We start from the raw sequence: 51,199 nt of genomic DNA, 5'->3' as shown, positions 1-51,199 counted from the left end.
AAGCTGAAAGGGTTTAGAGTAGAGGGTGTACCTCACTTTTTGTTTGGGTCTGCAGGGGACTTACTTGTGCAACTAAATAACAGGAAATAAAGAGATATAGAAATAAATAGGCGTATTTACAGGAATGTTTTCAAAATGCTGCAAAGACAGAAAACAGCTTTCAGAAAAAACAGTTAATAAAAACGACAGTAACGAATTACTGGCGATGAAGGTGAAGCTTATCTTCCCTACTGAATATGGGCCTAGTGCAACAAGTCGGCGGGTTAAGCCACTCATCCGCTCAACGGCTGTGTAGCCATTGTGGAGCGTGCGTTATCATAGTGCTTTATCTTGAATAAAAAGCATAAGGTTACACGATTGAATTATTATTATTTTTTTATTAAACTCCTTTTCTTGATCGGTGAATAAAATACGGTGTGGCTTGTTCTCAGAATTAAAATAACAATATGCGGTATTTTTCCCCTTCCAACTGCATGTTTTCTGATCAACCTGATCCAAATCAAAGGAAGAAATATATAACAGAGCATATTTCAGTGCACTTGCAACCTTCCAGTATCTTAACGCAAAGAAGTGTTACTATTTTTTGAGAGCGCACCACACTCATGCAATACACCCTTCCACTAAGAATATGTGTATCAGTCTGACGCACACGCTTAAAAATAATAATGCATGCAAATAAGAGCACAAAGTCCGCAAAGACGTAGTGTGGTGCACGTGATCAGTGCGCGTAACCGCTCCACGCCGATTGGGCTGGATGGTGTTTGTAGACCAAGACTTTTGGTAAACCCGCTACAACGCACGTGAGAAGGGCCTGCTACACGACTCTCCCATCAGACTATGCCTTTCCCAGTTGGGGAGGAAAGCAAAAGGGAGAGAGTAACACGGGGCAGCGGAGGGCGACCACGGGGAGAGAGGAACAGGCTGACGTCTCGCGTGCGCTCTGGAGATGGAGATGACAAACCGCAGCCTGCACGGGGACTCCAAAGTGGACTATGTAAACTGCGATGGCCTGATCAGTCGGAACTGTGGGGATTCCGCAGATGTGTCGGTGCCGCTGACAATTCCCGGGAAACGGACAACTCACATGGAGGGAGACGACCTTTACCGACTACGAGACAGAAAGTTATTATTAGAGGATAAAAAGCGCCTGTGCGCGTGGGCTCTGGGCACTGCTCTGTTCGGGATACTGCTCATGATAATCCACGCTGAAATACGTCCCTATGTTTATAAACCGGTAGGTTTAAGAAACAAAACACACTAATGTCTTTCAGATATGACCTGCATGACGAAATCAACAACTTACATTTGAGATTAAATGTAATACCTAAAAAACCTTATTCGATAGTCCCCTATCGTGTCACCTGCTTTTCGTATTATATGGATTCACGTGAATAGTCTTAAAATCCACACTTGAATAGGTGCGACATATTGATGTTTTGCGCAAGTTGTAACGCGTTTAAATGTTAGCATCTACTCTGGAAAGTTAGTCCCCCTTTGCTCAGACAAATCTTTAACAGTAACATTAAGCTCACTTTGTGTTCTCAGCTGGCCACACTATTATTACTATTTGCCCTTGGACTCCTAATCAAATGATAAATTAACAAAATAGCAGCCTTGTTTCCAGCATAATTCAGTGGAACTAAAGCCTGTTAAGACTTGCGCTGCAGTTGGCAAGCAGCATCTCAACTCTGTTAACTAATTGTGTTATTACAAGAGCTGAACACGGTTTGGACTTATACACACCTAGATTGGCTTCTATTCAAGGGATATTTCAGTGCATAACTGAATTTAAATGTTTTCTTGATTATCAGGCAACACAAACCTCTTGTAGCACAATAGCATAATCTGCACCTGGGCTTTGAACCTCCCTGACCCATTGATTAGTTAGTTCATTTCCAGACAGACTATTTGGTAGCACAGACTCATGACATTAACATGCAGATCTCAGTGGATAACAATGCCAGTCTACACAATCAACAAATTACTGACTTCCCCTGACTTAGAGCTCACGCCAGTTCCACATGTGGAAAAAAGTTATTATGCATGCTGCAGAACATCAAACCACATCCATGCTGTGAAGTCAGTGATTGATTACACTGTCAGAGAGCCTCACTCACACCAAGCACACCACTATGCCTGATGCATTCAGTGAGGTGGACCTGGAGAATTATGGTGCTTAAATTAAATGTACTGACATGTACATGACTTTGAAATTTCAGTTTACAAATATGAACCAAGAACAGGTGCTGTTTGACTGCTCCGAACAGCAGGCATCAGCTTTGGTATGATGGAAATGCTGATGCACTGGAAAAGTGTTCTTCGCCGCAGTAAAAGCATATTATTTTGGAGAGGCTTCAGTTCTGATTTAACCATAGCTTATATAACCCATGCCAGGATTCATGCTTTTTTACTCCATGCAATGTCAAAGCCATGAATAGGAGCTGCACCATGGATTCATGGAGGATTTTTGATCATATAACAGTTGGCTTAATGAAATACAGCATTTTTGCAGCTGCTGGAAGTGCGCCAAATATTATTACTTATTTGTAAAGTCATTTTTATGTATGCTGCTGCAAATATTTGGAGCCACCCAATGAAAGTTAACAGTTGTCTATAAAGTTATATTCAAGTAAACCTTTTCACGGTTATGCACGAAAACAAGGCTATTCATGGAACATTTTTCCACATTTCACCTCTTCCCCTGCAGCATGATTGTTAACGGTACTTCAGGCGATCTTTCCACATCATTTAGTGTATAATTAGAGTGTTCACAAGGCCAGTCTAATGGTCTCTCTGTCTTGACTTTGGTTGCGCTAGTGCCAGGAGGGTGCACTTTGACTTGGATGTGACCTTGTGTCATCTTTTCTGCTGCTTTTTAATGAAATGACTTTACAGTTTGAAAATATTTCAATGCACTGAGATGGACAGATTGAGCATTTAGTCACTATTGTGTGTGTATGAGTGATTCTGAGATGGCAGGCTTAAGGGTCACAAAGAAAAGTCACAGTTGGTGATAGTCTGGTCAGATTGAACATAAATGGATTGTTGGATGTTGTCCCATACAGGAAACACCATTTGGTCAGACCGTCAGTACAGCAGCTCTCACCAGCTCTCACCAGCCATTACTTTACAGAATATATTTAAATTTAGTTAAAAAGCATTAGATGTACCAAGCAGGTTAAAGTCCTGGTATTGAATGTTGGTTTCATCATCGGGACTGATAACCCACTGAAATGTAGTCACATTATTCTTTTAAAAAGTTCTAAGCGTTAATGCAATGTGCCATTAAGGATATGAAAATTGGCTTTTTTCTTTTCTTACAGCAGGATGTGTATTACTTGCGGCACACCCACACATGTGGCTTGCATGGCCCGCGTGCACATAAGTAAAACTCAAACAGAGAAATCTTTTGGCGCATATGAAGCAAAACAAAGCTCATACAAAGGCTTGCCTGGGATAAAAATGTTGCGACTTTCCCATTTCATTTGAATTTTGATCAGATGATCAATTTTTACTGATTATTTTGCAGTGATGAGTTCAGTGTTTTGGCAGTTGTTTTGCCTGTTTTGCTGTTATAAATTTGCATTACCTGGGAATTAGCTGCTGATAGAGAACACAGGTTTGCATAACTAAGGAATTTCGACACAGGAGCAGTAGAGGATGATAAGAGATGGAGATCGCATTTTTTTTTTTTTAAATATGGATGCACAGTATATGTATATTAGCAAGATGAGCTGCAGGTAAGCCTGAGGCTGGGAAAGTATAAGGTAGGGCTCAAGCACAGGTGGCAGCTTCATGACAGAAGCATTTTATTGAGGGCTTTGCTGTTTTCCTTTGGAAGTGTGGTGGTTAGCACTGTTGCCTCATACATAGCAAGAAGGTCCTGGCTTCAAATCCAGGCTGGGGTCTTTCTGTGTGGAGTTTGCATGGTCTCTCTGGGTACTTTGGTTTCCTCCCACAGTGCAAAGACATCCACTGGGTGACTGTATTATTGTATGGTCTTTATCTTGAGCACCTTGAGGTGACTGTTTGTTGTGATTTGGCGCTATATAAATAAAACTGAATTGAATTGTTTATAAATTTACTGTAGGTGTAAATGAGGGCATGAATGGTTGCCTGCAACCTTAAATTGGACAGTTGGAATAAGATTTGGTTGAATTCCCTTGGATATTTTTTTCTTTTGTTTGCAAATGTCCTATTTTTTCACCTACAGTAGTTTGGACACACTCAGTTTGGACCCCCCTTTAAAGCTTTCTGTTGTTAAATAATATATTCCGGCCTCATATGGGCATATGGCATAAAAGAGGGATTTTGGTATATGTCACCAACCAGGAATTTTATAAATGGGATGGAGTGGTAATAAAAACATAGCAAGAAATCTCTAACATCATCTAACAAACATAACAAATGGGGTGATAACAAATTCTCTGTCTTTTCCACTACACCACTTCTTTGTAAACCTATGCTTACATTTATTGCAAAGAATGTACATGAACATTAATTTTCATTACTGTTGTGTGGCTGACAAACCAAACTCAAAAACTAAAGTCAGATGCATGCAATCTGTCAAATATGTAACTTTGGAAAGCATTTATTTATTACACAACACAAACCAGACCACTGACTATTGCACTGGATATAGTGTTTTGTTTTGTTTTTCGTAATATTGTTTGTTGTACCTTGGGTGGCCTGTTCTAGTGACACTGGATCCTCATCTGTCCAAGATGGTTAACCCAAAGTAGGTTAAACAGGAAAATGTTACCGAAATAATTTTAGAAACATGCTGTTGAGCTCTGTGTTATGGTGTGTGGTGAAATGTTAAGCTTTTGTGGGGTCTTCTAATTAGTGCTGGATGAATCACAGACGTGATGTGGATGCTACAGGAGAGACTGTGGAAAACAATGTAACTTGCCAATGGACGTCACACCATACCGCCTACACACTCAAGCCTCTGCAAGTTCGAAAGTTTGTAATTATCTTTTTGTCTATAAAACCACATTAAACTCCAGTTCCTGTAAAAAAAAAAAAACAAAAGACAAGAAACTGCCACTGATACATCACATGCACTGATGTGTAACTTAACATTATAGACAAGTATAGGTGATTTAGTTTTTGATTCATCATGTGATACATCTCAGTTTTACGATGGAGCAAAGCACCATGGTGTGAGTATCTGAGTCTCTGTTGGTTCTGTGGAATGGAAAGTATTTAATTACAAGAGCACATATTACTTTAATTAAGTGGTTTTGTATGTATTTTTTGGAGTTCACTGTAGAATCAGTAATTCCTTTTTCATTAGGAGTAATTGCTGTAAATTATGTGAAGCTCATTTTGGAAATAATCAACTAGCAGCTTACAGTTGTGCTCTAATATGACAGAAAGCTAAAAATTGCTTAAGATAATATCTTATGGAAAGGGAATAGCTTTATCATAAACAAAAAAGAGGTTAATGTACTTCTGAGAACACTTCAGATTTGAGAGGTCGACTGATTATCATGCAGAGTAATAAGGGTGCTACCATTGTTAGGTAGTAGTGAACTATATGTAATTAAGCTAGTATTTTGTAGTTTGTAGTTGTGGATAGTGTTTTGTGCTTTTAATCTGAATTTAGAAAAGTAAGTTGAACATGTTAGGTCTCAATTAGTATTGATTTTTACTCCCATCTGGGCTGTTTATGGAAGGCAGGTGTTTGACTGATGGCTATAATATACAAATCCAAACAAAGTGGCTATTCCTACAAAGTGTAGGTTTTTGTGGGGGGTTTTTTGTTTGTTTGTTTTTTATCTTTGAACAAGGGGGCACTTAAAAATGCACTTACTAAAATACTTTTTGAATATTTTGTGATTACAACTCCAATTCATAGTTCATTTCAAATTTGAGGGTGTGCTCCAACTTTCGGGGGATCACACTCCTCAGCCTCCCCGGTAAGGTCTATGCCAGGGTGCTGGAAAGGAGGGTCCGTCCGTTAGTCGAACCTCGGATTCAGGAGAAACAATGCAGTTTTCGACCTGGTCGCGGAACGCTGGACCAGCTCTTTATCCTCTCAAGGATATTCGAGTGTGCGTGGGAGTTTGCCCAACCAGTCTACATGTGCTTTGTGGACTTGGAGAAGGCATTCGACCGTGTTCCTCGGGGTGTCCTTTGGGAGGTCCTGCGGGAGTATGGGGTGTCTGGCCCGTTGTTGCGGGCCATTCAGTCTTTGTACAACCACAGTGAGAGCTTGGTCCATGTAGTCGGTAATAAGTCGGATTCGTTTCCTGTGGGTGTTGGACTCCGTCAGGGCTGCCCTTTGTCACTGATTCTGTTCATAATTTTTATGGACAGAATTTCTAGGCGTAGCCAGGTGGCGGAAGGCTTCTTCCTCTGTGGCCTCAGAGTCTCATCTCTGCTTTTTGCGGATGATGCGGTTCTGTTGGCTTCATCAGGGGGTGGCCTCCAGCTCGCAGTGGAACGGTTCGCAGCCGAGTGTGAAGCGGCCGGTATGAGAATCAGCACCTCTAAGTCTGAGGCCATGGTCCTCAGCCAGAAAAGGGTGGAGTGCTCTCTCTGGCTCAGGAACGAGTTCTTGCCTTAAGTGGAGGAGTTCAAGTATCTCGGGGTCTTTTTCACGAGTGACGGGAGAAGGGAGCGGGAGATCGACAGACGGATCGGGGCTGCCTCTGCAGTGATGTGGACGCTGCACCGGTCTGTCGTGGTGAAGAGAGAGCTTAGTGTAAAAGCGAAGCTCTCGATTTACTGGTCGATATACGTTCCTACCCTCACCTATGGCCACGAGCTTTGGGTAGTGACCGAAAGAATAAGATCGCGAATACAAGCGGCAGAAATGAGTTTCCTTCGAAGGGTGGCTGGCCTCTCCCTTAGAGATAAGGTGAGGAGTGCAGCCATCCGGGAGGGGCTCAGAGTAGAGCCGCTGCTCCTCCACATCGAAAGGAGCCAGTTGAGGTGGCTCGGGCATCTGATTAGGATGCCTCCTCCTCTTAGGTGAGGTGTTCCGGGCATGTCCCACCGGGAAGAGGCCCCGTGGTAGACCCAGGACACGCTGGAGGGATTATATCTCTCAGCTGGCCTGGGAACGCCTTGGGGTCCCTCTGGATGAGCTAGTGGAGGTGGCTGGGGAGAGGGAAGCCTGGGCTTCTCTGCTTAGGCTCCTGCCCCCGCGACCCGGCCCCGGATAAGCGGAAGAAAATGGATGGATTTCAAATTTGATGGTAGCAACACATCCCATAAAATTTGGGATGGGGGTGAAAAAAAAACAAAAAGTTAATTAGTTGCAAAAACATTTTGCAACTAATTGGATTAATTGGCAAGAGGTCAGTAACATGATTGTGTTCTCAGAAGATGGGCAGAGTTAAAAGTGTCTACAACCAATTTCTGAATAATATTCAACATTAACATAAAATTTTGAAGATTTTGACTATCTCATCATCTATCTCTAAAGTACCCAATATCAAAAAGATTCTGAGAATCTGGAGAAATCTCTGTGCATGAGGAAAAAAGTCGAAAATCTGCATCTGATAAAAAGACATGATTCTGTCAAAGAGATCGATGCATGGGTTCAGGAACACTTCCAGAAATCACTGTGTGTGATCCCAGATCACCGTCCCAGCCACGAATCCAGGTTAAAGCTGTTGATGTGAAGAAGAAGCCATACGTGAACATTATCCAGAAATGCCTGCATCTTCTCTGGGCTCATGCTCATTTAAAATGGACTGAGTCAAAGTGGAAAACTGTTCTGTAGTCAGAAAAATTGAAATTTCAAATTATTTTTCAAAGACATGAATGCTTCATCCTCTGGACTAAAGAGGATGGCTCTTTATCAGTGCTCCTTTCAAAAGCCTGCATCTCTGATTAGTACCTACGGATGTGGCAGCTTGCACATCTGGAAAGGAACCATCAATGCTGAAAGGTATATACAGGTTTTAGAGTAAAATCCAGGTTGTCTTTTTATCAGGGAAGGCCTTGCATAGCTCAGCAAGGCAATGCTAAACTGCATACTGCAGCTAATACAACAGCATGGCTTGCAGTCCAGACCCTTCATCAAGTGAAAACATCTGGAGAATTGTGAAATGAAAAATATGACAAAGAAGACCCAGAACTGCTGAGCAGCTAGAATCCTCCATCAGACAAGAATGGGCCAACATTCTTCTCTCAAAAGTTCAGCAGCTGTCCTCCTCAGTTCCCAGACATTTACACAGTTGTTAAAAGAAGAGCGGATGCTACACAGTGGTAAACATGGCTCTGTCCCAACTTTTTGAGACATCTTGTTGCTGTCAAATTCAGAATCACGTTAGTTTTTGTTAAAATTGTACATTATCTCAGTGTAAATATTTGATATGTTTCCTATGTTCTACTGTGAATAAGATATGGGTTTATTAGATTTGCAAATCATTGCATTCTGTTTTTATTTACATTTTACGCAGCATCCCAGGGTTTTTGGAATTGGGGTTGTATTTTTTTCCACTGTGCTAGACTGGTGACATGTCCTTCTCCTCTCATCTTGTACTAGACTTCAGACCTCGCAACTCTGAGCTCAGTGGATGGATGGATGGATGGATGGATGGATGGATGGATGGATGGATGGATGGATGGATGGATGGATTATCCTTTTTTTTCAATGAACTCTTTAGTCTAGAAAATGTCACAAGATCAAGGGATTAAATTAACCATTTCTGAAAAGTAGACCAATACCAAAGATGTGTATTCTCTCAATATGATCAAATTTTCCTTAGATGAAAAAGGCCGATCCTAGGTTTTGAAATCAAGTGAAAAATGTAATATACAGACTGCACCAAGGACAAACTTTTTTACTGCAAATGGAAGAATTTGACTCTACCTGAGGAGTGTGTTAACAGTCTGGAACTCATACTGGCTAACAGTAACCATATGTTAGAAAGTTTCTGTCTGTTCAGAGCTTTTATTGTGCCATTTTTCTTCAATATTGAGACCCAGAAGAAAATGTTTTGATATTTAGATTTCTTTTTAGATAATTTAAGTATTGTGGTTGAAAGAAACATGTTACAGCAATTAACCCCCCCCCCCCCCCCCCCCCCAAAAAAAATGATGTGATGTAATTTAATGATGTTGCTTCATTTTTGTGTGAATTTATTTTTATTTTATGAATATTAAAACAGGTTAGACACTAAAAGTAATCATGGATGGTATGACAGAGGGCTGATTGGTGGAAAAAAGGATTTTACTTAGAACAGTGGAAGGGGAGTCACAGTTAGTGCTCTCAGTAGATGAGGTGGAGGAGGACCAGACAGTAGGGCAGGAAGGTGACAGCCCAGAGAAGGACATACCAGCTTTTGAGGAGCATGATTGGGGATAAAATGATGACACCCAAAGTTGATTACAGGAAAGAAGTATTTCGTAAGCTAGGGCTCTGAAGTTGTGGGACTTGGTTTTTCATCTGCTGTATAGGACACTGGCCTGCAGCAGACTGAAGCAGCCTTGTTGCATTCTGTTTAAAAGAGTTGTCGCCTTCCAGAGGGCTTTATTCTTTTTCCCCTTATCAGAGACATCAAGCTCATTTGTTACTTTGATGGACTGCCTAATCTTGAAGAATCTGTCTCGACTTATTGAATTGTCAATAACAAGGAATCAGTACATTCAGTGAAATTAACAAGGTAAAAAGAAGAAACTTAGCTGGTGTGTGTGTGCGTGCGTGCATGCATGTGCATGTGTGTGTGAATTCAACTAAAAAGTCTTCCTTTTGAGCTTTCACCTTTCTGCTCTAATGTTTGGCAGCAGTAAGACTGATGCCCCTTCTATAATTTTGAGTAAATTCCTTTCTGCCTTAAGCTGCCCTCTGTTTCCTGAAGTATGGACATTGGTTGAAAATGTGAGGTAGTGCTGTCCATTACAAAGGACACTGAAAAAAAGTTTTGTTTTGGAAGCGGTAAAATTACTGTACATTTATGAAATCCTACTAAATCAATGTTAAGACTCTCAAATTGAAGAAACAGTTTGTTTTTTTAGCAATAGAATCATAATAAGTGCAATAAAAAATCACTTAACCTCAGTTGTGGCCGTAAAATGTGAAATCTGCAAAACACATTATTTTGAAAAGTAAGTCCATGTGCTTTGTTAGCCCAATCCCCACAAATGAAGATCTGTAATCACTCATCTTTCTCCTTTCCTGGGTGTTTGGCTGCTGGTCTGTTCTTCATATCATTTTCACTTTCCCACGCTGTGATACCTAAAGCTGACATCAATACTCTAGTCCAATCATTTTTCTGCCCGCCCACCTTCTTCAAGCCAATCAGCCTCCACGCTGCATACGTCACACCTCACTGCTTACCTGTCATTCTCCCTTGCTGACTCATTCATGCAACTCACCTCCTCTCCATCTCAATCTCACACAAGTCACTCAGTGCTCCATCCAAGCCTCCATCTTTATCTTCACCACCCCTAGCATCTAGACTTCAGGGGTGCTGCTCTATCACCACTCTGGTTCCATTCTGCTATGATGGGCCATGGGAGCCTAATTGCCAAATAGCTTAATTTAATTCTGTATATCAATAAATCATGTTCAATTCCTTGCATCAGTAGAAAATCAGTAGCCCAGGAAATCTCCTTGACAGTACAATAGGACTCATATAGGTTGCATAAATGGTGCGTGAGGTAGAGGTTCTCAGGCTCATGCCCTCCACAGAGGACAAAAATGAATTGCTAGAGCTTGGGAAGATACAATAAGCATTTGATCAAGCACTTGATTTTTATTTTATACAAGTCTTTTTACTCATGTCAGTGCCACTGTAGGCATGAGAAGCTATTCAGTTCTTGAGCAATATAAAGCCTTGATATTTGAAAACATAAAAAGACATCACATTACAGCAGACCTGTTATATTTAATCACTCTTGGTTCTGTTTCCTTCTCAGGATTCAAGCATTCCATTGATCATCAACTGCTCCATCAGCCTGTCCACTGGGTGTCTTCTGATCCTCATAATAGCATTCCATTATAAGGACATCCAGGTGAGTATACCTTTTGCATTTTTTTTTCTTTTTCATAACTTATTATGCTAGTAACATTTGCTCCACGTTAGCTTGATTTGAATTGCACTTTCTTAGAGATACCTGCACCTCACAATCCACTGCTGGTAGCCTCAACACTGATTATCTGTGTAATGTTTGCTATATGTACAAAAAACTCAGATGAAAGCCTCAGCCCAAAAACGCATGCACAATATTGCAGCTGTAATGTTTTTCCAGTCCACATGGCTTGCTGCCGTTGTGTGGGAATTTAATATACATGAAGAAATTTGATTGAAATGAAACACAGTAAATATTTTTTCATTTCCCCTCTCATACAGTCACAGCATGCATTTTCAAGAAAGGAAATAACTACAAATGCAGAAAGAACTGTGTGAATTTGCAGTCTTTTTCATCTGTTTTGTCTGCTGGGTTTGGATTCTTACCTACAGAGTGTTTAGTTTCGTCACAAGTTTTGTGTATCTGATATTAAAGGGTCCAAGTGTGTAGAGGAGATAAGGAAGGGCAGGCTTAGGGTGGGGACTGAAATAGAGGCAGTGTGCAATGATGCATGGTGTAACTGGTGTCAGAAGTGACAGACTAAATCATTCAAACTGTCTCAAAAGTGTCTCTATGAGGGGAGTAAGAAAAAGTAATGATAAATGGCATGGTAAAGGAAGAAGCTCTAGGAATGTTACTGCTAAAATTGTTTTACTTTCTTGAACTAAATCAAACCGTAGATTGAAGAAGGGAAAGCAGGTGACTTCCCTAAATATTAATACACAGTTATAGTTTATCTCAAAAGTTTCTGCCACATGTCTCTGATTCAAATCTTCAGATGTTCAAAAATAATTTTCTTATCATTTCTCTTTAGCGCACCCCGGCTATCGTATACTTGCAACCTTTCCTGCTTGTAATGCAGAGTATGCATATCTTAGTAATCCATGTAATGAGATTATACTTTGTGTAACCTTTAAAATAAGGATTTTATTCTTTATAACAACTTACTTCATTTTTTTCTATTGTGACTTTAGTGATGAGATGAATATAAATGGAAGTCATATAGCTGAAAATGCATCAAAGAAATGAAAGCATTTTGTTAATGTCATTAACAAATATTATAGGCAAATGGGAGGTGAAGCCAGTGAAAGCTGATCTCATTTATTATATCATATTTGCATATTATATACCACAGAATGATAGAAAGATGCAACTGTAATGTTACTGTTTTACATCCCCAGCTACACTTTGATAATTTTTCTTTCTATTTTCACTCTTCACTGTCCTTCCTCGTCTCTCAGCTGTTCATCACTGACCACAACCAGGTGGACTGGCGTATTGCCATGACCAGCCACAGGGTTATTGTCATCACCCTGGAGCTGCTGGTTTGTGCAATCCATCCTGTTGGATCATACTGGGGGGTAGGCCTCCACATGAACTCCTCTTCCACTGTTCCCACTCCATCTCCACTCTGTGCTTCCAGCCACCACAGCGAAGCCCTGATGAACATGGAGCTGCTATTATCAGTGCTGATGTTCCTCCGTTTGTACTTGGTGCACAGAGCCATCTTGCTGCACAGCAAAGTGCTGCTGAGTGCTTCCTACAGGAGCATAGGCTCACTCAACAATATCAACTTCACCTTTCGCTTTGTTCTCAAGGTACTGATGAACAAACACCCAGCACGCACGCTGCTAGCCTTCATCCTCTTCTTCTGGCTCACTGTGTCCTGGATGCTTACTCTGTGTGAGAGGTATGAAGGACAACTGCAACTGTGTGTAATCATATTGATTCAGATTTGCATTAGATTGATTTGGCATTTGCACTGATACAGGGTAGTACAGGCATTATAATTCTTGTGCATAGCAAAAAAAGGGCCAATAAAGACAAAAAATACTCTGTATATATTTATGTATATAGATTTTCTATATATTTTGAATATAATGGTAATAGTACAATAATTTCCCAAAACAAAAACTATACAGTAATAAAGGGGATGTGGGTGAGGAACACCTGATTCAATAATGCATTGACATAGACAAGCAGTGTCATATTATATTTATATTTATGTTGTAACAGGGCTAGCCCTGTTCAACAAGTCTTACCTGAAGACAACACAATAAAAAAGTCACTTGAGGAATGCAAGTCGGTTTTAATTATCATCAGGTGTTTCATTTTCACACATTCACATTTAGAAATTGAGAGAATATGTGTTTGCCTGCAGCCATGAAGCAAAACAATGTAGGTGAGAAAATGAAAGTGTTCTAATTAAAAAAATGAAAAAGGTTTTAAATTTTAGAGTAGACTACTCATACACCTTATTGCTCTGTCTATCATCTTTGCCCAAATGTCAATCGGCCATTATACACCAGAAAGCAGAAATGCATGGCAGTTTAACATTCCTCTTCAAACGCTGGTGGGCAGTTTGACTTTCTTGTTTAAAATGGATTTCCAGTAAATGATTTAATAATCCTCCTCTTTTATTTTGTTGCTCTAACTAAAGTCTCTTTAACGTCTTCCAGCTAAATGTCAGCCTGATCCTCTGCAGTCTGCCCTGCTGTTTGAACAGTGTGAGGTCATTTGTTCACTTGAACCTTGATGGGAGGTTTCATCTTCAGTTTTTCTTTCTCTCTTTCTCGTATGTTTTGATTTATCAGAAGTAATTAGAGAGCTTATGACTGATAGCTGATAATTTCAAAAAACCTTTCAACACTCAACTGTTCAAGCAGTCATTTTCTGTGTTAGTTGATTACTACCTCCGAAAGCCAGACGGGCACTTAATGTTTCTTTTAATGTTTCACAAGTTTATACTAGTACCTGGTTCCTGAATCCCTGAGTGCTATAAAACATCAGCGCTGATAGGGCAGTTTGATTAGCAGACCACACCTTTATCAAACACACTGTGTTTCAGACATGAACGAACAAAACGAAGCATTCCAGAATGTCATGAGGAGTCACAGATTATGCATCAAGTTATCACTTAATTGTATAGGCTGACTTACAGAAATAGTTAAATATAAGAAGTGATATCTGCTGTAACTGTGTCCAGGAACAGGGTTTTGGATTAGACTCATATTAAACAGAATGAGCAGCTGCTACTTGGGCTTTTCTTGATAAGGATTAGATGACTAATGCATACAAGTAAAATAAAATAAAATAAAATAGATTAAAAAAAAAAAGTCTTCCATGTGAGATTTTGTGATGCTGCTTATACACTGCTTACATTAGGTCATTAATGACAATGTCACAAATTCATTAACAAGACTGTTTCAAGACAAATTTTTTCTTGAGTTTGGCATCAATTAATTTGTTAGGTGTTTAATTTACTTTGTAATATTGAGCAAACAATAAATGTTCCTGAACATTTCATTAAAACATATTCAGTAATCATGTTTCATGTGGCACATACACTTTAGAGGATATTTATATCTCCTACTGTATGGAGAAAAAAGTTCTCCATGAAATAAAGTAATTTACTATAAATTAATGATTAATTTGGTGTGAATAGAGCAGTCACAGAGACAGTACTCATGAAGTGGTACTCAGGCAGAATGCTCCCTGAGAATGTGCTTTGTAATATATACTGAATTACTTAATTCAATTTTTACTTTAAATTTTTACTTTAATTAAAAAAATGGTTGGAAATCACAGCCGTATCACAGAAACACTGAGATTAAAAATAATTATATTTCATTTATTGTTAGTATTGCTACAGATCATGTGAATGGTTATGATGTGTGATACAGGAAGGTTGGGAGGTTATGGAGGTCACACCAAAGTTCTTTTTTTTTTTTAATGTGACCAAAACATTTGTTTTTGTTCATATCAAGGCTCATAAAAGTTTCAGTACATGTCTGTCTCACTCCTGCATTTTCCTCCCTTGCAGGCAGTCCGAAGAACCAACAGGCCACATGGACACAGCGCTGTGGCTCATAGCCATCACCTTCCTGACAGTCGGCTATGGGGACGTGGCACCCAAAACCAGCTGTGGCAGGGCTGTGTGCCTCTTCACTGGAGTCATGGTAAAAGAGCTGATTTGATTGTTGAGAAATTGTAGTATCAAAAATTATTTTCGATTCTTTATGGAATATACAACGCTTAAAACATAGCAACAAAGAGCATACTGAAATAATGAAACGCACAATGCTTGTTGAGGACATTTATGCTATTTTATCAAATGGTTGCTTTGGCCTTGCATCAGAAAATTAGGTACAAAAGTATTTGGACAAAGACAAACATGAATATTTTCAGCTTTAATTCCAGATTAACAAAAGTATTACATTAACTGCTTTGAAATTACAGCAATTTATATACACGGTCTCCCATTATCAGAGGTATAAAAGTAACTGGACAAACCAACATAATTTTAAATCTAAGGACTGTCTTTCTTTTTTCTTTTTTTTTTTTTTTTAAGCCTGTCATGTCTGGCAGTTTTCACAATTGGAATGATGATCCGAATGCTCTGGTGTACCAAACATATTTGGTTTTACAAGAACAGCTCTATAAGTTTTTAATAGGCTAGTCTTGTTAATGTTTGTATTTTAGTTCAATTTTATTTATTTATGCCAGGCCTGACAGGTAGAAAGGAAGGGGTAAGAAAAAGAGTGAGAAAGAGAAAAGAAACAAAGAAAAAACAACAAAGGGGAGAAAAAAATAATCAAAGAACGATATACATACATACATACATACATACATACACATATCCACATATCTGTACACATGCATATACATATACACACATAGACACAGTCTTGCTGTTGCTTGCAATAATGTGTGTATGTGCTTCTGTCATGGAATGTACTCACCAATGAGGGCAAAAAACTGCAACCACGCCCCCCCGATCTAGTGGCAAACAGGGAAGGACCCAGGGGACCCGGTCTATCCATGGCCCACTCAGAGCTCAGAAGACAGGAGGCCACACATCCCGATGGCAACTGCACGCACAACCCAGAGGAGGTAAGAGGGAGACCCCAGACGGAGCCCCCACGGTCAAAGGGCAAGAGTCCAGAGAGCCAGAGGCAATGAGCAGCCCCCCACCCCCACCCCCCATAGGCCGCCACCCCCCGCATGAGTCAAGAATGTGGCCCCGAGGCCCCAGGTGCCTGCCAGCCGCCAAACATCCGGCAGAGCCCCCCTCCACGCCAAAGAGGCCACAACCGCCAAGGGAGCGGGCCAAGAGCCACACCAAGACATCCAGCCATGAACCCCGGGACCCACGGGCACCCACACCCCAGGGGCGGCAGTGGTGACCACTGGGGAGCAGCGGGTGTGATAGGGAGGGGTGACTCACATCCTTCACAACCGTGTCCCACAGGTGCCAAGGCTCAGCAGGCCACAGACCCAGCCCCTGCTGTCCACACACACACAGTCAGTGCCTTCAACTTTTTAAAAATCAGGATTGGTAAAAAAATATATATATACAGATTTCAAGCTTTGGCTTAATTTCCTGAAGCCTCCTTAGCCAAAGGTGCCGCTCACACTCTCACACACACACACACACACACACACACACACACACACACACACACACACACACACACACACACAGGTCATATACTCATACACATAGTCTAGAACCCATGGACATCACCAAACACCGGGCTTCCTCCTTTGAGATTAATGCAGCCACCTTCAGGTGCTGCTTGTTTGTGGGACTTTCTGCCTTTGATCTTTAGTCACTGAAAACCTGCTCTGTTGGGTTGAAATAAGGTGACTGTCTTGGCCATTGAAGAATATCTCATTTCTTTGCCTCGAGGAACTCTTGTGTAGCTTTTGCGGCATATTTTGGGTCATCATCCATCTGCACTGTGGATGCTGTTGGATCAGTTTTTCAGTGTTTGGCTGAATCTGAGCAGAGAGATTCCATTTTGTTGTAAAGCCTCTGCATTCAGGTGTCTCTTGAATGTAGACCCTGACAATGCCTGCCTCCTGAGGAGTGTTCTAGTTTCTGAGAAGGGGATTTTCTAAACCGAGGAAAAGTCATTCCTTCTTTTTAAGAATGTACCAGAATGTGGACTTGGCCACTTTTGTAGCTTCTGTTATCTCTCCCTGATAAGTTTAATTTGTTTTTGACTTCCATCAGCTGTATGGACCTCATATTTAGAGTTGCAGGAAGCATTCACCAAATGCAAATTCAAGACTTATAATCAACTCCAGATCTTTTATCTGCTTATTTTGTTGTGGAATAACAAGGAAAAAGACCTAACATGACCATGAAACTGCTTGGGATCCAATTTTCCAATTACTTTTGAGCCTCTGAAAATGGGGGACAGTGTATAAAAATGGCTGTAATTCCAAAATTCCTTAAAGTAATACTTTTGTTAAACTCCTTTAATTAGAGCTGAAAGTCTGCACTTCAGTCACATCTTTATTGTTTGAAGTCCACTGTGGCGGTGTACAGAGACAAAATGACAAAAATTGTCTCATTGTACCAATAGTTATCTTCTAAATGTAGTTGTGAGGTAAAAGAAAGCAAAAAAACACTTGGCTTGATAGGCACAGGGAGTGGAGGTTGTTTTCTCTCTGTCCTGCTTGTCTTTGTTACCACTGAAACAACCTGACATACTTTTGAGCACAAAAACACAATAACGCACAAAACAAGAGGTTCTGTCATGTCCTTTTTCATGCCCTGTTCTCTCTGTATAGGTCAAATTTTCCCTCATCTTTGTTCCATTTTCTTCCCATTTGTGTCATATTTCATTATGGTTATTTTTTTTTTTTTTTTTTTTGCCAGTTTATTTAATTCTTCCGTTCTGATCTATTTCATCTGTTCTCTTTGGCTATATTTTATTATGTTTTATTATGATTTGTTCTGCTTCATTCTACTTTCTCATGCTTTATGTTCTGTTGCATAGTGTTCCACAGCATCATCTCTGGTGTGTTTCATTCTCTTCTGTTCCACTGCAACAACTCTTCCTCCATTTTCCTATTTAATTTTTCCTATTTCATTTCAGGTCAGTTGAGTTTGTTTCAGTTCACTTCTCTGCTGTTTGCAGTCCAGCCTATTCTGTACTGTTCCACTAGTTATCTTGGATACATTAATTTCTTCTTGCCTGAATGCCTTCCCTTGTGTGTGTGATTTAGATCGCAGCTGTAAGTTGACAGAGTGTACTTCTGCAAGACCTTGATATTACCAGGCACTCACATGAAAAGACCGAGGGAGGGAAGCTGTCAGCATGCAGTGTACCCTGTGCAGTTTGCACAAAGATCTGTGTGAAGTGTGATGGTTCTGCTGAGTGTGCCATAGTGGCTACAAGAGGAAGCGAGGTAGAGAATTACAGTGAGGTTCAAAGTTTTTGTTTTTGTTTTTTTTAAATCATGCTGTGTAAAGGAGCAAAAAACAAAAACAAAAGCAAAAAAAAACCCAAAACAAAAACCCCACAAATATGAACCTCTTAAAGTAAGGTGTTTTTTTTGTTTTTTTAAGAAGTTCATATTTTAGTTTTCAGGTTAATGCAACAATAAAAATAAAATTGTGGCGGCAAGCTCAAGCGAGGGGAAGCGAGGAGTGGCTCTGTGTTTGAAATGGCAACATATTTTTGCTGCTGCCTTGAATTCTGGTACAAGCAGATAAGAATCTCAGCCATGGCTCTGGTTGTGGGCACAAGTCTGGTTTAGACACCTCAGTGACAGAGTGGAAAACAGTCCTCCCAGTCTTTCCCTCTTTCTTTCTCCATCTCCCTTGTTTTCATGGAACCCCCCCACCCCCACCCCCCAATAAGGCAAAACTTTCCACCATATCTATTTTAGGTGGTTTATTGCCTTTGGCACCACTGCAACAGGAGGGTGTGCCAACCTGTGCCCAGGGTTTGGAAAAAAAATAGATTTCCTACTCCCATCAGGGCAGCTCTGGGAGCTAGAATCTGGGGTGATACTCACACCTGTAATATGGCTGAAAGCCTCAATGTTCAGCACTTTGGCTTCTCTCCAGCCATAACTCAATTTGCAGCTGTGTTAAGGGGTTGACACCACTGTTTGCCTCCCATCACTGTGTGTGGATGGATCCAAGGAAAGAGTTTGTACCTCCCAGGTTTAGCAGACGATGTAATGATAGATATTATGTGGCTGGTGGAATGAAGGATAAATATATCTTTCAAAACTCTGGCTCAAGCTTAATTGCTCATTCTTGGTCTTTCTCTCCCTTCTTTCTTTCTCTCTCTCTTTCTAATGCAAGCTGAAAAGTGGAAAACAGGTAAAAAGTGTTAAACTTTTATATTTGTCCATAATGGATATGAGTGCAGTGTTTTATCTATGTCTCCATTGATGCATCTTTTTATAGATGTGGATGTGTTTTGTTTTGAGACCCATTTGAATATTCACCATCATTCAGTTGTTCCCTATCCAGGAATAGCAAAAAGCTATTCTCAGAGGAAACCCACACTATTTTAGTGCCACTGAGGCCTGTCTAAGCATTGAACTTTTTGTGTAAATATAGTTTTCAGTTATTAGATGAAACCATCTGAAGTACGAGGATCAACACTGAGTTTTATGAATAAGTTCTTTCCTCAGAGGGTAATAAAGGAGCAAAAGATGCACCGGCCACTGCCAAGGACCTCGACTTGCAAATTCAGGCTAACAAGTTTACATCAGTTTTGTTTCAGCATTCTGGATCAGTCATACATAATTGCTGAGGCTCTATTAAAGAGACAGAAGCCAAGCTAAGAGCTGTGTGTGTTTTAGGGCGTTGCCTGCACCGCCATGCTGGTTGCAATTGTTACAGAGAAGCTGGCGCTGAATAAAGGAGAGAAACATGTGCACTTCTTCATGATGGATATCCAGATTTCAAAAAGGGTAAGAGCATACAGAACTACATTTCTGCAGACCTGTATAAACACACTTACAGCAATAAACCAGCATGCCTTTTTATCAAGTTTTCAATTTTTCTTTGCATCCATTTGAAATATTCCATAATTGGACATGTGACATTTGAAAGCATGGGCCTTTTGCTGCTTGTTATTCTGCTACTGATACCTGTGGTTTTGCTTGTTTAGGCCCTTTCTCTACAAATCATATATCCTTTGGGCTACATGAAGTAGGTGCACTGCTTTGTCTGGTTTGAGATTTTTTTTTTTTTAAATGCACCTTTCCTGTTTCCATTCATTCTCACATGAGAATCAGCATGCAAATTTGAAAACTATTTAACTGAACATGAACATCATGTCTGTGTTTGTTGTTGTCAGAGTCAGTGGAACAATGTGTGGTAATGCAGCTGTAAGCACAGAGTAATTGGAACTCTGTACTGCATTGCCACACAGCAGTAATATAACAAACTAATACACTTTGGTATGCTTTGTGTACTTGGTATTCTGATCAATAAAAAGGAAGCCACAATAAAGTAGAATTTGAGTATTTTCTTCTAATCTTAATTACAGTGCATATGCATCACTTTTGTGAGCAAAATCTACCAAATATATTTGAAAGTTCTCATAAACAGTGGCTCTTATTTTGTAGCAATAAACCCCCATATATAAACATGTTGTAACAGTCAGTCACCCCCCCCATCAGCGGTAGCTGCAGTGTTGTAAAGCAAACAAGAAACATGATAAAACGGATAGAGATGTCAGGATGGATGAGTCACTGCTTTCCATGTTGCATGCATGCTTTGGTTAGTGTGGGAAGAGAGATGGAAGATGAAATCTGCCAGACTCTTTATAGCCTTTTCAAGGCGTCAAACAGAGGAAATAATCTTATGTCTGTCAGGAAAGAAACTTGTGTCACTTCAGGCCTGTGCGGCATTGGGCAGGAAACTGCTTACGCGTGTGTTTGTAAGCGTGGCTGAAAGTGGCTAGTAGAGGAGTGTGGACAAGTTTTGAGTGTTTGCTTATTGATGGGAAGAAGGGAAGTTTACAAGAAAACACTGTCAGTCTCATAGTAAGAGTAATGCGTAATGACTGACAGCTAATGCAGTCTTGGTTTGACTCTGTGTTTTGTGTCAGACGGTGCAGCTCCTCACCAAACTGAGTAGCAAAGTCTGACTGAAGTAGATGCACTGCTTTTGGAGGATACAACCATTTCCTTTCTCCTGGTGGCTGCATCCTGTCACAAGATGCATCTTTATGCCTCGCTTTCGGTTGTTTTGGTTTGCGTGCGCGCGTGTGCATGCATCCTGCTGAGCTTAGTGGTGCAGGCCAGATTTACACTGATGGGAACAAGGGAAGACATCTGGATGCAAACACTGACAACCTCTATTAATAACCCTCACAACAAGGTCATAGTGACATCATCATAGGGCAGTTACAGTGATTTGGGCAGGAAGGTAAACAGACACAAATAGAATTAAAGAGAAAATTGCAACAAAAAAAGGGGGGGGGGGGGGGGGTAGGAAAAATCTAGAAATTTCAAGATCCAAGTTTAGCCTTTATTGCCTCTTTTATAGATATCTGTATATAAGACTAACTGACCACAATAGTCACTATCTGAAAACAGCATCATCGTGAAAGAGGGTGGAACAGGAAAGGCTATCTGAATTTCATCAGCTGGCCTGGACGACTCACGCTATTACTTCCTGTACTAAAATCTCTAAAAGTTCTTAGCAGCTCTGCATGAGCTTTTTTTTTTTTTAGCAGTCTTCCACGTTTGATTGACGTTATATGTGTCGTCACGTTTCTGCTCATTTCTGGATTTCTGAACACTCAGTTCTGATTTTTCTTTTATCAGATCCGCCATGCTGCTGCTAATGTACTGAGAGAATGCTGGCTTCTTCACCGCGCAAACGTGACAAAGGGCAACCGCGGTGAGCACAGAAAACACCAGAGATGCCTTCTGGAAGCCATCAGAGTGTGAGTTAGTGTATCGCGAAATAATACCTTCAGGCAAGGTGTCTGCGTGCATTTGTGGGTGAGGGATGTACAGTATTTGGGTGGTGGTTTGTGTGCTTACATGTGTATTTTATGAGTCATTAACTTAGTGTCAACATGCTCAACCACAGACTCACCAATTTTAAAGGCTAATTTAGATTACTAATTAGATTTGTTTGCCTCTTTTATGTGGAAAGGGCATGTGTGAACAAGGGTAAACCCTGTTTTTCTACAGGATTCAATGCAAAGTTCTTCCTGGCAAGTAAATAATTAAATGGCACCTTTTTAAAAAATGATTATTTTAAGTATTTCACAGTATTTCACAAGCTTTTTGCGAGACACTTTTAAGAAGAAGAGCAAAGAAACATTTTTCTTTCCTCCAGGAATTGTGTCTGCAAGCATCTCTTTTAATATCAAGTGGATTCCACAAGACAGGATGTCCAGAGCACCGATCATGTGGTCCATTATCCTGACAACAGCATTGCATGTGTGAGAATATGTCAGGAGGGCTTATACTTACTGCTCTGAACCATTATAACTAAACACTGTGTGGAAAGTATGAGAAGAAGGAACAGCTTTACCTTAAGGGTTAAGAACAGTATACTGTAATGAGACTGCAATACCTTCTTTGGCAAGCTACTTGATTGCAAAATTGGTTTTCATGTATCTTTGCTAGCGGTACTTCTGGATTATACATTTAGGCTACTAAATTGAGACCTTTTCCACATCTGTGTCAAAAACCTTCTGGCAATCTTTTATAACATTAAAAAAAAAAGACTCAGCATGGCTCTTTAATGTTGAGTAGCAGAATATTTGATTGTCAGAATATTCCTCAAATTAGGGCTTCTGTATTGTCCAAAAATAAAATGTTTCATCTGTGTGTCAGCACTCATGTTGAAGCAATAACACCCTACAGCGTTTGATTTGTTTCCATTTCCATGATTTGTGATGGAAACTTAACTCTTTTTGTTTTTACCTCGCAGATTTCGACATTTACGCCTTAAACAAAGAAAACTAAGAGATTATGTCAGTGAAATGGTGGATCTCCCAAAGGTAAATAAGTGCTGTTGCTGGAATTTTGTGCATGTGAATACCAAAAACGTAAATTATTTACACTTACTGGCCACTATGTTAGGTACACCTGTTCAATTGCTCTTTAACTCAGATCTCTAATCAGCCAATCACATGGCAACAACTCGATCTATTTACGCATGTAGTCATGGTTAAAATGACCTGGTGAAGTTCAAACCAATCATCACAATGAGGAAGGAAGGTATTTTAAGTGACTTTGAATGTGGTGTGGTTGTTGGTGCCAGACAGGCTGGTCTGAGTATTTCAGAAACTGCTGATCTGCTGGAATTTTCCCACACAACCATCTCTAGAGTTTCAAAAGTTTCAAAAAAGAGGAACTGTCCAGTAAGCGGCACAAATGCCTTGTTGGTGTCAGAGGGGAATAACCACACTGCTTTGAGCTGAAAGGAAGGCAAAAGTAACTCAAATAACCACTTTACAACCAAGGTATGCAGAAGAGCATCTCTGAAAGCACAACATGTTGAACATGAAGGGGCAGATGGGCTACAGCAGCAGAAGACCAGGTGTCACTCTTCTCAGCTAAGAACAGGAAACTGGGTCTACACCAAAGTTTGATGCTGGAAGACTGGACATTGGAAAAAATCGCCTCCATAGTCAATAGATTTAGCGCCTTTGGGATCTGGTGTAAGGGGAGCTATACATCATGGATCTGCAGTCCAAAAATCTGCTTTATTCATGTCAATATGGAGCAAAATCTCTGAGAAATGTTTCCAGCACTGTGTTGAATCTATGCCACAAAGAACTGAGGCTGTTCTGAAGGCCAAAGGGGTTCCAGCCATGTACTAGCAAGGTGTACCTAATACAGTGACCGGTGAGTGTGCTGTTTTTTTTTGTTTTTTTTACTGATTTTTTTTTAAAGATACAGTGAATAAATGTATATACAAAATGTGGGCAATGAAATTTTAATCCATTCAAAATGAACAGGCAAAGAAAAAGTTTCCACGAGGAAAAAGTACATTAATAAGACGTTATCCAATGAGTCACAAAAGTAATGTTGGTGTACTGTAATTGGTGCAATTATATGAAAAAAGGCCCAGTTTTGTTAAGCGCTTTGCTCAAAAGTAAACCATGCTATGGTCGCTTTATAATCAGTCAAGTGACCACAGCAATCAGTTACAGTGTAGCATTCTACTCTTGCTTACTGACTGAATGCAGCTGAGCTGCAGCATAAAAACAAACAGCTTAAAACAAAGCAAAGGAGCTCCAATTTTTTTTTTTCCTGACCTTCTCAATATTATTGTCAATCAGTCAGTAATCCACACAGAGTCTGCAACATACTTTAAAATATGTCTGTGCAGAATTTAGTAAACTTAGGATTTTGGTTCTAGTTTGAACTCCCAAGTGTTTCTTTTTTCAAAGTCAAAATATTTGTATTGTGTGGTGGATTTCAACAGATGCAGATGATTATGTGCGACCTCAGTGCCAGCTGGAATAACTCCTATCGGGAGCTGGAGCAGCGAATCCTCTCCATGGAGCAGAAGCTGGACGAGCTGAGTCGCTGCTTCCAACAAACCTCTGAGCTGCTGTCTCAGGTTATACGTCACGGCAACCCAGAGATCAGGTAAACAACACTTACAGCTGCCAGTGACACTGCACAGATCTGCTAACAACACACTGCAGGATGTGGTATATAACATGCATATTGGACAGCCTTTGAAGAATAACAAATTATCTTTGTTTGTTGTTTATTTTTTTTGTTAGGTGACATGGCTGCATGCATTTGTTAAAAAAAAAAAAGTCTGTGCTATTTTCTTCTGAAGTATCCATGAATCCCCTCCAACCAGAGCTGCTTCAGACTCTTAACATGCTGAACCACTTGGGGGACTGGCATACTCACTAAAGATCATCTTCTGGCCCTCTTCTGAGTGCACTGCACAGTGACTCACTGCTGTAAAATTATACAGATAAAACAAGACTTCCATTCAGTGCTGGGAAATCAGAGTGCATTTTCAGAAACATACTGGGCTTTTAAGCAAAGGTATTTGTAGCGGTGCACAAGAACTGACCTGATCTCAGTCAAGGACTGTGGAGGATCCTTTAATGCGCAATGACAAAGGATCTAAACTGCTATTTGTAAGACATTATCAATAATCTACACTCCTAGTTTATTCCTGTGGAATAAGCTATTTTGCATGTTAATTTTATTTTGCGCAGTATTTCAGTGTTAATCTAACCGTTTTCTCATTACCAGACAGAATGACTGCAAATAAGCATTGTTTGCAAACAGGCTTAATCAAATACACATTGTCTCAATCATTATTCTGCTTTCTTGTAACCCTTTAAGTGAATCTCAAATGAAAATGTATTCAACAGTAATGGACTTTGGTGAATGAAGAGAATGAACTGAATCTCAACTTAAGTATGATGAAAAGAAACCTTTATTTCGAACTGCAAGACATGAGGGTTTCCATGACTGTTAACTGAACCTCACAGACTTATGTCAGCATTCAAAGCTGCAGCAGTTTGATACCTGAAGAGCATCCAACACTTTACACCTGTTGAGAACAAATAAACTTCAGTGGCCTCATAAGCTCGTTTTTTTTAGCAACCCAGCTGCACCATCTAGTGGGCAAATATTACAACAACAACAAAATATTTAGGGCTAACGAAATCATGACGTTTTAAACATCAGGATAACATCACAACCAACCAAACAAACAAACCTCTATTTCATTCCTAAATATCATGGCCTCTTCAGCGTCACAAAGGAGAACAACATATGAATCAGCTGTATTTAAACAGAAAACAAGATCAAACTCCTCTACAAACCTCACTGATAAGAACTCACTTTTTGTGAACAGCTAAAAACTGGACCAACCTTTCCTCTGGAGGATTAACTGGAGTTTTAAATGGAGTACTGAAAAAAAAATGTTCCTTGTCAGCTACTCTTTTTTTTTTTTCTTATTCTGGTGGTTAGTGTAGCAGCAGAAAAAAATTATGAGAAAATTAATATGTAAAATTTGCACATGGTTAAAGATATGTTAATAATCAATTAGGACATGCTTGTAATTCAAAAGCCATTTAGAATGACTGTGTATATGTTTTTGCTTTGATTTTGTCACTTGGAGACACATGAATTAAACAAAACGGTGACAACCAGGTGTCATGTGTGACTCATCTATTTTGATTTAGTGCTTGTGTAAATAAAAACTGATACTTTGTCATATCATAGGCTTCTTCAGTTTGTTACTTCTTGTCCTGTTCTTAAGTTGGTGCCATATGTAAGCCGAAGGCCTAAAAAACAGTTCTCCGCAGTCGCACGTAAAGGGCATTCTGCACGTCCTCTTGACTTTTCTTTTCCAAGTGCACCCAGAGGGAGATTTTTTAAGGGACTGGCCCTTCAGGTGCTGAGCCAGGAGTTTTGCTCCTGTGAAAGTGTCCCCACAGCAGACACAGATGTAGCTTATGGCCTCTGCATGCTGAACACAGTGTCGCAGGAGGTGCAGTCGGTGTTTAAAAGCTCGTCCGCATGGGCACTGGTGCGAGCGGTGGCCTCGGTGGAGGTAGCGGTGGCTGATGATAAGCGACGGCTGCCGCAGGACGGCACCACACTGCCTGCAGGGATAAGGAGCCTTGGCGCGCCAGCTGGTGTTCATGCGTTTCATCAATGCCAAGTGATGGCTGTCATTCTCAAACATGGCCAGGATAGTGGGCATTGGTCGTGAGGTGGGGTTAGAGGAGGCGGTCTCATGGTTTGCATCAGTGGGCCTAGAAAGGACAGAAAGAGGTGCACAAAGGTGGCTTGAAGGCTGCTGGTTCAGCTGAGCTAGGGCACCGTTTGTCACTAATGTTTGGACAACATTGTGCTTTCCATTAATGGCCTGGTTCACTAACTTTGGACTAGAGATGGTTGACTGGAACTCGACTTTTGTGATACGGACACCTGGGTTATCATCAGTCAACAGTGATGGATTAGTAATAATGCATACCTTGGTGCTGACCACTGATGTGTGAGCTTTGGTTACATGGTCTAACAAAAATTTCTCAGAGGTAAAACAGCATTTGCATATCTTACATGCTTTCGGCATTGACTCAGAGCAAAAGAGCACCAAAGGTGACTTGTTTCCTTTGGGACACTGGTGACTACAGTACAAGTTCCTGTGACTGAACACTTCACCACAGATGTCACAGGCATACAAAGCCATGTGGTGTTCCTTAACAGCATCTTCAGTTAGAAAGACCCTCCGGCAAACACAGCACTGATATTTTACCCTTACACCACTGCAGTGCAGCATATGAAGCTTAAGTGACCTAAATGGGCCTCGGCCACACACTGTGCACATTAAACTGTGAGCACTAGGAAGGGGTGCCGATGTTGCTTTAGAATCTGGACCACCTGAAAAATCACTAGAATCACTGGGCAAACTTGGGTTTGAGCAACCTCCGATTTCAGAAAGATCTGGACACAGGTTATTAGGTTTAGAGTGCGTTTTGCCTTCGTCTTCAGATTCAGAGCTTGTTGAATCATCTGCCTTGTCAGAATGACTTCCAGTGCCAATATCCTCATCATCTGCACCCAATACATACTCCACACTGTTTTCAGGTGTCTCAGGCTTCATCTCAGGTCTTTGGGCAGACCTCAACACTGGCAGCGAGTCATGTAGTACAGTATTTGCATTTTGCTGCATCGTCATCTCATTAGGAGAGCTTTCACTGTTCTGCCTCTTACAAATCAAAGAGGAATCTTCTTGATATAACTCAGAGCCCATGCAGCGTCTCCCCGCATGTTTGTTCAGCTCCCAGACGTTGCTGAAAGACTGATGACACGTTTTGCAGACAGGTGGCAGGTGTGCATTATCCAGGTGTGTTGAGAGGGACGTCAGGCGACGGAACGTAACCTTGCAGATGTGGCAGGTGGCTTTGATATTGTGGCTTTTATAGTGTGAGATCAATTTAGTGAGATTGTGGATTTTTTTCCCACATTCCCAACATTTTGCTGCTGGGTACACACACTTCCTAGAAGATACACACCACTCTCCATCGCTGCTTGAGTCTTCAGACATAAGTAGCTGTGCAGTCTGTAAATTCAAGCAGAAATGACAGCTCACTTGAAATGTTTGAGATTAAATTCACATTAGATGTCCTGAACATCATTGTCAAAGCACAGGCATCACTTGCAAACACAGAATATTGTCTGGAATTTACAGATTGTTATGAACTTTGTCATGCCAAAGATTTTCACAAAATTTATGACTGCCAGAGGATGAACCACACTTTGGTGACTCACTGACATTTTTCTCACACATCTGAAGCTCTAAGAGAAAACTCTCCACAACAGCTACTGAATTATTGTTAAATTCTCACTTGTGTTGCTACATTCAGGACAAAACTTTAACTTGCTCAGCAGATTGGCTTACGTCTACATCAAGGTGGAATTCAATTCTTGTAAGCCTAAGACCTCATTAGTGCCAATTAGCAAACATTAACAACAGCCTGTGAACTAGCTAAACAGACAGATGCAGCTTTTGGGTCTCAAAAGTGAAGCCCACCTCACTGTCGTAATAAATCTTTTCAATGGCCACCAGGGGGAGATATCTTCCAGTGTTCTAAAAGAAAACATCCCTCTGATCTGTTGAATTTATGGTCTCAGTCACTCATTTTAGGTCATACTGACTAAAATGTAGAGTCTGTATTCTAAATCTTGGGTCCCTCTGAGCATCAGAAAGGAAGGATATGCTCTTTGACAAACGACTTGTCAAAGAGTGTGCAGTTTCACAGCCAAATCTGCACACCTCACTCATCACAAGCAATGGTGACAGTAAAAATGCTCATCTCTCTACAGGCTTCAAAGCACGACTTCATTACTCAGTGGGTGATGTCACAGTGGTTACATCCATCTTTTACACTGTCTATGCCTTGCCCACAGCACATCAGTGTCTAAGAGTACAGCCTCTCACATGGCAACAGGCTCTTGTTTGTATGCATGATATGCGTTGATACATTTGAATGGAACATAATACTGAAAAGATGCTTGATGTGTTTTTAAATTTTTCCAGCAGAATGGCCCCAACTCCATTTTTTCCCACAAGTGCATTGCAGTAATGAGTACTACAACATGGACATGTGTTAGCATCACGGACTATATAAAAGACAGACAAAGCCATCACTGTTGCTGTTGCCATTTTAGATTTTTTAAATCCAGACAGGATCTCACTGAGACACAAGCATGCTCTGCATGATCATTGGCTAATGTCTTGTTAGTCTCATGGTAAAGTATAACATGCTCATTGTCCTTCTGGGCACTTACGGGAACCAGAATTAAATTAATGAACTTATATTCAAGAACTGAAACTACTGTTTAGAGCAACAGTGCTGAGTGCTGTTTTCTCTATAGAGTTCCATATTATTGGATGCCTGTGAGGTCTCCAATGTTTTGCAATCATATGAGTTTGCCCCCTGCTGGCCATTACAAGGAATGGTTAAAGGAAAGCCGACAGGACTTCAGCACTTCACTTCTCAGATGCAGAACTACATACATCTTTTCTATACATCTAAGAGCTCCTGATATAGTCGAGAATCTCCATTCTCTGTACTTCTGGTTTCACAGGGGGTGGTTGGGAGATTGCCAAGAATAAATCATCTGTAAATGGGGGATTCAAGGGAGCGTTTAATGTCATAAATCCTCAACAGACCAATCGGCACGCATCAGCAGAATGTTAAGAGTTTTATCCACAAAATCAGCTTCTCTGTAAGACAAGCCAAAGGACATATGGAGCGTTATTTCAGTTCTGACATATGACACAATATCTGAATACCAGGTTAAATTTTAATATTGTCTTTTTTTTCTTCTTCTTTTTTTCATGTTTCCTAAAATGTCAGAACTTCTTTATTTATGTCTTTGTTTATTTTCTATTAATTTTTAACTTGAAGACATTAAAAGCTGTCAGTTCTTTGAATTACTGTGATTTTCGCAGTGATGCACAGTCATAAATGATGAAACTTCTAATGAAAACTCGGTTTATAATAAACTGCTGATCAATCACAATCGATCACTGGCTGACTGGCCAGGTTGCACTCCTAGGCGTCTGTGGCTGCACCAAGCATGCACGGGGATGGTGATGCTTTTCAAACGTTTTTTTGAGAGATATTTACAGAAAGTGAAGTTAAGATAAACACTGGAAATATGGGAAAGCTTGACTGTTTTTGTGTCATGCAAGTACCTTCTGCTGTGCCCTTGGATGAACTGCTACCAATTTGTGTACAAAAAACAATAGTACACTATGGGAAGTAAAATATCTCCCCAGGTTAGCTCTGATGCAGTCTGTGTCTTTATTTATTTTTTGTTTCGGATATAATCTGTGGTTAACATTTTCTCTGTCCAATCCACTGCTTATGAATACGGCTTACTAAAAAAGCTTGCTAATGTTAGCTGAGACGTAACACTCTGCTCTCCAGTCCAGATATAATAATTTCTGGCTCCAAAATGCTTACATGCTTCACAATGTGGAGTGCAAAACCAGCAAACCAATACAGTCTATCGGTATAATTCATTTACAGTGGGAGAAATAATGATTTGATCCCCTGCTGAATTTGTAAGATTGCTCACTTAAAAGGAATTTAACAGTCATAATTACACAAAAGTCATAAATTGATTCGTATGACATTGAGTTAAATAAGTATTTGATCCCCTACAAACCAGCCAGAATTCTGGCTCCCACAGACTGGCTGTCTGCCCATGTGGCACACAGATGACAGCTTATCAATCAATTGCAGATACTTCTGATCTCAACTTGTTATGTGTATAAAGCACACCTGTCGGTTTCTCCACCACCATGGGAAGACCAAAGAGCTGTCAAAGGATGTCAGAAACAAAATTGTAGACCTGCACAAGACTGGAATGGGCTACAAGACCATCTGCAAGAAACTTGGTCAGAAGGTGACAACTGTTGGTGTGATTATTGAGTAATAGAAGAAACATAAAATGACTATCAATCGTTCTCGGTCTGGTGCTCCATGCAAGATCTTGCCTCATGGGGTGAAGATGATCATGAGAAAGATGGAGGATCAACTCAGAACTACACGGAAGGAGCTACGTTAATGATCTGAAGGCTATTGGAACCACAGTCACCAAAAACACCCATCAGTAACACACTACGCTGTAACTGACCAAAATCTTGCAGTGCCAGCATGATCCCCTGCTCAAGAAGGCACATGTACAGACCCGTCTTAAATTTGCCAGTGAACATCTAATTTATAAACTACTACAATTTATAAACTATTACTATTGAACTGTATTATTACTATTATTGTTATTTTGTCCTCTTCATGTGATAAATAAATGCAAACTAAACAAAAGAGGTTTCTGTCAGTTCGTACAGCAGGACGAGAGGGAAGAACTAACTCGTGTTTGTTTGTAGGGCCTCATCACTTCATGAATGTTGTACAAAACATTTTATTTATAGTTGTTTATCACAGTAGTTTACTGAGCCTAAGTGTCCTCACAAAAAACGTTTTGAAATTGCATTTTTTTTTAACACTGCAAACCTTATTTCATTTTGTTTACTTTTCAAACATATTCATCATATACCACATAGCTTCTCTCAGTCTCCACTAAGTGTCAGGGAAAAGCTAGATAAAAACACTTAGGTTGGGCACCGGAGTGGCTCAGTGGTGGAGCAGGCGACCACGTCTGCTGCGAGGCTGAAACAGGCAGCGCAAGTTTGAGTCCTGGACTGTTGATCTTTTCTGCATGTTTTCCCACATCTACACTGTCGATTAAAAGCTGCTGTGGCCAAAAACAAAAAACAAAAAAACATTTGGGTCTGTGGGGACACATGATCATCAGGTTTATGGGCTGTTCTATAATCAAAATATGCATGACTGATATTTGTATTGAATGACTGATCACATGCTGGACCTTCAACTCGCCTAGGGCCCCAAAACGACTAGGTACCATAAAATCTTGGACGAAGAAGATGGGTCATGGACGGGTATGTATGACGAGGACCCACAACATATCTCCAAGGTAACAAAGGAGTGGCTAAAGCAGAAGCACATTAAGGTTATGCAGTGGCCTAGCCAGTCTCTATAGAAAATCTGTAAAGGGACCTGAAGCTTTGATCTACCAAGTGGCAGCCAAGAAACTTAGAAGATATTCTGTCATTACCCATTAAAAATAAACTACCATAAAAATTAGAGACTGTTCACTTCTTTTATAAGTGAGCAAACTTACAAATTCAGCATTATTTCTTCCCCACTGTACATGCTTATGTTTTGACTTTACTTTTGACTTTAACAACTGTAAAAATTAATGGGTGAATATTATTTTACTGAACAAAGCATGCAAGTGTCATCAACATAGCTTAATTTCTGCATACAAAAGGTTTTTTTCTTTTTGGCTGAGCAAACCAGGGAAATGCCTAGTGGGAATAAACGTAACAGAGTAGAAATCAGGGAAGTTTACTTCCTACATTTTTTTTTAATCAGCTCAAAAATCCAATATTGAGTAGGTTTTAATTTGAAGATATTGCAAACAAACAAAACTAAACTAACTGATTATTTAAAAGTAAAAATGAATTCCATAGAAACTGCCCAATACTTAATCATACTTAATTTAGTAATGATTAGTGTCTTCACATTCATCCTCCACAGATTGTGCCTTTTTGCCAGCACACCCCACCATCACAATAGCACTTTTCCATCTAACTGTACCTGATAAGTGTTAGATAATGCATGGAAGAACTGCTGTGGTTGATCTATTACTATACTATGAGCACTTCATACTTACCCCTGTCCACAAGTACCAGTAACAGCAGACGGTCCGTACAACTCATTTACTGTGAAACTACAAGTGGATTCAGTTCCTTTAAACCTGGTGCAATGAGCCCAGTCAGCTGTGGGTAGGATGAAACGACCAATCTGCACATTTAAAAAACAAAGAAAAAAAATATTTAATTGCGACATCTGAAGACGCCGTCCTGGCTTTTATGGCGTCCAGATCGCTACGCCGAACTCATCCACATCCGGTTTAAACCGGAAGAGGCAGGCCTACATCTCCCACAATGCATCGATGCTTTACCCGCTAACTGGACAAGCCAAGTCAAGTTTAGTATTCCTCTAAATTTAGAGAAACATTTTTTATATACTTACTTGGTGCTGCAATTTCAGTCTACATAGTAATTTAATCAAATTTTATTGCAGTTTAACACAAAGTTATTCCATGCTAAATAGTTAACACATGAAGTCCAGGATTTATATATTATTTTTAATTTAAAGGAAATTATGAAAAATATTACTCTCTTTACTTGAACAAATCTTATGCCGCATGACACTTATTATCCGTCCTTTAATTGTTTAACATCTAAATATGTGCTTTATACTGTTTATATGCCCTTTATGAGAAATAAGCAGAGAGAATGCCAGAGGAATGGAGAAGAAGCGCATTAGTACCAGTTTTCAAGAACAAGGATGAGGTGCAGACCTGCAATAACTTCATAGGGATAAAGGTGGTGAGCCATACCATGACACTAAGGAAAAGATTTGTTGACGCTACGTTAGGAAAAGAGGTGATGGTCAGTGAGCAGCAGCATGACTTCATGTTGAGAAAGAGCTCTGCAGATGTGATGCTTGCTTTTTAGTCCAGTGGACTATGATGTTTGCAGATTACACTGTGATCTATAGTGAGAGCAGGAGGCAGGTGGAGATACACTTTGGAGAAGAGTGAAAGTCAGTAGGAGCAAGACAGAATACAGAATAATGTGTGTGAATGAGAGGGAGGCAGGTGTAACAGTGAAGCTGCAAGGAGCAGAACACCATCCAAAGAAAAGGACAGTGCACAACAGAGGTGAAGAAGAGAGTGCAGGTAGGGTAGAGACGGTGGAGATGAGTGTCATAGGGGTTGATTTGTGAAAGAAGGATAGTAGCAGGAGTGAATTGGAAGCTTTATAGGATTGTAATAAGACTTGTATGTATGGTTTGGAGATGGTGGCACTAACAAAAAATAAAATAAAAAGAAGAGGTGGAGCTAGAGGTGGCAGAGCCAAGATACTAAGATTTTCACTGAGAGTGACCAGAAAGGACAGGATCAGAAGTAAGGACATTAGAGGGACAGCTCAGGTCAAACAGTTTGGAGGCAAAGTCAGAGAAACAAGACTGAGATGGCTTGGACATGTGCAGAGGATGGATAGTGTATATACTGGACAAAGCATGCAGAATATTGAACTGCCAGGCAGGAGGAAAAGAGGAAGACCACAGAGCAAATTCATGGATTTAGTGAAGGAGGACATGCAGAGGTTTGGTGTGACAGAGGACGATGCTAGGGACAGGGTGAGATGAAGGCAGATGACCCACTGCGGCAACCCATAAAGGGAGCAGCCAAAAAAAAAAAAAAAATTAAATTATATAGAATATCCTGGGAACATATTTTCATTTGTAATATTATCCTTTTTTTTTTTTAACTTTTACTTAGATCAGCATCATAGTAAACCACTGTTTTTTTTCCTAAAAAGAGTATAAAAATATAAATAAAAATATGAGTCTAAGCCAATTTCAGTTACAATATTGTAGATGTGTAGATGGCTGTTTTAAAATATAGATTAAGATTTGTTTGTTTAAATGCAATTCTTGATGATATATATATATATATATATATATATATATATATATATATATATATATATATATATATATATATATATATATATATATATATATATATATATATATATATATGATCAAACTAGTCTACAATGGGGGAACTATTCATATCAATCAATGTTTCAAATCGACTCCATTTACCAGACGAAACATATGCGTTTGTTTTTGACATACGAGGTTTTCGGGCGGGTGGAACATTAACGCTTTCACTATCCGTTCAAGTTGCACCACGTACGGCAAACGCCGAAGAGCAAAACAAACAATTCATCTGGACGCTTTGGCTACCGTTGTTTATGCCAATCGTTGAGGTTGATATTATACCTGTATCCCTTTTCGTTAAGTAATCGCCTTTAATGTTAACGATATTAACAGCCACATGTAGAGTCGTCGGCATTTGAAGTCTGTCTCCTAGACCATCTTACTGGAAATAATTTTTAGCTGTAATCTGGCTCTACTTGGACCCCGAGTTTTCTATTATCTTCAGCTGTGCAGGTGTGTCGCGACATGTCCGAGTCCGGTCACAGTCAACCCGGCATGTACGGGCAAGGACGCAGAAGGAGGCGACGCCGTGGGGACAGAGATGTTGGGCCTCCAGGGCAAAACCTGTCCGGACCCAGTCGAGATCGGGAATACCAGCCGAGAGAGCGAAGGGTAATTCATTCAAACGATGTGTTGCTATGGCCGCTAGTTTTGTACCTCAGAATAGTGACTCGAATAATTTTCTTTCCAGGATGGAAGCGAGGATCCACCAGGTCCTCTCATTCAGAAAACCCCCATCATTCTTGCAAAACCCCCCGGGGAGAGGGTATGTTGGTTTGTCTTTGAGAGCATAAACTGTAATTCACAGTTTTGTTTGTATGGCTCTCACTTTGCTTACAGAACAGAATAAGAAGAATTGACAAAATTTTACATAATCAGTAATTTATTTGGAAGTGATAGTTTTTATACAGCTCATTCTGTAATGTAGTAGTACACTGTATTGCCAGAAGTATTCACCAAATCATTGAATTCAGGTGTTCCAATCACTTCCATGGCCACAGGTGTATAAATCCAAGCACCTAGGCATGCAGGCTGCTGCTACAAGCATTTGTGAAAGAATGGGTTGCTGAGCGAAAAAGAAGTCTGCACACCAACATGGAGCTCCTGAATTAAAAATTTAATACAAACATCTTTAGAAGAAGTAACAGCTGCCCTTCTTCAGACTTAACAATTTTACAGGGAACACGTTATTTATACCTGCCCACTGCTCAACAGAGTCATGTGGTTGAGGGTGCCTACTGCCCAAACAAGGGAAAAACAAAAAAGAAAGGCAGCGGCATCCAGTAAAACATGTGAATATAATAAATTATCAGGTAAGGAGTCTGAGCAGTAGTATTATAAAATATTATGAGAAATTCCTATGAGTATGTACAAACATGAGGAAAAAGCCAAAGAGCTTAAATCAAATTATGTAAAATATATGTGTATCAAAAGAATAATACCATAGCTGAGATAGATTAGAAAGAAGAATGGATCGCTCTCAGGAGCTCAATGAATGCCAGCATGATACCATGACAGGATGCCACCTGTGTAACAAGTCCAGTCCTGAAGTTTCCTTTCTACTAAATATTCCACAATCAGCTGTTAGTGGTATTATAACAAAAGTGGAAGCACTTGGGTACAACAGCAGCTCAGACACAAAATGGTAGGCCATATAAAATCACAGAGTGGGGTCAGTGGATGCTGAGGTGCGTAGTGTTCAGAGATCGCCAGCTTTTTGCAGAGTCAGTTGCTACAGACCTCTAAAGTTCATGTGGTCTTCAGATTAGCTCAAGAACAGTGTGTAGAGAGCTTCATGGAATGGGTTTCCATGGCTGAGCAGCTGCATCCAAGCCTCAGAGCACCATGTGCAATGCAAAGTGTCAGATGCAGTCGTGTAAAGCACGACACTACTGGACTCTAGAGCAGTGGAGACGTGTTCTCTGGAGTGACGAATCACACTTCTCCGTCTGGCAAGCCTATAGATGAGTCTGCGTTTGGCAGTTGCCAGGAAAACAGTACTTGTCTGACTGCATTGTCTCAAGTGTAAAGTTAAATGGAGGGGAGATTATGGTGTGGGGTTGTTTTTCAGGAGTTGGACTCGACCTCTTAGTTCCAGTGAAAGGAACTCTTAATGGTTCAGCAAACCAAGACATTTTGGACAAGTTCATACTCCCAACTTTGTGGGAAGAGTTTAGGGATGCCCCCTTCCTGTTCCAACATGACTGCACACCAGTGCACAAAGCAGCGTCCATGAAGACATCGATAAGGAAGAACTTGACTGGCCTGCACAACCCAATAGAACACCTTTGTGATGAATTACAGCAGAGACTGCGAGCCAGGACTCCTCATCCAACATCAGCATCTGACCTTACACATTTGCTTTTGGAAGAATGGTGGAAAATTCCCATAAACACACTCCTAAACCTTGTGGAAAGCCTTCCCTGAAGAGTTGAAGCTGTTATAGCTGCAAAGGGTGAGCTGACATCATATTAGACCCTATGGATTAAGAATGGGATGTTACTCAAGTTCAAGTGTGTGAAGGCAGATGAGCAAATACTTTTGGCAATATAGTGTATATTCACAATGCCAGAACAAGTGAACTGTGCTTGTTTGTGCCTATGAAGCTGTGCCACCTCAGGGTTTATGTGATTCATGCTTTTGTTTTGATCCTTTCTAAGGCTAAGCCCTCCCAGAATACACCTGTCAGTGGAACTCCAGTCCTGGACAAGCCCATCATGCTAATGAAAGCCAGGGATGATGGAGGGAAGCCAGGTACACCTACTGAGTCAGCTGCTCAGTCCTCTGGTCCACCCTCCAAGATTGAAAGGGAAGGGCAGCGACCTACCCAGCCTGTATACCAAATCCAAAACAGAGGAATGAGTGCTTCTGCATCGAGCAGTGCTGTGGACCGTAAGTTGTTATAGGTGCTACAAAAGTTCATTTTATTTTCTTCTCTAAATGTAAAAGTACCCTATATGTGCAGTATGCATTCCTTAAGGCCAAAAACTTTCATGTGCCTTCCAGCTATGGTCGGACAGTCTAAACTCCTTCCTCCAGAGAAAATGAAGCACAGCATTAAGCTGGTGGATGATCAGATGAATTGGTGTGACAGTGCCATGGAGGTAAATTAATAATATTTAATAAGTTTAGTTGATTTTTGATTATGGATTTAAACAGTGTTTTCCTGTATGTTACTGTATGATATGTGGTCAAAGAAAGCTGAGTGTTATTTGTTGCAGTATTTAAGGGATCAGACAGACATGTTGGTGGTGGGAGTTATTGGCCTGCAGGGAACTGGGAAATCTACCATCATGTCGCTGTTATCTGCCAACACTCCTGAGGAAGATCAAAGGTAAGGTTGAAGAGTAAGATCACACTGTCGAGATTTTGTAGATATGTGACCACTAACCATATGATGTTAACTTGTCCACCATTTTGGACACGACAATCATGGTGACATGATTGTGACCCCGGCCACATGGACTTAGACACCGGTCCTTGATCATCTGGCAGTCACCGATTGTGAGGCGAAAAATGAGTGTTCCCCAACTGGTTGGGAGTGGTTGCTGGAGGTTGATGGCAGTTGTTGGGAAAATTATTGTTAAAGCCTCTGTTACACAGGCCTGGAGACCCATTTTTCACTCCCTGTATGTAATTAATCATTATTAATTATTAAACTCTTGCTCTTTTCTCTTTCCCCTCATCCCCCAGTGGGTTGCAGCAGATGGCTGCCCCTCCCTGAGCCTGGTTCTGCTGGAGGTTTCTTCTTGTTAAAATTGAGTTTTCCCCTTCCCTTTGTCACCAAGTGCTTTCTCATAGAGGGTTGTCTGATTTATTGTTTTTTTTTTCCTTCTAATTTTGTAGGTTCTTTGCTTTACAATATAAAGCTCCTTGAAGCAACTACTGTTGTGAATTGGTGCCAGATAATTAAAATTGAATTGAATTGAATTAAAATAGAATGTTTTTATATTCAAGTATAATGTCTGCTTGAGAGGGAGTGAGTCCAAGTTTTCTTTCTGTTTATTTCACATTGGAATAGATATAGGCCACCCTAAAATAATACACCTCCCATCAAAACTTTGTGTTTAGAGTTGTGCATAAAAGTGCAGTACTGTTTATGAACACACAGGGGCATTCTAGCCTCCACAGAACAGAAGCTTTATTGTCTAATAGACATGTAGTTTAATACAGTTCAGTGTAAAGTGCCCATGCAGTTGCAAGAACTCTGTTATATGCTGTTTACTGTTTGTTTGGAGAAAATATGAAACATCTTGCTGACTGTAATACACATATATTCCTTTGATAATTACAGCTGCATCACTTAAGGTTCATCGTTTCACTCTGTGTAGTTGATGTGATTGTTAATTTTTTTAAAATTACTTGAATAATTATTTGGGAGAGAGATGGACTAAAGCACATATGTTTGTTTGAACAGGAGTTTTGTATTCAGACCCCAGACTCAAGAAATCAAGGAGAGAGGAGGAAATCAGAGCACAGGCATCGATTTCTTCATCACACAGGAGAGAGTCATCTTCTTGGATACGCAGGTATGAATTAAATATTGTGGTTACACAAACAGTTTCTTCCATTTACGGCAGTATTTTCATTTTGCTGTCAGAACGTAAGCAAGGCACAAACTTTCTGTAGTGTTAAACTTGGAACTGAAAGACGTCACACTTGTGTGGTAAAGGATTTATGGTGCTGAAGCAACAAGATGTGTCAGTGTGTTTAAATGTCGTTCTTCAGCCGATGCTCAGCCCGTCAATTCTGGACCATCTTATCAACAACGATCGGAAGTTGCCTCCAGAATACAACCTTCCTCATACATATGTTGAGATGCAGGTATGTGGCAGGCCTGCAGAGGGTAGGATATAATATGAGCACTGGTGCTAAACCTCTGAACTTTTAGTTTTGTGATTCATTATTTACTGTTGGTTTAGCGATTTTATTATTCTCTACAAATAAAGCACATTTGTACTCTCCCTATAATTCCTCAACAGTCTCTTCAGATCGCCGCCTTCCTGTTTACAGTGTGCCATGTCGTAATTGTGGTTCAAGACTGGTTCACCGATTTGAATCTTTATAGGTAGGTTCTTTTTATCTGCAGTGGACCTGTGCACTACTTACTGCCCGGGCTGACAGAAGCTCTCAAAACAGCTGCAGCTGTAATTTTAAAGCCCCCTACTCCCAAAGGAATGTTGAGCATTTCATTTTGTATCTTGGAAGGATATTCGCCTTCACTTTTTCATAAGTTCAATAATGCGCTTCTTTCAGTTGGTCTTCTAAACAGTAAATCCAGGCAAAGTCAGACTTGTTGAAAGCATCTAACATGCTAACATTCATTCGTTCATTCATTTGGTCCAGTACACCATAATCTCTTTAGAGTCAGTTCAGAACTTTTTCCCCAGAGCATCATTAAAAAAAAAGAAAAAACAATCTGTGCAACTCCAGTCATGTGGTTGTAAAGCTGACAACGTTGTGATCAAAATCAAATATTTGCTAACTTTTTACGTAGCTGAAAATTATATATGTATGGCAAAAATATTGATATGAATATGTATTGTTTTGGCTTCCTTAGGTTAAATATCAATATTTATGAGATTACCAACTATGCAATTTCTGCACCAGTGTCAGAGTGGCAATTATTGGCTGGTAACTGAACATGAGGTAAATAATGTGCAGAAAGAAGAAGAAACTCACACCAGGAAAATGATTCCTTGCTTAGCAAGTACATTTTACTTGGATATTAACAGATCTGCATATTTACGTATGTAAATATCCAAGCAAAAATTACTCGTACTCTTCTTCCAAATCCTACCTAATCCTCATTACTGTTTCTTCATGAATACAAAAGTTGATGCCACAGCTGAAGTTATCATGCCATTTTGTCATCTTTACGGACAGGTTTCTTCAGACCGCTGAGATGCTGAAACCTTCCACTCCATCTGCAAGCCATGACAGCACCACCTCTTCAGGCAGTGATGATGGAGCAGAGTATTATCCACATATAGGTGACTGTTTTATGCTGAAACACAATATTTGACCAGGTTTAAGCATATCAAAGTTTTAATATCTCTCTCCTCCAGTATTCCTCCAGAACAAGGCCAGACGGGACGATTTCTGTCCAAGAAATCTGAAGGACATGCATGTGGTGGTGGACAAATTAATGGCCCACTCTCACCTCAAATACAAAGGTGCAAATTTACAACATTGTTCTGTTTATATGTTAATGTTTCATGTAAAAATAGGGATAAATGCCAATAAGTGGTTTGGTACACAAAATTAAATGACAGTTGATATTCAGAACACCTGCACTTTACAGTTATGAACACCTGGCTCAAGTTAAAGTGCTCAACGGTCTTACCACAAATAAAATTTTAAGATACCTGTACAGACACACACACCTAGACACACACAGGTGTGTCCAGTAATGCCTTGATGATGCTCTGTTGCCAACATGGGCACTGATGCAATAGAGGCTTGGGGTGTTGTGACATTTTAGAACTGTCCAACTGTTTTTTTTTAATTGCATGTGTAAGGTTTAGTAGTCCTGTTATCAAACCAGTAAAATGGTTCAACAGGAAGGCCACACCCTTTCTCATCCCATAACGCATGTTTTGTTTTCAGGAACATTGTCCATGCTAGACTGCAATATCTTTCCTGGCCTGGGGCAGGACTACCTAGCAACCGAGGTCAATATGTTCTTGCTTCCTGTGCAGGAAAATGATGGGGAGGACAATTTGACAAAAGCAGGTTATAGAGATTTTTTTTTCTTCTGATAAGAGAAAACTGAAGTGGTCTCTTGTGTATTCTGTGAAAAGGAAATTAATCTTTGCATGTTGTTTAGGGTCAGGAACATACCCGCTGTTCTCTCTGCTCCCTGGCTATAGAGGACACCCTACCTTCTCCACCATGGTTTCAAAACTCCGTAGCCAAATACTGGCCATGCCTCGCTGTCAGTTGTCGCACACAATTCTCACTGAGAAAAACTGGTAAACGTGCTTGTACTTATATTTAAAAAAAGTCATTTTATTCATATCCTTCTAGTCAAAAATTGGCTGACAAATCAGTGAAAAAAGTAGGACGACCAAATATGAATGTAGAATTCAATATCATGCACTCAGGATGAGCCTCACGTTTACATTTTAACTTGGTTTGGTTACAAAATCCATCATACAAGTCTTTGAGCTATAATTTCTGTAATTGTGAGAAACTGTTTTTCTATACACAGGAAATAAGTGCAATATTTAAACTGAGGGTGAAGGAGTCTGTATGCTCTTTGCGTTCATACACTTCAGTGACAGCAATGACCACAACCTGTTACACACAACAGCAAATGATGATAACAATATGAAAAAAATGCTTTATTTACCTCATAGTGAGTGTTTTGGACACTGTGGGTTTGCAGCTCCCAAGTCACAAAACAGAAACAAATATATCTACCCACCATTAAATGGCACAAAAGGTGATATTAGCTAGGGTTAGTGCAAAACTGCACAATATTTACATATTTTCTTTTAAATCATCACTATTTTGTAAACTGTTGGGACATTATTAGGAGCTTTTGAAACATATCACCAAGGTTTCCTGTCTTTTTTGTTGTTGTTTTTACAGGTTTCACTACGCAGCTCGTATTTGGGATGGCGTGAAAAAGTCCTCGGCCCTCTCTGAATACAGCCGTCTGCTCTGCTGACGCCTGTGCTAAATACCTGTTATGTTCAATAGTGGCCTTTTATACTGGATAATAAGATCAAACAAAGCCAAAAGGAGTGCAGTCTACATGCTAAATAGGAGTCAACGTGCAACATCACGGGGAAGTAAAATAAACCATAATTATTCAGACTTTGAGCTCTCCTTTTTAGAAAGTTGCCTGTTCCTGTCCTGATACGTGATGTTTACAGATAAACTTGCACCCTGTGCAGAAATGATGAAAGTGAAAAGACAAAAATAGTTTTCTCTTGGTGCATTTCTAAGAAAAATGGGAGAATACTTTTATTTTCAAGCCATTGTTGACTGTGTAGAAGTTTTGATGTGCTGATGGCTTACATGTAATAAAATATGCTATCTTTGTATGTTCTTTGTAAAACGAGTAGTTATTGTGCAAGTGAACAGTTTACCAGTTTTTCTGGCCTTTCCTGAAATACTGCACAGAATCCTTACTCAACAAAATGGTTTGTACAGCATTATATCATCCAGTAACTGCTTCTCCTAAAACAAAAGTATGATATGCTGCAGGCATTGTATCATGTGGTAACTTTGTCCTGAAACACAACCAAAAGTAACTGCATGATATAGTGTCTGCAGCATTATATCGTGGAGTTACTTTTGAGTCTTCTACAACACAATATTATATGCCTGCAGGTATGATATAATGCATTGACTTCCATTTCTTCTAAAGCAGTTTGCAGGAAATTAAACGTTATTTGAAAATACTTATTTACACCCTAACAATACTTCAGTAATGGAATAATACAACCTTGCAGAGGTTTCTGTCAATAATCTGTTAAGAAAATAAAACATTTTATTAAAACTCTACTTTGAAGTAAACAAAGAATTGAAACAAACAATTCAGGTCTTCAAATTCCTTCTGTAAAAAATAATGCAACATAGTTCTTATTCTATTTTAATGGTATATATTTCTAACTAATGTATTTATTATCTAGACACAAACCTAAATTTATCTGCGAATGGAAACGCTCCATAGAGCACAGAGATCATGCATCTGTTATGTCCTGCCTACCACTGCGTTTCCCACGGGAACGGTGGTGTTTCCTCTGGGCAGGTGGATCCGGAGCACGGCAAAGGTGATCAGGGATCTCTGACAAGAATGGAGGCAAAGTTTTTTGGTCACCATGGAAAATTGTCCCTTCAGCTAAAAGTTGAAGATCCAGAAGAGGTTGATGATCATAAACCAGTAGAGCGTTGACACTGACATTTTGAGTAACAAGTACTGATAACAGCACAAACGCAAGCAGACAACAAGCCATACACACCGGCGCCATCATCGATTGAAGTATGCACTTCCAATTCATCCACAAATGGAGCAACAACTGTTGCTGCTGTCTTTAGGAGTGGATATACTGCAAAGATCACTCTCATACTTCAATGATCTAATCCTGATGACAGGGTTGAGCAATTTTAAAACTTTACCACAAAGACCTATTTAAACTGCTTGAAAACCACAAAAATGTGCAAGTAAATGAATACCTAAATATGTAGGAAAGAAACTTAAGTTTCAAAGGCTTTTTTAAAAATTGGTTTTGACGTTAACAACAGAATGAAGGAGTGGCCAGAAGGAGAAAACCACTGCCCCCATGAGAACTACTTAAAGCAGAAACTAAACTAAAACTCAGTTGTGCCCGACCATCACAAAATGCAGATACTTCTGTTGATCCTTGGGACTGTGCTGCTCCCTAAAGGTAAATATTTGTTCAGTTGTCTCATCTTTAACTTTTCCACTGTTAAAGTAAGAACTGTAATTTTCAATTATGCATTTTCATATTTAATGGTCATACAGGATGTGTTATTACACCCCAGTAAGTTTCTCTACCTGCTACAAATTATCGTACTGTTAGCCTTCTTTGTTTTAATACTTAATTTTTTTTAGTGAATGTTTTAGAATTTGTTAATATTTTGTAGAGAACTTGATTTAATTTATCTTTGAATATTGTGTGTTTTAGCAGCCTGTGCACTGAAATGTTACGAGTGCACACCGGAGCTCTCTGGAAGCTGCACTCAGACAACCAAAGAATGCCCTTCCAGTACTCAGTGTGGTTCAATCAGGATGATTTCATATGCAGGTATGCCATTTTATAGCTCTTGTTTTATTCTGCTTTGAACTGGCTCAGTTTACAGTTGTTACTTTTTTGTTGCAGGTGGTTCAAAACTTGCTGATATTAAAATGAAATCTTGTGCTCTGGCTGAACAGTGCGTCAATGGCTCAGTCAACTTTGGAGTTGCCACAACTGTACTTACCAGCAGTTGTTGCAGCTCTGATCTTTGCAACTCTCAAGATGCCCCTGGTAATTTACATCAAGTTTTTTGGTATTTTGAAATGGTATTTGCTGTTTCTGAAACTCACCTTTTATTTCCTGTACAAAACAGTTAAAAAAAAAATTAACATTTTAATAAATAAGTCTGATTTCCTACAAGGTCTTGAAAAATCAGGCCCCATCTCATCTCAAAGACCTTATAGTCCCATATCACCCAAATAAAGCACTTTGCTCTCAGACTGCTGGCTTACTTGTGGTTCCTAGGATACTTAAGAGTAGAATGGGAGGCAGAGCCTTCAGCTTTCAGGCCCCTCTTCTGTGGAACCAGCTTCCAGCTTGGATTCAGGAGACAGACACCCTCTCTATTTTTAAGATTAGGCTTAAAACTTTACTTTTTGATCAAGCTTAGAGTTAGGGCTGAAGGTGACCCTGAACCATCCCTTAGTTATGCTGCTATAGGCCTAGGCTGCTGGGGGGTTCCCATAATGCACTGCTTCTTTTCATTCACCTTATTTACTTTGTTTATACTCCACTCTGCATTTAATCATTAATTGTTATTAATCTCTGGCTCTCTTCCACAGCGTGTCTTTTTTTCCTCTCCCCTCAGCCCAACCAGTTGTGGCAGATGGCTGCCCCTCCCTGAGCCTGGTTCTGCTGGAGGTTTCTTCCTGTTAAAAGGGAGTTTTTCCTTCCCACTGTCGCCAAGTGCTGCTCATAGGGGATCGTTTTGACTGTTGGGTTTTCTCTGTATTATTGTAGGGTCTTTACCTGCAATACAAAGCGCCTTGAGGCGACTGTTTGTTGTGATTTGGCGCTATATAAATAAAATTGAATTGAATTTAATTTTACTGAGTTTGTAGAGTAAATTCCAAAGTGAGTCAGAATGAGGAAAATTTATTTTCCCTCAATCACCATGTTCACCTGATGGGCTGAGGGTGTGGAAACCCCATCTGTGAAAAGTTTGTGATTGAGCTTCTCATCGTCACAGACAGTAAAAACAGTAAAACGTTTCAGCATTTCAAAATGATCTTGTTAAAGTCAGACAAACATATTAATAATCTATATACATTTTTTAAAAAATATAACTGCAGTTTTTTTTTCCTGCACTGCTAAAATAAGCAGGGAAACAAATATTACATATAATTCTGTATTTCACAGATGGCAGCATACCCTCTCCAAATGGGAAAAAATGCTTTCAATGTGATGGGCAAGGTTGCACCAAAACTCTAAACTGCAATGGAAATGAAGACTACTGCATCTCAGCAAAAGGTAACAAGCCTGCAGCATTAAGTGTCTGCATGTCTGTTCTTCCTCTACTCAGAGGAATGTTCAGTGATTCCTCTGTTAAAACTTGCAGCACAGTAAAATTATTTTCATTTCCACAGCGACTATGGGAGGAGAAAAGGCAACTGTAAAAGGCTGTGCTTCCGAGCTGATTTGCTCTAGCGTGCAATCAGCACAAATGACAGGAGTCATTGCAGGAAAAATCAGCTGTTGCCAGGGTGACCTCTGCAACAGGGCCAGCAGTACAACTGCCAGCATTCTGCTCTTGGTGGCACCACTGATCTCTCTGATCTGGATCTCTTAGCTGATGGAAACAACAGCATCACAGCCCAGTTTCTTCTCATCTTCACAATGCTTCCACCCATTTCAACAGAGCTCAGAGAGAATAGAAAGTTAACAAAATAGAAAGTCAAGATTTAAAAATGTTTTGATGTTATTGAAAAAATAAAGAATACATTTATTAAAATCCTGGATGTATTCCTGTTTCCTTTAAAGTTTCTAAAATATTTTGCACTCACATTTGAAAGTTAAATCATGAAACACTTTACAAAAAAAAAGTAAAAAAAATTGTGGTGTGTGACTTATAAAATGTGTAAAAACAATAGTTCAGTTAGTGAAAGAGCAGTACAACTGTATGTATGTATGTACTGTTATCTTCTTACTTGCAAACTCTCAGCCACCAGATGGCCTTGAACCTTCTGCAATCGACACGGGATCAAAAATATACATACTAGGGATGGCATGATACCACTTTTTTTATGTCCGATATCAATATTTTAAATTTGGATATCTGCAGATACCAATACAAATCCATTCTTTTTTTAAAAAAAAAAACAAAACAAAACAATTGTTTTAAAATGTCTGGATACATTTTACATAAGTCAACAGTCTCTCACACAACAATCGCTCTATCACCTGAATCCTGTTGCTCCTATGTGAGAAGGTGATGCATTGGCTTATGGTATGTTGAAAATTTCATAAGGGCAGCAATTATCGATTATTTTAGTAATCGAGTATTCTATCGATTATTCCATCGATTAATCAAATTGGTCAAATGAGGTGTCAATCAAAATGGGAGGGTCTAGCCTGCCATATAAAATGCACTACATATGTCCCGTGGTCGTGGCCAGTTAACAGGTTAAAGTAGTAAAGGCTGGCCATTGAGAAAACCTCGAGCTCCGAGGGGGGAGAAGCTAGAGAATTGAGGCTCCAGAATAGCACGAACAGTTCATAAATAATTTGAAATGAGAAAAAAAAAACTATTTATTAACTGATTAAGTTGTGTTTGAGACTGCTTATTGCTAGCGGATCTATTCTGACCCAAAGTGCAGCCATGACTCGTTCTAAATGATGGCTTTACAGCAGACAGCTGCTCCCCCTCTTCCAGGTACTGCGTACCAGCACAGAATCTTTTAGTGGTACGCAGTACCAGACCGTACCGGTTTACTTTCACCCCTGATTATATTGCGTAAAAGTAATCTGAAGGTGAACAACTAAAACCCCCAATTTAGCAATAAAAGGGTACGTATTTATCTGGGTCCCTAAAACCTTAGACATAATTGTAAAGTAGAAGTTCATGTATATTTTTTTTATTTTTCATCGTTAGCACTCTCACTTTGGTATTTTAGTTACTGTAGATTGTATTTTTTCTTACTGCTGTAACACAATAATTTCCCTTGTGGGATCAATAAAGTATCTATCTATCTATCTATCTATCTATCTATCTATCTATCTATCCACATGGAGACTGGATGAGAAAACTCCCACACACCTTCAAATACTCTTAAGAGGCTAAAGAGCTGGTCCAGTGTTCTGTGACAAGGATGAAAACTGTATTGTTACTCCTGAAAACAAGGTTCAGTTAATGAATGGAGTCTCCTTTCCAGTACCTTGGCACAGACTTTCCTGGAGAGGCTGCATGTAGCAGCATGCTTGGTGGCCAGGCCTCAGCAGCCCAGCTGAGCACAGACTGAAAAAGAGACATGGGCCCACCCTCCTGTAGGCCCACCACCTGCAGGAGGTATCACAGGGGTCAGGTGTTGGGCAGCGGCCTAGGGTGGAGGCCCTGGCAAAACCAGCTATCGAAGCTGACGTGGAATGTCACCTTTCTGGTGGGGAAGGAGTCTGAGCTAGTGTGTGAGGTTGAGAGATAAAAGCTAGATAGATAGATAGCTTTTATTGTCATTGTACTAGAGTGCAACGAAATTGAGCAGCAATCCTCAAGGTGCCTAGGCCCAATAAAAATATTCAAAAACACTAAAAACATTCAATAAATTGCAGATTATTGCACAGGGCCTAAGTAGCTTAAATAAATAAATACTTAAATAAATTAAATTAAAAAAAATAAAAATTCATGTGCGTGTATTCAATTCCCGTACAGCGCTGGGGTAAAAGCTGTTTTTTAGTCTGTTTGTCCTGGATGTGATGGACCTGAAGCGTTTTCCAGAGGGCAGCTGTTGGAAAAGATGATAACCAGGGTGGAAAGAGTCTTTCAGTATGTTGGCTGCCCTGCTGAGGGAGCTGAACAGGTCCCCCAGATTGGGCAGTGGACAGCCGATGATTTTCTGGGCCGTGTTGATCACTCTCTGTAGTGCTCTCTTTTCTGCCACTGTGCAGCTGCTGTACCATGTTGAGATGCAGTAGGTCGGCAGACTCTCAATGGCACAGCGGTAGTAGGACACCAGCAGCTTCTCCTGAAGGTTGTTCTTCCTCAGAATTCTCAGGAAATAGAGTCTCTGCTGTGCCTTCTTGACCACAGCTGTGGTGTTGGTGGTCTAGGAGAGATTTTCAGAGATGTGTGTACCCAAAAATCTGAAGAAAGGGACTCTTTCCACACCGTCACCATTTATGAAGAGTGGTGCAGGGTCTATGCATTTCCTCCGAAAGTCTATGACCAGTTCTTTTGTTTTGGAGGAGTTCAGGGAGAGATTGTTCTCTGCACACCACTAAGCCAGTCACTGGACTTCATCCCTGTAGGCGGTCTCGTCTCCACCAGATATGAGTCCCACCATGGTCGTGTCATCCGCAAACTTGATGATTGTGTTGCTGGAGTGGGTGGGGGTACAGTCGTGGGTGTAGAGTGTGTAGAGAGGGGACTCAGCACGCAGCCCTGCGGAACTCCAGTGCTGAATGTTACCCTGGATGAATGATGGTGACCTAATCTAACAGACTGGGTGCGGTTTGTTAAAAAGTCCTTAATCCAGATGCAGGTGGGTTGGGAAAGACCAAGGTCTGTGAGTTTGGTCACCAGTCTGCTGGGGTTGACTGTATTAAAGGCAGAGCTAAAGTCTATAAATAGCATTCTCACATAACTCCTCTGGTGTTCCAGGTGTGTGAGTGCTGTATGAAGGGCAGTATTGATGGCATCCTCAGTGGACCTGTTTGCTTTGTAGGCAAACTGATGCAGGTCAAAGCTGGGTGGGAGAGTGGCTCTAATGTGCTGTAGAACATATAGAACATATAGATGGTCTCAGAAGCAGAAAGAGCTCAGAGCTCATATAACAGAGGGAGAAAGGGAAAATGTGAACAAAGAAGAAGGGAGAATTAGAAGGAAGTAACAAGAACAAAGAATTCAGAGAGAAACAATGATGCAGAAAAGGAGTGCATGAAAACAGGAGAAGAAAGTAGGGAGGAGAGTGTAATACTAACCAGGATTTGGATGGTTCTTGTGTCTCTGCAGGGGGAACTACATTGTAATTCCCTGCTCAGCATGCAGACTTGGGCAGAGTTTCACAAAATTCCCCAAGTGGATGACTTATTACAACTTGGGCGAGTAAATACTTGCTGGTGCATCCATGCAGATAATGGTGAATGAGATGTGTAATAGTATGACTACAAAGCCATCCAGTAAGCAGGTGGTAGACAGTTCCACTGCCCTCACATTCAACTCATAGTGACTGCAGATATACAAACATCCAGTATGTGGCACTGCAGTAACAAGCAATGTGAAGTGGACTATTATGGGAATTTTTTTTTCTAATGCAATAAGTGTTTTCTTTTCTACTCATGATTGTGATACTTTACAAGGTTGCAGTCATAGAGGTGGTGGGAGAAATGGGAATCCTGTAAAAGTGGTCCCGTGTGCTCTTAACCCTCTGGAGTATAATTGGCAGTTTTTGACTATGGTTTTACCTTTCTATTTCACCTTAAAAACTCTTTACCTCACCTTGTTTTGTATAATTTTTTTTCAGCACCACCTCTCATGTGTGAGTGTGCAGTTGTTTATCCATTTTTCCATATTATATCAACACATTGGACCTAAGAACTTTCTCTCTCTCTCTCTCTCACACACACACACACACACACACACACACACACACACACACACACACACACACACACACACACACACACACACACACACACACACACACACACAAAGCTACAAACATGAAAGCTACAAACATGTTTAATGAGCTATTTTTATAACTTCCATCCATTCTCTTCCACTTATCCTGTTCAGGGTCACGGGAGCCTATCCCAGCTGGCATAGGACGAGAGGCAGGCTGGCAACCTGTACCCTGTACAGGTTGCCAGCCTGTCACAGGGCCCACACAGAGAGACAGACAACCATTCATACTTACATTCACAACTATGGGCAATTTAGAGTTGCCAATTAACCTAACCCAAGTAACTGCATGTCTTTGGACTGTGGAAGGAAACTGGAGTACCCGGAGAAAACGCACGCAGACATGGGGAGAACATACAAACTCCACACAGCAAGAGAGAGACCTGGGCCAAGGTGGAATCGAACCCAGACCTTCTAGATGTTATTCTAATGGTAAGACAGCAGTGGTAACCACCGTGTCACAGTGCTGCCCTATTTTTATAACTTACAATACAAATCTAATTATTTTTATATAATTTATTTATATGAATGAGGGGAGGAACAGTGCAGTGCCTCTGTTATTGATCATATCATATGCACAGCTGTTAAATACAGAAAATGATGACTAGAGAAATAATTTCCCCACATCACTTTGGTGCCCCCCCCTCTTGTGTGGCATCCCTATGCATTGCATATAGTGCATACCCACTTTTTGCGCCACTGTCCTTACACATGATGATACAGTATGTTGCCTGCAGCATTATATCATGCGGTAACTTTAGCTCCTCCTAAAACACAAACAGTTGTGTTTTTCCACTCTGTGCTTAAGCTGAACAAGAAACAAAACATATATGAGAACCAGAACACAAACTTATTGCATGGTTAAAGCATTCTCTGTTGACATTTTAAACAATGACTGGTCACCAAAGAAAGTAATGTAAAAGTCTGTTCATGTAAATGCTTATTTGCAACAACACTTCAGTAATGGAATATTACGACCTTTCCTCTCATTTAGACTATTGTAACTCTTTATATGTTGACAGTGATCAATTGTTACTTCATCGCTTGCAAGCTGTCCAAAAGGCAGCAGCTCACCTTTTGACAGGAAAGAAAGGGTGTGA

At 40.1% G+C, this 51,199-nt stretch overlaps 4 protein-coding genes across 8 annotated transcripts; 3 read left to right on the top strand and 1 right to left on the bottom strand.

The window, feature by feature from the left end:
• Window positions 1–747: 747 nt before the first annotated feature.
• Window positions 748–25,080, top strand: kcnn4 (potassium intermediate/small conductance calcium-activated channel, subfamily N, member 4). 4 transcript variants are annotated; one of them, XM_030749870.1, is made up of 10 exons: window positions 748–1,234; window positions 10,882–10,977; window positions 12,276–12,724; window positions 14,858–14,993; window positions 19,145–19,162; window positions 19,651–19,761; window positions 21,628–21,749; window positions 22,751–22,820; window positions 24,254–24,420; window positions 24,561–25,080. In XM_030749870.1, exons 1-10 carry the CDS (start codon window positions 947–949, stop codon window positions 24,562–24,564), a joined length of 1,461 nt encoding a protein of 486 aa, XP_030605730.1. In that variant the 5' UTR covers window positions 748–946; the 3' UTR covers window positions 24,565–25,080. The 4 variants fall into 4 exon arrangements, with proteins under 4 accessions (XP_030605730.1, XP_030605732.1, XP_030605731.1 ...); XM_030749872.1 differs by lacking the exon at window positions 19,145–19,162; XM_030749871.1 differs by lacking the exon at window positions 24,561–25,080 and having other exon boundaries at window positions 24,254–24,424.
• A 139-nt stretch (window positions 25,081–25,219) lies between these two features.
• On the bottom strand, window positions 25,220–32,805 carry LOC115794384 (zinc finger protein 70). Its single transcript, XM_030749869.1, has 2 exons — window positions 32,587–32,805; window positions 25,220–27,877 (listed from the first exon to the last, which is right to left on the bottom strand). The coding sequence occupies exon 2, from the start codon at window positions 27,860–27,862 to the stop codon at window positions 26,021–26,023; it is 1,842 nt and encodes a 613-aa protein (XP_030605729.1). The 5' UTR covers window positions 27,863–27,877; window positions 32,587–32,805; the 3' UTR covers window positions 25,220–26,020.
• Window positions 32,806–34,707: 1,902 nt separating this feature from the next.
• On the top strand, window positions 34,708–42,511 carry smg9 (SMG9 nonsense mediated mRNA decay factor). The gene is made up of 13 exons (XM_030750078.1): window positions 34,708–35,105; window positions 35,185–35,259; window positions 37,154–37,385; window positions 37,500–37,597; window positions 37,715–37,827; window positions 38,911–39,022; window positions 39,222–39,317; window positions 39,476–39,561; window positions 40,380–40,486; window positions 40,562–40,669; window positions 41,103–41,228; window positions 41,323–41,467; window positions 42,090–42,511. The coding sequence occupies exons 1-13, from the start codon at window positions 34,959–34,961 to the stop codon at window positions 42,166–42,168; spliced, it is 1,524 nt and encodes a 507-aa protein (XP_030605938.1). The 5' UTR covers window positions 34,708–34,958; the 3' UTR covers window positions 42,169–42,511.
• Window positions 42,512–43,790: 1,279 nt separating this feature from the next.
• On the top strand, window positions 43,791–46,144 carry LOC115795127 (urokinase plasminogen activator surface receptor-like). 2 transcript variants are annotated; one of them, XM_030750932.1, is made up of 5 exons: window positions 43,791–43,894; window positions 44,159–44,275; window positions 44,351–44,497; window positions 45,626–45,736; window positions 45,853–46,144. In XM_030750932.1, the coding sequence occupies exons 1-5, from the start codon at window positions 43,849–43,851 to the stop codon at window positions 46,053–46,055; spliced, it is 624 nt and encodes a 207-aa protein (XP_030606792.1). In that variant the 5' UTR covers window positions 43,791–43,848; the 3' UTR covers window positions 46,056–46,144. The 2 variants fall into 2 exon arrangements, with proteins under 2 accessions (XP_030606792.1, XP_030606791.1); XM_030750931.1 differs by having other exon boundaries at window positions 43,841–43,894; window positions 44,156–44,275.
• Window positions 46,145–51,199: the final 5,055 nt, after the last annotated feature.

The sequence above is a fragment of the Archocentrus centrarchus genome, chromosome 16, assembly GCF_007364275.1.
Source record: "Archocentrus centrarchus isolate MPI-CPG fArcCen1 chromosome 16, fArcCen1, whole genome shotgun sequence".
NCBI lineage: Eukaryota > Metazoa > Chordata > Actinopteri > Cichliformes > Cichlidae > Archocentrus > Archocentrus centrarchus.
Note: the sequence above shows the minus strand (reverse complement) of the source record. Positions and strands in the feature narration are given on the sequence as shown.

Coding starts and splice junctions, on each gene's coding strand:
- kcnn4 (XM_030749870.1), top strand. CDS start 947: ATGGAGATGACAAACCGCAGCCTGCACGGGGACTCCAAAGTGGACTAT. Junction 12,725..14,857: donor ATGCTTACTCTGTGTGAGAG/GTATGAAGGACA, acceptor CCTCCCTTGCAG/GCAGTCCGAAGAACCAACAG. Junction 21,750..22,750: donor CTTCTGGAAGCCATCAGAGT/GTGAGTTAGTGT, acceptor TTTACCTCGCAG/ATTTCGACATTTACGCCTTA.
- LOC115794384 (XM_030749869.1), bottom strand. CDS start 27,862: ATGTCTGAAGACTCAAGCAGCGATGGAGAGTGGTGTGTATCTTCTAGG.
- smg9 (XM_030750078.1), top strand. CDS start 34,959: ATGTCCGAGTCCGGTCACAGTCAACCCGGCATGTACGGGCAAGGACGC. Junction 39,562..40,379: donor ACCGATTTGAATCTTTATAG/GTAGGTTCTTTT, acceptor CTTTACGGACAG/GTTTCTTCAGACCGCTGAGA. Junction 41,229..41,322: donor GGACAATTTGACAAAAGCAG/GTTATAGAGATT, acceptor CATGTTGTTTAG/GGTCAGGAACATACCCGCTG.
- LOC115795127 (XM_030750931.1), top strand. CDS start 43,849: ATGCAGATACTTCTGTTGATCCTTGGGACTGTGCTGCTCCCTAAAG. Junction 43,895..44,155: donor GACTGTGCTGCTCCCTAAAG/GTAAATATTTGT, acceptor TGTGTGTTTTAG/CAGCCTGTGCACTGAAATGT. Junction 44,276..44,350: donor CAGGATGATTTCATATGCAG/GTATGCCATTTT, acceptor TTTTTGTTGCAG/GTGGTTCAAAACTTGCTGAT.